This window comes from Schistocerca gregaria, chromosome 3, assembly GCF_023897955.1.
Source record: "Schistocerca gregaria isolate iqSchGreg1 chromosome 3, iqSchGreg1.2, whole genome shotgun sequence".
NCBI lineage: Eukaryota > Metazoa > Arthropoda > Insecta > Orthoptera > Acrididae > Schistocerca > Schistocerca gregaria.
In genome coordinates this window covers 197,727,825-197,799,913 of record NC_064922.1, presented here as the reverse complement: position 1 = coordinate 197,799,913, position 72,089 = coordinate 197,727,825, and the positions used below count along the sequence as shown (strand labels likewise).

The following is a 72,089-nucleotide window of genomic DNA, read 5'->3' as shown; positions in this document are numbered from 1 at the left end:
ATTGTGTATAGCCTTGATTATGACAATGTCGATGCAGGGTCACGCTCCCGTTGTTTGCGAAAATTCCTCTAGTCTGCTCGCAACCTGTTGGTGTGGAATCTCAGCAACGAGAGAAATGATGAACAGACAGGGAGTAGACGTCTTAAATGTACAACTATATTTTGCTTTGCTAATAAGTATTTGTAACACTTTTAATGTACAGTTGAAATACACATTTTTTAACAATGCTGGTACGACGGATTCAAGCATACGTCCGTGCCCCACCACTTTCCCCAAAAATGGTGAAGATAAAGGAATTATGAAATTGATGAGCGTATTTTTTATTTTGTTTCATACAAATGTATCAAAACATTATCCTTTCACAAAGCAACTTGTCAGTTAACCGTTGTCGGTGTTTGTAACCAATTCAGATTGCATACAGCTTACGTATAAGAAAACAATGAAAAAAAGTAATATGATTCAACAGAATTGGCCCCCACTGTGCACTGTCTTCATACAGAGGTGCGCAGTGTCTGAGTTTATTTCCATTTTTGAGGGTTTATAATACTGGCCAGTATTGGCATAGCCCTTATTTTCGGCCATTGGAGTTCTCCTGAATGGTTATCTATTTAGAGAGGCATGTCAGCTTCTTGTAACACATACATATAATAGTTTTCTCTCCTAACAAAGTGCTTGCTGTAATCATAAGGTCCCAGTGTTATCAGTCAGCTTGTGTACAGTGTTTAGCTTGCAAAGCATGCGAATACAGTGCAATGTCCGTTATGGTCCCAGTTTGCACTCACAGGTTCAGTAAGAGGCCAGAGTGTCCATGTTGTGCTTTCACAGTAGCTTTCACTGCACAAATTCATGAAGCTCATGTTCAGCAGTGTGAGCCTTTGTGAAATCTTATCATATGTTACAAATTCTGTTAGTAATTATTTTCCTGAACTGCAGAATTGACAAGTAAATGTCTGGGGTTTAAGACTATTTTCAGTGAATGAAGGAATATTTTCAGATAGTAAAATTCAAGCCAAAGCAGAATTGACAAGTAAATGCCTGGGTTTTAAGACCATTTTCAGTGAATGAAGGAATATTTTCAGATAGTGAAATTCAAGCTAAAGCAGAATTCCTTGGATTACATGAAGACAATGCACTGAAAATAGATTTCTCCAAAATAGAACTGACAACATTTTGGAAAATGCTGGATGACAAATATCCATTACTGTCAGAAAAAGCATTACAATATTGATTCCATTCACCACATCTTATAGGTCTGAAATTGAATTTGTGACAATGGTGGCAATGAAAACAAAGGCAAGGAATCAATTAAACTTGGAAAACTATTTACAATGTGCACCACCTGAGACCAAATTGAATATAAAAAAGATTGTTAAAAATAAGCAATACCAACCATCTCATTGACTTTCATTATTTCTTGGTGTAATACAACACTTACAAAAACATGCGTTTTATGAGTTGGACATTGTTAAGATATTGTGTATTTCCCTGTAATTTTAAAAATTGTAATGGTCAAATCCTTTTTTTCCAGTAATAGTGTATTAAACATAGGCCTGCTTTTTTGCAAGCATATAGTTGTTTTGTTTTTCAAAACAACTGTGGCATCCTCAGTGGGTTCTTTTTTTTTTTTTTTTTTTTTTTTTTTTTTTTTTTTTTTTTTTTTTTTTTTTTTTTTTGCAGTTAACACCGTGTGAATCCTGTGGCTGCCAATGTAAATTGTCCACAGGTCTATATTAGAAAACTATGTCATCCTTACTGGATTTATATTGTCCTGAACTGTGGCTGGATTGTTATTTCCATGTTTTTGTGTGTTTGGAATGATGTTTTCTCCCACTTGTTTGTGATTAACTGCATCTTGCTATTTTTTTCCACTCTCGACGTGAGTTAGGAAGTAAACTCTTTTGGTGATATTAGTGTCTACATGATCTTGTTTAGGGGTAATTATGTCAAAAAGGTTGGGAACCACTGAGCAAGAATAACAGCTGGGTCCAGTTTCACGTAGTTCAGGCAATTTTTGTCAAGTTAACCAAAAAATAATGTAACTGAAACAGACAAAGCACTTCTTTAATGTGTCTTATTGCATCGTGACATAGATAAAACTGGAAAGGGTTAGCTGCCTAGAAGATAATGTAAGGTTGATTTGCTGAGGCTACTATGTTGTTCCTCATACAGATACAAATAATTTCAAAGTTACATTGTATATAGTTTCAACGAAACTTATTTGAATCTACAGTCAAGATTTCAATGATTTTAAAAAATTGGTTGTGGAACTTGGCTTTGCAAATCACTGATATATTCCTGAAACTGCATGTTGGAATGTTACATAACAATGTCTTAATCATATTAGTTAATTATATTATAAACACAGTGTGATTTTAGTTCCTAACAGAACTCCTGTGTCTTCTCAGTTGGGTGTAGTGTAAGTACTATCACTTTTTTATGTATGAATTCCATGAATGATTAATTGGGCTTCTGTTTACAGTATTTTTAACATTTTGTTACTTTGTAGTTATACATCCTTATAAACTGATTACAAATTTTAATTGATCACAATTCATCTTAAGCTGACGTATTCTGACCAATACAGTTATCCAATAAAGTTCCAGTTCAATCTCTTCCATTTATGTAATTTCACACAAACTTCGCTTGATAGTTTCATATTCTTTGATATGTGGGAATTGTAGTTTTAATTATATGTTGCTCTATGCTGTTACATTATAGTGTACTGTAATAGCCTTCTTCAAGAAACTGACCTTATTTATATAGTATCATCAGCAATGATTTCTGCAGTAGCAATGAAATTAGTGAAGAATTTTATCCGTCTGCTATCAAAATATTAGGAGAAAAGACACTTATTACTGACAAGGATCTGAGCCCTTCTGACAGAGTAGATGAAGGAGGTCTATGTCATGAAGTGAAGATTTTCTGAAAACGATAATGATGAGCCTACTGATAAGAAGGCAAATACCAGATACATTCCACTGAAGACAAAAATACGAGTAGTGAGACTGCCAAAAGAACACCCAACATGGAACCTACAAACACTCCAGCCAAAGAATCGTGGGCTTTAAAAAGAAAGGAGGATTTGAAGAGATGCAAACAAAATATGAAACTGGAGGAACAGTGACCAATAAATATTCAGTAATTGATTTGTGGGCCAATGACCAATTCGTGGAAAATTGTCAAAATCATCGAGTAAGTCTATATGTTTATCAATTTTACATCTAATTCTGACAGTGTTACAAAAAGGATAGACTGCTGCTTGCCATGTAGTGGAGATGTTAAGTCACAGCCAGGCACAACAAAAAGACTTTGGCACGTTGCATACTTACGCGGATGGTCTGCGGTTCACAGTCCGCACACGATTGGCGGACCCTTGTCCGTGCGACTGGGAATTCATCCTGGGAGACGCAGTCACACGGCTGAGGAAAGAGGTTCGCGACGGGGAACGACAGCTCACAGCAGAGCTCGAGACAGCTATCCAGCAAGCCTCGCGCGAGGCAATGAAGACGCAGAAGAACAAAGTAAACTGCTAGCATGTTCGCATGCTAGCAGCCAGGTGACATCGACGACCCACGCCAGGACAAACCATCAAGAGAGGATATACCATCAGACACCCAGCAAGGAACAGGAGGATAGGCCGTAACGGGCCAGAACTCCAACAACCTCAGGCCAAGGATAAGGCCCGCCACGTTGGCGTCAGCGTCAGCGGCGGACTCGTGTGATGGTTCACACAGTCGGGCGGATGCACGCGGTTGTGTGCATTCGAGTGAACGCGGTCTGCCCTGCACGGTTTTGGGTGCATCCTACGGCGGAACAAAGATGTACGAAAGGAGCGTTCGTCACACTGTATTCCAAATTGCGCAAAGACTAATACAAATTTAATACATATTTTCGTATGTCTATTCGTTGCTTTGACGAGCTTGTCGGTAAAATAAAGACTACCTGACACTTGAAAATCTCAAAAGGATACCTGTTACTCCGACAGAACGAGTAGTAGTAACCTTAAGGTATGAATATGAATATGTATACAGATGATATATTTAATCATTCAGAGCTTTGCTACAAATATGTATTACATTCGTTTGGCAATGGAAAATTTTACATTTGTATTGTATTACTACTGAATTCCTATAATTTTTATAACATCTCCCAAGATGATGATGACGTTGCTTGGGCTGGAGAGGGATGTGGAGTCGCAACTTGTGCCTGTACGGACAAATCCTCGCGGTACTGCATTGACTGGTTAGGATGCTGTTGGGATATTGAAAGTGGGGCGTAGCTAAAAGAGGCCGGTGGATAGTGGAAAGAGCTGATGGGAGCTGGAGGGTGTATGTTTAATTCAGCCTGATTTGTTTGCTTAATCGACATGAGCAGCTGAAGTACCTGAGTACGAAATTATAGCTTCTGATCAATATTTAATGTCTGCACAGAGGGTAACAGCAAAACAAAGAATGGTCAGTCGTCGTCTTCCTCCTTTTTCTTACCATCTTGTAATAATGTAAGTAAATTATCTTCAAATGTTGTGTCCTTGATAGGCCTCTCCCTCTTGAAGGATTGTTTTTCAGTGTCGGACATCATCGGTTTGTTCTTCAGAGGGCCCGTCTTGACTGTTTTCTGCGAGTGCATTGTTGTTATACTGCTTTTTTTTACACGACCGATACTGAGTCAAAGTTACTCTCTGTTGGTGATCTCGGAGATGGTCAAGAAAGTGTAACTGCTCATGGTAGATGTATTTTGGTCTCTTAGTTGCTGCTGATCTGGACCTCATTTGATTTATTCTAGTGAGGCTTTTAAAATAGGTATCCCGTGCAGTTTCCCATCTCGTCTGGACCTTGTCAACTGAAATAACAAAGCCAATAAGTCTTTTATTACTGAGGACGCTACATATATAATTTTAAGAAGGAATACATCTAAGGTTTTATGTCACCATAGCCGACTTAATACCTAGAATTGAGTCTACTTTCCTCTGTTGAATGTAAGAGGGTCACTCCAAAAGAAATGTAGACTATTTTCGTAAAAATACAGTTTTCATTCTGCTTGTGTGAAAGTTTTACAGTGTGTAGACACATCCTTCCCTTTTGGTTTCAAACTTAGTTCAACCTGTTCCCATGAGTGGCGCCGTCACAGGATGTCTTCAAGATGACTGTTACACTTGATGTTCGTCAGAAGCAACGTGCTGTCATAGAATTCCTGTGCTGTGAAAACGAGACAGTGGGAAACATCTACAAGAGGTTGAAAAAGGTGTATGGAGATGCTGCAGTCGGTCACAGTACAGTTAATCGGTGGGCAAGCAGGTTACGTGATGAAAGCGGGCACTGCAATATCGAGGATTGTCCTCGCAGTGGCAGGCCTCGTACTGCACACGCTCCAGACGATCTGCAGAGAGTTAACGAACTGCTGACTGCTGACAGATGCATCACACTGAACGGATTGTCATGCTACGTTGGGATAGGAGAAGGAAGTGTTTGCAGAATACTGAAAGTGTTGGCGTTAAAAAAGGTTTGTGCCAAGTGGGTTCCCAGGATGTTGACAGTGGTTCACAAAGAAACAAGAAAAACGTTGTGCAGCGAACTTTTGGAACAATATGAGAATGGTGGAGATGAATTTCTTGGAAGAATTGTGACAGGTAACAAAACATGGCTCTATCATTTTTCACCAGAGACGACGAGGTAATCAATGGAGTGGCATCATGCAAATTCACCCAAGAAAAAATATTCAGAACCACACTTTCTGCTGGAAAAGTTATGGCTATGGTGTTTTTCGATTCCGAAGGACTCTTGCTTGTGGACATCATGCCAAGTGGAACCACCATAAAGTCTGATGCATATGTGACGACACTGAAGAAACTTCAAGTTGTGTTCAACCAAATAGGCAAAAGCAGCATGTTTTGCTGTTGCTCGACAATGCACGGCCACATGTCAGTCAAAAAACCATGTACGCGATCACGAAACTCAGATGGACAACACTGAAACACCCGCGTTACAGTCCTGACCTGCCTCCATGTGACTATCACCTCTTTGAAAAACTGAAAGACTCTCTTTGTGGAACAAGGTTTGAAGATGATGACTCCTTTGTGCACGCAGCCAAACAGTGGCTCCAACAGGTTGGTCCGGAATTTTACTGTGCGGGTATATAGACGCTGGTTCCAAGATGGCGTAAGTCAGTTGAAAGGGACGGAAATTACGCAGAGAAATGAAAAAATTGTTTCTAAAAGATGTATCAACACACTGTAAAACTTTCAAACATGTAGAATAAAAGATGGATTTAAAAAAATAGTGTGCATTTCTTTTGGAGTGACCTTCATACATAAGTATCAAATATTTGCTTTACACGTTAAGGTATCTTGGAAGCGGGAAACACAATTACAGATCTGCATTACTCTTATTTAATGGGTGCATCTACAATTGAACAGATTAGGAGGCAGGTGAGTGCCAACTATTAGGACTACGCTAAGAGGAGAACGCATGCCTGAGCCCTCAACACACAAATGGAACGAAATTAGCCATGGTTTCCAAATGTCGCCAATTTTCCTCATTGCATCGGAGCCCTGGATGGAAAACATACTCGTCTAGTAAAACCTATCAAAAGTGGATCACTTTTGTTCAATTAAAAGAATTATTTTTCCACTATTCTTATGGCCATCTGTGACACTAACTATTGTTTCACGTTCATTGATGTCGGAGTTTACGGAAGGAACTGTGGTTCAAATATATTTAAAAACAGCGTGTTTTCGGGGATAATGGAAAAAGGAACATTAGCGTTACCCCCACCAAAGTCACTGCCAGGTACACACGGCTCTCCAGTGCCATATGTTCTTGTGGCAGACGAAGTTTTCGCATTAACACAACATGTGTTAAGGCCGCATGTGCGAATAAACATGACTCACAAAAAGATTTTCAATTACAGGATTACCCGAGCCCGAAGGTTTATTGAATGTACTTTCGGAATATTAAGTCACAGGTGGAGGGTTTTTCACCGGCCTCTGGAGTCAATCTTGATCTAGCAGTACCTATTGTCAAAACGTGCTGCATTTTGCATAATTTTGTTGAAGTAAGAGACGCATACAACTTTGAAGACACCCTGTATGTTACCGGCTTCGAAGATGTGGCAGAAAGAACACCTGTCAGTAAATCGGGTAATGCTGTACGAGATAAATTTACAGAATGTTTTGTCGGCAGAGGAGCTGTACCCTGGCAGGAATCAAAATCTTATCTCAATGACAGACATTTGCGGTTGTGTACAATTTTTCTACATAATCAGTGTTTGTACTGTGCATAAACTGAACTTGTGAATGTCTATAATTCTATAATTGTAAATCATTGTATTTTGTATAGAACTACAATAAAAACACAAGGAAAATATGCGTCTACTTACCACACTTTTTCTGATCTGCCGCCTTCAAACCTTCAAAACCGAGTATTATATTTGCACAGACGTCTAGCCACGCCTTCAATCGTATTTCACTGTTGTTGTAGTCCTCATGCGGTGGATCCCATATGTGAAGCCTTCCTTCAACTTGGGCAATTGACATTTCTGTATCGATTTCACAAGACATTCTGGGAACTTCTTAAATCACACCCATATTTACCACACTAGTCGAATGCTACGGCTGAAATGATGTACTCTGCTTTCACTGCGCGCGCGATATCCGCAGGAGTGTGCAAACACCAACTTCTTTCTGTGTATTCAACTGACGCGGAGGGTCCGCGCTAACTGTGTGGTGCCCCATTCGAATACGTGACTACCAACCGCGCGCGGAGCGCTGACCATCCACGGAAGCGTGCAACGAGCCTAAGCTTTTTGATAAAAGGTCTTCTACTTTATTAGACAACATATACACACACATTCTCGCAAATGCAACTTTTATGCACATGAATACTGTCTCTGGTTGCCAAGGCTAGACTGCAAACCATTTTCATTTGGTTGTTTGGGTACATTGTGCATGCTGCTTCAGTTTCTGGAGGGCAAGAGTTTCAGTGTGTGAGATGGGATCCAGGAATTTGGGATTGAAAAGCAGGTGAATTTTATGGATGGAGAGGGTATATTGCACGGAGGTTTGGGCCTAATTTGCATGGCTTTGCAGGACTATGTTGGTGAGGGTTATGCGCAGATGGAATCTGAACAGCTGTAGGTCATTGTGGAAGGAGAGGTTGCACCCGGAGATGCATAATTTGATGGTAAGGCCATTTGAGGCCAGGAACAATATATGTGACTGGATTCTGGCTAGGGATAAGGAAACTTTTCTGTATTGGCATAGACAGGAGGAGCAAAGATCCATGGTGGTGGATAAGAATGTGTAAAAGTATGTAGATAACATAGAAATATGTGTGAAAAAGATCGCAATACACCAAAGTACGAGGGCATTTCGAAAAGTAAAGATACAACGGTTCTCAGTCCTCAAATAGAACATTTATTTACAAAACGTCAGTTACATCTTATTAACTGGATTATTTGTTATTTTTCGACATAATGACCCCCGTTATCCAAACATTTGTTAAGTCGGTGCACAAGCTTTTGTATCCCACAGTCATAGAAGGTTGCCACCTGTTGTCAGAACCACATTTCAACTTCATATTTGATCTCTTCATCGTCGTGGAATGATTTTCCACCAAGATGTGACTTCAGGTAACGGAAGACATGGAAGTCAGTGGGCGCAAGATCCGGACTGTATGATGGATGGTCCAATATGCCCCATTTGAATTGTTTGAGTAGTGCTTTGGTTATGAGCTCTGTGTGAGGCCGAGCATTGTCATAAAGCAAGTGGACTCCACTTGTCAGCATTCCGCTGCATTTGTTTTGAATTGCCCTTCGAAGACGTTCCAAAGTCTGGCAATAATCAGCAGCATTAATTGTCGTTCCAGGACACATAAATTCCAACAGAAGAATGCCTTGTCTGTCCCAAAAAAACAGAAGCCATGATTTTCTTCACTGAAATCGACGTTTTGCGTTTCTTGGCTTTTGGTGAATTCGAATGGCGCCAATGCATTGATTGTTGCTTGGATTCAGGTGTATGATGATAAGTCCACGTCTCATCACCTGTCACAGTATGATCAAGGAACTCATCACCTGCTTCAGCATAGTGTGTGAGGAAGTCAAGTGCAAAGCCCATCCATTTCTTTTTGTGTTCTTCCGTTAACAGTTTTGGAACCCAGAGCACACACAATATCCTGTACCCTAACTTGACAGTCACAAAGTCATAAAGAGTTGTCATTGACACGTCCGGTATGATCTGATGCAATTCGTTCAATGTGAGACGTCTATTCACATGAATTGCTTCCTTCGTTCTCTGAAGATGGGTATCAGAGATCACAGATGGCCAACCTTTTCTTTGTTCGACATGAACATCGGTCGTGCCTTCAGAGAAATAATGACACCATTTCGTTACATTTTGTCGATTCATAATGTTCCCCTAAACAGAAACAGTTTCTTTGTAAATATCCACTGGTCGCTGACCTTTTGCATGAAGAAAACATATGACAGAGCGCACTTCGCATTTGGCAGAATTCTGAATCGGTGCAGCTATTTTAAATACGACCTACTCCAGCCAGAAGCAACATTCAACTGCCGAACTACCGCGAAGAAAAAGCTAACGGTTCAATGTTAACACCAGTGTTGCCAACTTGCTTGCCAAAACTCTTCTGTTCCTCTGGCGTACGGTGTATCTTTACTTTCCGAAATACCCTTGTGCATGGGAAAAATCACAATAAGTAGGCCTACAAAATGAAAGAAGTATGAGGAAATAAGATGAAATCTGAGAAAGTAGGCAGATAGTGATCTGCAGAAACTTACTGAAATCGACATGGAAATATAATGAGATGAAAGGTAAAAATAATTAAAAAGATTATAATGTGGGCGGTAGGTCAGTGGGCAGGTATGTATGAAGAAGGGGAACTAGATTAGAAGAGGTTATTATGTATAAACTGGACTAAGAGAGGTGAACGAGTGTGGGGGGGGGGGGGGGGTAGGGGAGGGGGACTTGGTAGGGTGAGGTACAAATACATGTGGCACAGGAAGGTACAGAAAATAACACACAAAAATACCCGAGAGTGACACAGAGAGAGTGAACAATTTTTATTGTCTAGGACTAACGATGTCAGCAGGAGTAATGTGGGGCACAACATGCTGTACCAACAATCAGAGCAGTCCTGTAGATGCGTAGATGAGATTGCTGATACAGTGTGGCTTGTAAGTCAGAATGTATGGTGCTGTTTAGAAGGCATCATGTAAAACACAGAAAAGAAGGGAAAAGAAAATAATGGACACTCAGTATAGTAACGCATAGGAAATAGTACCAAAGGCAAATGCACTGGGTAACAGGATGGAAGAAAAGTTGTTAAGAAAAATTAAACAATGGAAAATCCAGGATGGAATTATGAAAATATTCCGAAAAGGATAAATTGCTACACACCATATTGTGGAGATGTACAACAAAAAGACTGCTAAACAAATAAGCTTTTGTCTGAAAGGCATTCTTCTGAATTAGACAACATACACAAATTCACGCAAATGCGTCATACGTACATGGTCACTGGCTTTGGCTGCCGAGGCCAGACTGTGAGGCAGCTAATTTTTTAAATCTATAACAAACATATTTGAGCAATTAATGACGTCAATGAAATGAAATTTTGTTTTTGTTTCTCAGATTTCAAGCAACATACATCAGTGGGATTTGTCTGTTGTAGGCCAGTTTGTCGAAGGACGTTATCTTTAAAGCATCACTTTCATTAGTTAGAAAATTGAAACAATGCACAGAATTTGGCAGAAGAAGATCATTACATCTGTGAGTAACAGGTAATCTGTGACTTGGAAAGAAACACTAGAAACTGTAAGAAAGTTTCAATTATAGATGAAGGTTGTTACCCCAAATTTTGACAAAAACAATTATGATTAATACAGACCAGACAGGTTGCCGTTTCCAATCAACTTATGACAGAAAAAGTTCAAAAATCTGTTCATTAAATGGCATGATACAAACAAAGTAACACACTCATACATAGCAGAATATGTGATGACTATATCTGGTGAATTATTACCACAAGTGTTTTTGCATTTGCAAGAAGCCATGGGAAAGTTTGGGTAAGGGTTCAATACACTGTTGCAAAGTTAGCAACAGTCTTTCCAAATGTCATTGTAACAAGTTTGAAACTGGAAAGTTACCATACAGCTCTATAATTCTTTTTCAACCAGTGTCATGCCTTGTTACTTGGGAAAAGAAACATTAATGCTAACTCCGTTCTCTTTTGTGTGTGTTTTTTGTGTGTGTGTGTCTGGGTGGTGGCAGGAGGGGGAGGTGGGGGGGGGGGAGGGTAATTTCTATCCTGGTTTGCACAACAAGCTTTAACAGTGAAGCAGATCCTGGAACACGAACACTTTCAAAATGTTCTCCATTTTGACAACTGTGCGATATTTATTGCTGTAGGCAAGTTAAAAACTTTATTGAATGTCTTCATAATTGTTCTTATTTTATTGACAATAAATGAGAAATTGTGTCTCATGAAGCTGCCATTAAAATACATACTATTGGACACCATGAACTACCAGCACTGATATTTAGTAAAGTATTACATTACACATGGTTTTCATCAAACTGTCGAAACAAAGAGAAATTTTTCAAAATATGAATGAGGTTTGTTTTTACTTAGAAACTCTGAAGGTTCCTTGGGCATGTGGTAAAATTACGTTCATTAGAATTAGTAGATGCCATTTTAATTCATGTTTTCTGGTCTGTATGAAAAAATCATCCTGCAACTTGTAATGTAGGAAGCACTTCTCATGATTACATTTACATTACTCTTACAGTTGCATTGCATTACTGAATAAGGTTATTCACACCTTGATTTATCAATGACTGGTGTGGGCTTCCCAAGCCTATCCCTTCTCCTTGAAACCTGTGTCTGTAAGTTGGGGGTTGGTTGAGTTGTTTGGGGAAAGAGACCAGACAGCGAGGTCATCAGTCTCATCGGATTAGGGAAGGACGGGGAAGGAAGTCGGCCGTGCCCTTTCAAAGGAACCATACCGGAATTTGCCTGGAGCGATTTAAGGAAATCACGGAAAACCTAAATCAGGATAGCCGGATGTGTGATTGAACTGTCATCCTCCTGAATGGCATCTGTAAGTCAAAGTGGCCAGATGCAAAGCAGTTCTGAATACTTTACTGATGGCAAGTATAAGGGATTTTGAAAATCATGATAGGCATGTATTTGCAGGAAAATCATATGCATGTGATCATTTACTTGTCAATAATTATGAATAAAATATTTGTTGTAGTAATAAAAATTAGTAAATAGCCAAACAACATTGGAAATTCAATAAAATGCCAAGCAAATACATGTTTTTCTTCAATGCATTACCTTTCAAATGAAATAATATAACCAGTGTTATATAAAAAAAGAAGAAGAACATGTCTTGATCCAGTGATCCACTGATTACAGAGCATGAACGCTAACCACATGACAGCTGCCATCTGATGCTTAGAGTACAATGCACTGGTACATAATCAACGCAATAACTTCTCTTGTGATTTTGTTGTACACCTCACTAACTGCACATTATGTTGTCTTGACAGACCACTAAAAGTGAATGAAGTTTGAAGAAAAACCATGATCTGAACACAGTGGCCTACTCTTGTCACATCTACCAGCGTGTCATGGTAAAAACACTCATTTGCAGCTCTGACAAATATTCTACTAGTGCACATGCTGTTTCTTTACTCAGAAACTAACTTATTATTTTTATGGAATCACTGCAAGGCTCCTACTGAAAGACTACAACACCCCATGAAGTTGAAACACACACTTCAAAGCCCCATTGTATAGTTCTTGTTTCCTTTTGCAGGGTATTTTGATGTGCATAGTGATCCAAGGCTAGTTATTTGGTGAACCCTCCCTAGGTTCTTTTTGGACTGTATTTTTGAATAATTGCTGAATTTCATCATTAACCATGTTAAATTCGTTATTGGCTTCAGGTTCTTGATAACAGTTTCGCAGTCAGTTTCTTCAAGGCAGTGTTTAAATTTATGAATTGTAACAACATTTGTGAACCTACTTGTTCTCCATGTGAGGTCAGCTGTGCCGTGAATGCACTGTGGGCCAGAAAGGACGTTAATGACTTTCCCGACAGAAATGTTGTATATTAGATTTGCAAACACTGAAATAAACATGGCTGCTGCACAGTTTGCTGCTGTCAACCAATCACATCACAGAACACATGACTGATGTGACACACACTGACTATACTACCCTGATGACTGCTGAGGATGGGTCAACTTGTCGCACTCTGCTGCTCTCCGGTTGCTGAAGCCTCTGGGTTTTCCTTAAGTGCTGTTAATATGTTTATGCCACCCCCTGTACTGAAGCGGATGAGTTACTTCCATATCTCAGTGAATAAAAAAAATTGAGTATTTATCTTACAATGTACATTACTCTTTTTATGCTATCAATCACAAAAACTTTATTTTGGGACCTTGATCTACTTATTAAAAATGAAGACTTTTGTGGTGCTTTAGTTGTCATATTTACACTTGTATATTGCAAAACTATGCAGTTTCAGGGATTAAAATGCAACGATTTTTTGTATGGTTTGTTGTTCTAAAGTGTCCAGAAACGTGACATAGGTCTGTAGAACCTTTAATATCAATTGTACTACATTAAAAGAACGCAGCACGCATTCAAGATTACCATTGTGACATGATCCTGGTAGAAAATTTACATTAAGATAACCAAGAACTGTTGTAGCCTTTGCTTTTCCTCTTAGGTGCTGCAGTGCATGCTCTGACGGTATCTGAAATTCCAAGAAGGAGCTCTGTATGGAGTATCCACACTAGCAGAAAGGAATGCAGAAACACAAGCCCAAAACAATTTATTGGATTCACCAAAATGAAACAAAAATACAATCTACAAAAGAACCGCAAACCCAATCCCAACTGCAGATCATCAAAAATATAAAAGAACAAATAATAACAGAAAATACCTGACTCTTCACTATATCAAGTGCAACTGCAAGAGATTGGCCAGCTAGAAGAGGCATCTGGTTGTGGCCGCTGGGGTGGCAGCTCTGTATACTTACAAGCAGTGCATTGAACTGTCCTGAACGCCGCCCTATAAAGAACATTTGGTGGATGTATCTGCCAGAACTATTTGCGTCACATGCCTGGCGCATATCAGAGTAGTTCCTGGCTAGCTGTGACCTCTGTTGAAGCTGTTCTGCAAGCTCCATGAATGGGTAGCGGTCCCTGGCAGTCATTGTTGGAGACCTGGTGTTGTGTTGTGACTGTTGGTAAATATTTGTGTTGACAACATAGACAACGTAGGTTTTTGTGGCATCCTGTGTTGGTAGGACATGAAATGGGATGCCAAAGCAGTAGGCACTATGCTGTCTGAAGTGGATGGCAGATGACAAGATAACAAAATGAATAATGTACCTTAATCTCCAACCCTCTCCATGTCTGGCAACTCACCAAGTGGCAGCAGGTCAATCTGAGATTCAATAAATTTTACTATGTGTTTCCATTGTATATTATGGTTGTATCTGCCACAGCTCTGTAAATGGCCACAATTATTACACATGAACAGGTCTCCACCATTTCAGTTGCACATACCTCAAAATACTTCTCTGCACAATATTTCTGAATGTCAAGTGCTTCACAAGGACCCTTGATTTTGACTAAAATTTGTAGTCCTCCTACTCACTTTCCCCTCACTCCTCTACCATTCCACTCTCGAACAGTGTGTGCAGAAACGAACACCTCAATCTTTCTGTGTGAGCACTGATTTTTCTTATTCTATTATGATAATTATTTCTCCTTATATAGGTGGGTGCCAACAAAAGTATTTTCACTCTATGAGGAGAAAGTAATGATTGAAATTTCATGAGAAGGACATGCCTCTGTGAAACATGCCTCTGTTTTAATGATTGCCACCCCTATTCGTATATCATATCTGTGGCCATTATTTTGCAATTATACAAGATGAACCACCCTTCATTGAACTTTTTTGATGTCCTCCAACAATCCCACCTGATTCAGATCCACACCGAACAGCACTACTCAAGAAGAGGGCAGACAAGTGTAGTGTGAGCAGTCTCTTTAGCTGACCTGTTAGATTTTCTAAGTGTTCTGCCAATAAATCATGATCTTTGGCTTGCTTTCTCCACAACAATATCTATGTTATTGATCCTATTATTCGTAATTAGTAAGTCCAATTTTTGCTCTTTCTGCTTCTGTTATTTTGCACATGTACATAAGAATTCCTGATGACTAACATACTCCTGTGCTTTTGCAGTTGGTTCCCTCTGGGATGTGACACAGCAGGTTGCCCAACAGGTGAGGTGTATCATGCATTTTGAGAGCTACACTGAACAACAAACAAAATACTAGACATGTTGCAAAGATTTAAAATTAATAAGTATAAACAGGTCAACATGAATAATGAGTTAAAAAAGGAATCAGCTGTTGACTGAAATTCAGTGCCATCAGCAGAGATTACCTTAGTTCCTTCTGTTAAGTACTTTAAAAAGACTTTTTATCTCATACTTTTCCATGTATTTGTGCCACTGTGACATATATGCTTACACACTACTTGTCCTAAGAAAATCAGTACAACATAAGTTTCCATAACTAGAGAGTCTCTTAACATATTTTCAAAGTGAACTCCGTTACTGTTAATTAACAATAAATAATTTCACAGTCATTTACTTGTAAATATATTCAGGTAAAATATTAGAATGGCAATATTTAATCAGAAAGCTTTCTAACATTTTGTTCTACTCTATTGTCTTCATTTACATTCATTGTAGATCACAGATTTCATAAAATTTAATGGTTAGCAATAGATTGTCTTTACATTTACATACTATATCTACATATACATTAACATTTAGCATTTTTCAAAACTGAATTTCTCATCAAGCACAGCAGTAGCAGTCAATTCAACTTCAAAAAAGTCTTGAGGCACACTGGTTACAATCAGTAAGCCATCTTCAAAGGGCATACTGTTCCTAATAACCAAACAACAGTAATTAGAAATTGCACTATATGGTTTACTGCATTAAAATAATAATCAACTACTGCTAAAATCATCTGCACACTCCCATTATAAGAAATCAATACTTAGGAAAATAGAAAACAATGTTTTTTGAAAGAACTTTCTGCCATTTTACTGTTAATTGTTCATTTATTGTACACAATCATGATTTCAACTTTTAGTCATTCTCAAGGTGTGTCAAAATGGAAATTAATAAAGCACAAACATCATGTAGTGTAGGACACAGAAACAAGCAGTTATTACATATTGCAAACAGTACTTACATGTTAAAAATGTCTGACATGTCTGTGACATGTCATTATCAAAAATTCATATTTCTGGTCTTATAAACCATTTGTCATATTATAGGGTACGAGTACATATCCAAGATACAAAATATAACTGACATTGTGGACAATGAGACACCATTAACATACAATGTGATGTATTTAAAAGCTAATGCATTTGTTGGAGCTGCATTCATCACTTCTGTACAATAACTTATGTTGATATATGTCAGAATAGTGGCAGAGATCATAACAAAGTAGCACCACTGTGTGAGCTAAATGATATTTGCTTTGCCAAAGGTATTACCAAGAAAAGGAAGTTGATATTACTGTGGCTTTGTTCTAAAAGTGCCCATGTCAATATTTGTCAAAACTGGTTTTATTGGTGTACACCTATAGTTTTCATGTGCTCTTTATAATGTTAAACGGCCAATGTCTAAGCCACATAGGTTGAGCGATACTGGGGTTTTAATATGTAAGCCCAAAATGTTTTATTAAGTTTCCAATCAGCATAAAAGGGCCAATCTTGACATTGACCCTTCCTCTTATTTTAAATTTGTTGTAAGAAGGGCCAATGTTGATATTGGCCTTTTTTACTGACAGGCGGTTTCAACAACTGGAACAGTGCTGTGACATTGGACTTAAATCTGGTGGGAATACACAGTAATAAGAGTTGTTCTTTTAACAATTCCCCTAACCATTCAGTGCATTGTTGGTGAGGAGTCTAGACAGTCTTGGTGGGCACAAACATCATGTTTCACAGAGGCGATAAGGAAGAGCTTGGGGAACAAACTGCACTTGAAATATCACTGCTGAAGTCATATCTTTCTCTTGAAGGTAAGATTACTAAAATAAACTGGTATCAGGAGCATTTATACCTAATTTTTCCAACACAAGAAGACAAATTGATTGGTGTGTCTACTTAATGCCAATCTAAAGTATTATCAACAGCCCAACCTGCTAACTTAGTTGGTGAATATATTGAGTTTCCAACTTGTACAGAGTTAACTGCTGATGAGAGTGAAGAGGCAGTGAAGAAAAATATGGGGGCATATTATGGTAAGAGGAAGCAGAAGCATGACAAAAATCTTAAAGTTACACAGTTTAAAGTAGGACCCTCATGTTGACTACGAGTTACGAAAAGTCAAAAGAAATTAACAAAGAAACAAAAAAAGCTCTTTGATATATACATTGGACTATTCAAGATTTTAGAGATACCACTTCCAAATGCATTTAGTTTAATTTTTCCAAAGTCATGTAAACTATCTGGTTTGAGAAACATCACACAGCTGAAGCCAAATGCTCATACACGATCAACTTTCAGGTGGCTACACTCTCTGTGTCTACCTTGTGCCTGGCAAGCACGCACAGCTGATGTGGTATCTGCTTCAACACCATTACAGGTATACATCACACACATTCATACACACTTCTATCCTTTTGATTTATGCTGACTTTGATTATCTATTTTGATTCATGATGTTAGTGCTTGACGATGTGAGGTGCAATAATTTGCTTAACACACTCTACTTTTATGATATTTTCTGAGCTTTCATATGATCAACCCTCAGGGGGGTACACTCTCTGTGTACCACAGGTCTGGCAAGCGCAAGGGCCCTAGCTAATGTTGTATCTGCTTCAACATCTTCATACTTCAGTACTATATTCATTATTTACACCATTTACACTTTGTTTCTAGCCACATGTCTAAATCAATTCTGGTACATGAAATGCTTCGCTGATTTGAAAATAATACCTTATCTCATGTATACTGAGAAGAACTGACAACAATATGAATTTTGAAGAGAAATATAGTCAACTGGATAATACATTTGCATCTGTCTACTCTAGTTGATCAGCAGGAATTATGGTATAATCTTGGTCACCTGTATAACTTTTAGTATTATTTCACACCTTTATGATTTTACAATTACTCAACATTACATGAATCTGAAATACCGGGCAGCAGCCTTTTCAGTAGTTGCAGGGGCAACAGTCTGGATAATTGACTGATCTGGCCTTGTAACACAAACCAAAATGGCCTTGCTGTGCTGGTACTGCGAACGACTGAAAGCAAGGGGAAACTATGGCCGTAATTATTTCCCGAGGGCATGCATCTTTACTGTATGGATAAATGATGATGGAATCCACTTGGGTAAAATATTCCGGAGGTAAAATAGTCCCCAATTCAGATCTACAAGCGGGGACTACTCAGGAGGACGTTGTTATTAGGAGAAGAAAACTGGCGTTCTATGGATTGTAGTGTGGAATGTCAGATCCCATAATCAGGCAGGTAGGTTAGGAAATTTAAAAAGGAAAATGGATAGGTTAAAGTTGGATATAGTGGGAACTAGTGAAATTCAGTGGCAGGAGGACCAAGACTTTTGGCCAGGTGAATACAGGGTTATAAATACAAAATCAAATAGGGGAAATGCAGGAGTAGGTATAATAATGAATAAAACAATAGGAATGCAGGAAAGCTGCTACAAACAGCACAGTGAACACATTGTTGTGGCAAAGATAGACACGAAGCTCACACCTATGACAGTAGTACAAGTCTATATGACAACTAGCTCTGCAGATGACAAAGAAATTGAAGAAATGTATGATGAGATAAAAGAAATTATTCAGATAGTGAAGGGAGACGAAAATTTAATAGTCTTGGGTGACTGGAATTCGATAGTAGGAAAGGAAGAGAAGGAAATGTAGGTGAATATGGATTGGGGTTAAGAAATGAAAGAAGAAGCCGTCTGGTAGAATTTTGCACAGAGCATAACTTAATCATAGCTAACACTTGGTTCAAGAATAATAAAAGAAGGTTGTATACATGGGAGAAGCCTGGAGATACAGACAGTTTTCAGATAGATTATATAATGGTAAGACGGAGATTTAGGAACCAGGTTTTACATTGTAAGACATTTCCAAGGTCAGATGAGGACTCTGACTACAATCTATTGGTTATGAACTGTAGATTAAAACCGAAGATACTGCAAAAAGGTAGGAATTTAAGGAGATGGGACCTGGATAAATTGACTATACCACAGGTTGTACAGAGTTTCAGGGAGAGCATAAGGGAACAATTGACAAGAATGGTGGAAAGAAATACAGTAGAAGAAGAATGTTTAGCTTTGAGGGGTGAAGTAGTGAAGGCAGCAGAGGACCAAGTATCTAAAAAGACGAGGGTTAGTAGAAATCCTTGGGTGACAGAAGCAATAATGAATTTAATAGATGAAAGGAGAAAATGTAAAAATGCAGTAAATGCAACCGGCGAAAGGAATACAAACGTCACAAAAATGAGATCGATAGGAAGTTCAAAATGGCTAATCAGGGATGGCTAGAGGACAAATGTAAGGATGTAGAGGAATATCTCACTAGGGGTAAGATAGATACTGCTTACAGGAAAATTAAAGAGACCTTTGGAGAAAAGAGAACCACATGTATGAATATCAAGAACTCAGATGGAAACCCAGTACTAAGCAGAGAAGGGAAAGCAGAAAGGTGGAAGGAGTATATAGAGGGTTTATACAAGGGCGATGTACTTGAGGGCAATGTTATAGAAATGGAAGAGGATATAGATGAAGATGAAATGGGAGATATGATACTGCGTGAAGAGTTTGATAGAGCACTTAAAGACCTAAGTCGAAAGGCCTGGGGAGTAGACAACATTCCATTAGAACTACTGACAGCTTTGGGAGAGCCAGTCCTGACAAAACTCTACCATCTGGTGAGCAAAATGTATGAGACAGGGGAAATACTCTCAGACTTCAAGAAGAATATAATAATTCCAATCCCAAAGAAAGCAGGCATTGACAGATGTGAAAATTACCAAATTATCGGTTTAATAAGTCACGGCTGCAAAATACTAACGTAAAATTCTTTACAGACAAATGGAAAAATTGGTAGAAGCTGACCTCGAGGAAGATCAGTTTGGATTCTGTAGAAATATGGGAACAACTGAGGCAGTACTGTCCCTACAACTTATTTTAGAAGCTAGATTAAGAAAAGGGAAATCTATGTTTTTAGCATTGTAGACTTAGAGAAAGCTTTTGACAATGTTGACTGGACTACTCTCTTTCAAATTCTGGAGGTGGCAGGGGTCAAATACAGGGAGCAAAAGGCTATTTACAATTTGTACAGAAACCAGATGGCAGTTATTAGAGTCAAGGGGCACGAAAGGGAAGCAGTGGTTGGGAAGGGAGTGAGACAGGGTTGTAGCCTCTCCCCGATGTTGTTCAATCTGTATATTGAGCAAGCAGTAAAGGAAACAAAAGAAAAATTCAGAGTAGGTATTAAAATCCATGGAGAAGAAATAAAAACTTTAAGGTTCGCTAATGACATTGTAATTCTATCAGAGACAGCAAAGGACTTGGAAGAGCAGTAGAACGGAATGGACAGTGTCTTGAAAGGAGGATATAAGATGAACATCAACAAAAGCAAAACAAGGATAATGGAATGTAGTCGAATTAAGTCGGGTGATGCTGAGGGAATTGGATTAGGAAATGAGACACTTAAAGTAGTAAAGGAGTTTTGCTATTTGGGGGAGCAAAATAAATGATGATGGTCAAAGTAGAGAGGATATAAAATGTAGACTGGCAATGGCAAGGAAAGTGTTTCTGAAGAAGATAAATTTGTTAACATCAAGTACAGATTTAAGTGTCAGGAAGTCATTTTTGAAAGTATTTGTATGGAGTGTAGACATGTATGGAAGTGAAACATGGACAATAAATTGTTTGGACAAGATGAGAATAGAAGCTTTCAAAATGTGGTGCTGCAGGAGGATGCTAAAGATTAGATGGGTATATCACATAACTAATGAGGTGGTACTGAGTAAGATTGGGGAGAAGAGGAGTTTGTGGCACAACTTGACTAGAAGAAGGGATCGGTTGGTAAGAAATGTTCTGAGGCATCAAGGGATCACCAATTTAGTATTGGAGGGCAGCGTGGAGGGTAAAAATCATAGAGGGAGACCAAGAGATGAATACACTAAGCAGATTCAGAAGGATGTAGGCTGCAGTACGTACTGGGAGATGAAGAAGCTTGCACAGGATAAAGTGGCATAGAGAGCTGCATCAAACCAGTCTCAGGACTGAAGACCACAACAACAACAACAACATATAAGATTAAATGTCCAGCATGATTATTATGGAGACTTTTAGTGAAAATCAACATAACGTACATTGCATACACTCAGCCTGTTATTTGAAGTTTATATACCGTACTAAAGAATGCTAACAACCAATATAGAAAACATGACATGAAGCATACACAGAATCAAATATTGATAAAAGCACAAGCATAATGCAAAGCAGAATAACACACTTGACGTATTGAGACATTGCTTAAACTCCATGTGTAATTGTTGTGTCAAAGAAACGATTGATGTCCAGCCAGAGCATTCAACCAAAATATCTCCTATCTGACCAATGCCTTCCTCAAAGTAATCCACCAATGCATATATCTCATCTGGACTGTGGTCATCTCTAACCATAGAGCCAAAATCCACTAATAATACTATTGTCAGCCTAGGACAACAGCACGAAAAATACTCCTCAATCGTATTAATCAAAAGCTTTCAAAGACAGTACCAGCTTCATTGCAGAGCAATGGGCTTCATTATAGTTGAGATAAAGTAGATAATAAGTAAATAATTGAAATCCATTAAATATGTGTCATACATACTTTGATGCTCAACACTGTCATGTGGTATTTTGATGTTCAACTTAAACATTTATATTTTCTGCATGTAACAAAATGATCAACATATTTTCTCTCACATAAAATTTCTTACATATAGCTTACACATTTATATATTCAGTTTATATATATGTTTTGTCATTGTGATTCCTCAGCTGCTTGTTCAGGATACTATTGAATATTTACACTGCTTTTCCTATTGAATTATTTATGTGCCAACATATGTATTTATCTGCAAACAACCATTCATATTAAAATGTGGTATGAAATAATTAGATTTTGACTGAACACCATTTTCGGCCCGTTTTATTGCAGTATGAACAGGAATAATTTTGTTTATCTGGAAGATTTTCCCATAGCTGACATCAGCTGTAATCATTGTCTGTTGTCTGCTGGACATTTCTTGTGAGAAAACCTTGTTGTACAGTTCAATTCATGCCTCATGAACCATATTTAATTATTTTTGTTTCTATGATTGGGATAAAATATTTCAGTTCTTGATTCCTGGAATGGAAAGTCATGACTTTCAGGTTGGTCTGATCATCACAAACATAGCCCTTGAGCATTTTTGTCTGGAACTTGAAGTTACACATCAAATTGATTCACATATTTGCATACTTATTCCTTATCGCTTTTGAGATTTGAACTAACTGATTATGAACTTTCTTATTAACTCTTGCATTTGATTGTACGTTAGGATGTAAATGATTTTCTTCATTTCCTTTGCATTTTCTGGTATATATTTTAAATTAGTGTTTTTCTATGATTTGATGTAGAATAACTCTTGAATCTGACATGTCACTCATGGCCACAAATATACATTTTGTCTGGTATAGTAGGTTAAATTTTATGTTATCACTCGGATTTTGCTTTGTCGCACTGTATTATATACACAGAATAACTCTTTATATTGTACAGCTCACCACACTTCTGAATTGGAAGTTACACAGTGGTTAGATTAATTAACAGTTACGGGATATATGTATATATGAGTAAACTAATGATGATCTTGCACTGATGCAAGTTTGAAATGAACTGACGAAGGAGTTGGGAGTAAAGTGATGTGAAATGGAGTATGGTAAAACACAGCACTTTATACTGATATACTGTTTACTGCACTTGTACAAACTCATAGAGGTAAGAGGCACACTTGTTGCGATGACAGGGGCGTTATTCTGAGAAACAATTAATTTTGTTTACTGATGTACATTCACACTTATTTGAGGACACTGATATACATGTGATCATTCTGACCATTAAATTTGGAAGATGATACATTTCTGTAGTCTACTGAAATTTTGACATTGAAATCAGTTTGATACAGCATATAATGTCTGGCTTTCTGGTTGCGGTATGTCCCTGTCTGGAAAAACAAAAGTATGATGACCACAATTTATTTGAGACAGCATATTAAAAAAAAACTGTGATACTGTATCCATAACTTGACATCCAACTCACATTAACATTGTTTTTAGAGGTAAGACATAATTTCTTAGGTAGTAATATATGAACAATTGGATATAGTGATAAGGAACCTCATAGAACAGTCAGTGGCGTGCATCAAAAGGGCACCAAGTTAATAAAACTGAAATTTTATACGCTTGTATTTTTATTGTCTTTTTTTACTATAGTGAAAAAAATCATCTTGTATATGAGAAAGTTGACTGACTAAACCTTATATATAACATGTATTTTTCATGAACACTAATTGTCAAATTGTTTAGTTGTTTCACTCTTCATGATTATATTCCCTTCATTTTAGTGAAAGATTTAGAAGAGCTTTATCTCTCTCTGCGATAGTCAAACCTCTTCATTTGGTATTTCTTATACCACAACCTCTCTGGGAACCTGTATCTTATTCCAGTCTCATCTCCACTTTCTCAAAGAGGGCATATATATAATATTAGTAATTTACACCAATTTAAACTGCTGCTTTGACTTTGTCATTTCTGGTGATCTGGATTCGAATACACTGAAGGTTTTTGTGCAGCAAGTTAGTAATTTATGCTAATTTAAACTAGTGTTTTGACATTGTTTATGTTGGGTCTCGCCAGTATATAGAGTGAAGGAAACATGTTGGACTAAGTAACATAACAGTTTACACACAATATAAACTACATGCACATCGTAGGAATAAAATTGCTTTTGTAATTATGGAGTAATTAATGATATAAGTTCTGATATTTCAAGTCATTGAGAAACAGCTATTCTTATGTTTTATTAAATCAGAAATTATTTGTATCCCTAACAGAAATGTGACACGATGATTGTTCAATCAAGATCAAACATGATCATGTTCTAATTGGTGTTAGTTAATAGAATTTTAATTATGACTGTAAAGAGAATGTAAAATTTTGCTCACGCTGTTCACCTGTAAATGATAGGATAATTCTCCTTTTAGTTAATAAAGTAATATATGCATATTAATGAAATATATTGTTGCAGTGATAAAATTTATAATTTATAGACTTAATAGAAACACATTCTTTCCTGTATTTGTATGAAATTATTCAGTGTTATTCCATGTTTTTCTATGTAGTTTGTGTAAGATATATGTTGTTGTTGTTGTTGTGGTCTTCAGTCCTGAGACTGGTTTGATGCAGCTCTCCATGCTACTCTATACTGTGCAAGCTTCTTCATCTCCCAGTACCTACCGCAACCAACATCCTTCAGAATCTGCTTAGTGTATTCATCTCTTGGTCTCCCTCTACGACTTTTACCCTCCATGCTGCCCTCCAGTACCAAATTGGTGATCCCTTGATGCCTCAGAACATGTCCTACCAACCGGTCCCTTCTTCTAGTCAAGTTGTGCCACAAACTTCTCTTCTCCCCGCCCTATTCAATACTTCCTCATTAGTTATATGATCTACCCATCTAATCTTCAGCATTCTTCTGTAGCACCACATTTCAAAAGGTTCTATTCTCTTCTTGTATGTGTATGTATATATGTAAAAACTTTAATCGTTGAACTGAGCAAAATTCAGTATGTAACAACAACAGTAATTGTTTGAAACCATATAAATAGAGGCAATTTGTACATTGCCATCAGACAATCTAGAGTCTTAAGTCAGTCTTCAAATCAGTTTTATGCAAATCTAGTGAATATCTAGCATTTTAAATAAAATTCATTGTGATCAAGAAGTACTGAAACTTATTTACACCATTACGTGACTCCCATATGGCAATGCAGTAGCATCAAGATGAACCAACGGCAGCGAGAACTCTACCAAAACAGTGTAAACTACCAGCCCAAAATTAAAGAATTTCATAAATTCAAGGTAGATCTTAAACAGTTTTTACTAACACATGCTTTTTATAACACTGAAGTATATCTGAATATGGAAAAGTAATATTAATGATGATGTAAATAAAATAGAAAGAAATTTCCACATGGGAAAAATATATTAAAAACAAAGATTCCAAGACTTACCAAGCGGGAAAGCGCCGGCAGACAGGCACATGAACAAAACACACAAACACACACACAGAATTACGAGCTTTTGCAACTGGCAGTTGCTTCGTCAGGAAAGAGGGAAGGAGAGGGAAAAATGAAAGGATGTGGGTTATAAGGGAGAGGGTAAGGAGTCATTCCAATTCCGGGAGCGGAAAGACTTCCCTTAGGGGAAAAAAAGGACAGGTGTACACTCGCACACACACACACACACACACACATATCCATCCGCACATACACAGACACAAGCAGACATATTTCTGTTATTATGTCTGCTTGTGTCTGTGTATGTGTGGATGGATATGTGTGTGTGTGTGTGTGTGTGTGTGTGCGAGTGTACACCTGTCCTTTTTTTCCCCTAAGGGAAGTCTTTCCGCTCCCGGGATTGGAATGACTCCTTACCCTCTCCCTTAAAACCCACATCCTTTCATTTTTCCCTCTCCTTCCCTCTTTCCTGACGAAGCAACTGCCAGTTGCGAAAGCTCATAATTCTGTGTGTGTGTTTGTGTGTTTTGTTCATGTGCCTGTCTGCCGGCGCTTTCCCGCTTGAAAAGTAATATTATTTATATATACTGATATAAAATATTTCTATCTATTATCCAAGGTTTTGAAACAAATTAAAGATAAGTAACTATATTGTAATTGACTACAGCCATACAATGTATATTGTTAATGGATGAATAAAGAGATTGATTGATTGATTGAGCCTCAAGTAGCACCAGCCTGGATTACCCAAAATATGTGTTATTTATTTGGTGGAAGATATCTGTAATAAGAGGTGGTATATTTTGTTTTTCTTGTGTTAAGCAGTGATACACATCCAATGATACACATCCCAAACTTTACCACAAAAACATTTTCGCCACAGTATATTACAATCCAGTAGAGCAGCAATAATGTGATGTAGTATGAATTGTTTCCCTGAGGCATAACCATCACTGCTGACATGTATTGTCAACAACTGAGACATCTTGCATACTCAGTCCAAGAACAGTGACCAGGAAGTCTTTGTGAAATTATGCTACTCTATGATAACACCTGCCCACATTCTGCTAGACTGACAGAAAACACTATACAGGAGCTGGATTTGGAAGTAATTCTCCACTCACCTTTTTCATTTGATCTGTCAGATTTTCACCTTTTCCACACTCTATGAAACAACTTTCAAGAAAGTTCCTTTTGCACATGAAAATGTGCCCGGAACATGGCTCAACAGGTTCTTCATCCCAAAACCAAGTTACTTCTACAGTCATGGAATCAAAAAGCTACCCCAGCAATGGCAGACTGTTGTAAGTAGTGAAGGAGAATATATTATTGATGACTAAATCTCTGTTCTGTGTACCTGCTGTGTTTATTAAACTTATGGAAGAACACTACAGACTTATGCACCAACCCAACAACATTACAGCTGAAATTGGTTGTTGAACAATCACACATTAATACTCTGGAATATTTTTCTGGAGTTTTTCGAACTAACCCAGGAGACTTGGAATCTTGTTTTGTCACAATAAAGTACCTGCTGAAAGCTTATATACACTATACAACAAAGATTTAACACCAAGTGCCCTAAAATGAAAGAAACAGAACATATGGGAATCATGTGTTCAGGTAGAACCACATTTGACTATAACATGCTTCTAAATTACTTTTTCACATCACAGAATATCTGACAAGAGATGCCACAATGTACTTATCTAAATCGTTACTGATGAAAGAAAAAGGAGGAGGGGAAAAAAAGAACTCTTACGATTGGGCTGAGGAAAACTGTACTCTCAGTTCCATTGTGTTGCTGCCAGATGAAGCAGAATACAGAACACCTTCAGTTGGGATAACACTGAAATTCTTATCATCATTCCTTAAAATGAATTCCATGGTAACAGTGGCTTCTGAAATCAAAAGAAGTGAATCAGTGCTTAACTAAGGAAAATTATGCATACATTTATTAAAGACTTATCAAAAAACAATAGTTATAAAAAATTTCTGTATTTCTATGGTTCCCATATATTAAACTTCCTGACAGATTAAAACTGTGTGCCGGACCGAGACTCGAACTCGGGACCTTTGCCTTTCATGTGCAAGTGCTCTACCAACTGAGCTACCCAAACACGACTCACCAGCCATCCTCATGGCTTCAATTCTGCCAGTACCTCGTCTCCTACATTCTGTTCCCATATATTGCTTGACAATAGGATGTTCAAATATTTAAATAATTGTATGAAGGTGATAAGATGTGAGAGTAATAATTTGTTCCATTTGAATTGGATAAGATATCTGTCTTGTGTACTTGCACAACCCGTGTTTTACACTATGCTCTTGACATTCTGAACAAATCTACTTACATCCATTACTTTTATCAGAACATTAAAAAGATGAAATCTAAATTTCTGTATTCTTAGAAAAGTAAATACACTGATGGTCACTAGAACTACAATGCCAGAAAGGGTGACAAACAACGAAATTGTAATTATTGTGCTTATATAGTGTAGCAGGAAAAATACATGACTTAATTTGTAGGTGATTTGAGGGTATACAGGACATGAAATTCAGTACACAGAACTGCCACCTCAAGCAGCAACGGTGACAGTAACCCACCTGGCCATCAAGTCCAACTGAACTTGGATCCAAGAGTGTATCATTCCACGTTGCTTGAACTTTATGCCACAGTCCATCAATAATAGTGGCTGGTAAATGGTGGCATACTCACATCTCTGCAACCCACGACTGGCTGTTTCAATGGTAAAAGAGCTGAGAACATTCTGGCCAGGGTAATGGTAGAACACCCTCTGTACTGAGGTAGGTGAGAATAACACAGGTTACATACGATCTTGAATTATCTTGTTGATAGATAACATTATGGAAACATCAAGGATAAGGCACAGACACTGACCTTAAGCCATCAGAAATCTGACGGTGACTGTCCAGATTAAAGGCTTTGAAAACCAGGTACGATCCTGTTGTGTGCCAAATGGCAAATGATACCATCACAACAGTTTCTGGTTTGTATACTGATAAGAATAAAATCTGGCAACATTTGTTCTTCATGGAACATCCACACACAGATACATCAGTTGTGATGCTGTACACAGAACTAAGGCTTGTTTGAAAGGTAACATGATACCACTCCTGTGTCCTGTGTTCCAACAGAACATATCATTAATAGTGTGCCTTTGTCTACTGCTTTGTCAACAGGAGCCAAAACAGTGGTTACTGTACTGACAGTTCATGGTGGTACCTCACTGTTCATGTAGATACCTGTCTTGCTCCATACAAGCCAATTCTACAACTTGATGTTTATGATGTGGCTATTCAACTGTGCACAGATGAACAAACAGCCTGTCTTTCATGAGGGACACTTGTCATACAGGGCACTTGATATCTTGAATGGAGCTGAGTATGGTTTTCCTTGATACAGTAATTTCACATTTGCATCACTCTTGTGGGATCTCAACCAATGTGAATAACAAAATCATGGAACAATAAACTGTAGTCTTGACAGGTCAGTATACTGCTACATTCAAATTCTGAAATGTGTTGGTAAATGTTTTTTCTTCTAACATGAAAAATAACATTAAGTTCTCATAAATAAGCAGTAGTCAAATGTGATATTTGAATGTGAAACCAGCTGCAGCATGATCTTACTCTTGCATGAGACTATTGGACAAATAACAAAATTATCAAGAATCTTATAAAAACACCTCAAGAGAAAGTGAACATTGTTTACAGTCTACTGTAACATTAAAGCTTCTCTCTCAAAACACAGCAGTCAGACTTTTTAAATAATCTTTTAAATAGTTTTCCAGTGAATAAGGTGGTTACTCTTTTTTTATTCATTTATTTTGTCTTCTCAGTACTGTTTAAATTATGACTACTTAACAAAAAAAAGTATGCATTTTGTGCTGCTGATTCAGATCTTAGTGAAAAGAGTGCACAGCACCATTATTGCTAGTATTTTTCCTATATAGTGGAGAATTAGTTTACTGAGTCCATTATAACACTGCAGTTATTTTCTGTGGAATCTCATAAGCATTCCATTGTCAACGATTTCACAATGATAATCATCAGTGTGTGCTGGCCCTCTCTCATTGAATTTTATACAGATCCCCCTTTCAGCCTGATGAATAGTTTTTATGTGACCCAGCATCAACTAGTCACATTTCCTGTGCAAAATATTCGATCATGTGAACATTGCATCTGAGGAACATATTTATAGAATAAAAATCCACTTCAGTTGCTTGTAATTTTATTAATTTATTCCAATACTGGTTTCAAAGCTGAAAGCCTTGCCTTCAGGTGCCACCAAATAACTATGAAAACATGAATGTGTGCTTTCTCTACAATTTGTTTTATGTGGCCACATTCCAATGTAGGTTTCTCTGGACAGTTACTACTAGATATTTTGGCTGTATTTTCATCAGCAGTGTAATTGAACAGTAATGGATCTCCTTATCTAGTTAGGTGTATTGTATTACATTTATTACTGTCAAGATCAACTATCAGTCTGGCAACAATCATCAATCTTGCATTTCCTGCACTTTGCTACAGTCTCCAGGCATTGCAACCACCCTACAGACATCATCATCATACGCAAGAAGCCTCAAACAACTTATGAATTTATTATACTACAAACAGCAATGGATATAATGCTTTCATGGAGCACACCAGAAATTACATTTAAATCTTCAAATTTTATCCTTTAAGAGTAATGTTGTGAGTTCTTTCTCTCAGAAAGTCCTGAATACTGTCACAATCCAGTTCCAATACTCACTAAGGCTGTAGAGCAGAACTGTAATGAATGTCTTCTGGAAATCAAGTAACAAGGCATCAATTTGGGTGCCTTTTGTCTGTGATGTTCTGTATCTCATGGACGAACAGAGGATCTGTATTTTACAAGACCTCTGCTTACACTGAGGTGACAAAAGTCAAGGGATACCTCCTAATATCACATAAAATATTTGTGCATGATGACTCTACAGCCATCCATACTTGCAAAAGTGTTGCTGGTGCAGGATTTTGTGCATGAATTGATCTCTTGGTTATGTCCATAAACAGGATTCATGTTGGGTGATCTGAGTGGCTAAATCATTTGTTTGAGTTGTCCAGAATGTTCTTCAAATCAACTGCAAACAATTGTGGCCCGATGGCATGATGCATTGTCATCCATAAAAGTTCCATTGTCGCTTGGGAGCAAGAAGTCCATGAATGGCTGCAAATGGTCTCCAGGTAGCCACATATAAACAATTCCAGTCAATGACCAGTTCAGTTCGACCAGAGGGCTCAGTTCATTCCACGTAAATACAGCCCACACCATTATAGAGCCACCACCTTCTTGCAGAGTGCCATGTTGAGAACTTGGACCAATGGCTTCATGGGGTCTGCACCACACTCAAAGCCTACCATCAGTTCTTACCAACTGAAATTGGGACTCACCTGACCAGGGCACAGTTTTTCAATCATCTAGAGTCCAAATAATAAGGTCAGGAGTCCAGAAGGGGCACTGCACATTATGTCCAGCTGTTAGCAAAGCAGTCATGTCAGTTGTCAGCTGCCATAGCCTATCAATGGCAGATTTTGTTGCACTGACCCAATGGATACATTCATCATATGTCCCACATTGATTTCTCTGGTTATTTCACACAGTGTTGCTTCTCTGTTAACACTGACAACTGTACACAAACACCACTGCCTTGGTCATTAAGTGAAGGCTGTCTACCACTGCATTGTCCATGATGAGAGGTAATGCCTGGAATTGGGTATTTTCAGCACACTCTACATACTGTGAATCTCAGAGTATAGAATTCCCTAATTATTTCTGAAGTGGAACATTCAATGTGTGTGTAGCTCCAACTCTCATTCTGCATTCAAAGCGTGTTAAATCCCTTCATGTGGCCACAATCATGTAGGAAACCTTTTCACTTGAATCACATGGGTACAGATGACAGCTCTGCCAATGCACTGCCCTTTTATGCCTTGTGCACATGGTACTACTTCCATCTGTATGTGTGCATATCATATCCAATGTCTTTTGTCGCCGCAGTGTATGGCATCCATGTTGGTTTTTATAGATGAGATTTTTCATTCTTCATTCTCTAATAATTTGTGAGGATAGAACATGTTCCATAAGTGTACAAAAGAGTGATGTCAGTAATATTGGTCTATAATTGTGTGCATCAGTTTGACAACATTTTTGAAAATAGGAATGACCTGAATCACTTGGCAAGCTCCATTGTTCCAGTGACCTACAGTATCTACTGCTAAAAGGAGAGCAAGCTCTTTAATAAAAAATCGATAATCTGCTTTCATATCAAATTTCAGACATGTGACTTGCAAAATGACAACAAAAAAATCAGATCAATAGGAGCACATATAAAAATTTATCAACAGACTTCTCATCCTATGCATTATTCATGAATGGATCAAAAATGGGGGAAAGTGGTAGTGGTACCAATGATATCTTTGACTACACTCTTTAAAGCAGTTTGTAGATTACAGATGCAAATATAAAATGACATAAAGAATTCTTAATTGTTGGTAGTCCCCTTGATGTGTTGTTATAAGCTTCTATTAGCTCTTATATGCTCTGTATGTACTCTGCCATGTTCTACTCTCTTCAACTGCTTCTCTAATCTGCTTTACTTTCTCTGGACTTCTCTTCCTCTAAGCTATGTGCTTCAGGCTTTTCTGATTTGAGGCAAATTTCCCTCGCCCATAAACTTGTATTTCTTCTTGCTATGGTGGTTTCATCATATTTTCACTCAATTTTTAATTTTTTGTGCTGTACCCCTGTCCTACTTCCATTCTCTTTTTATGTGGTACATGTCCTGCTTTCACTTGCCCCTGTATGTTGTTCCTGTATGATAGTATCCCAACTCAGCTTCCCTTTACTCTTTGTGTTCAATGCAAAGCGGAATTCATGCAACATTAGCTCTCAAAGAACTTGCCATTTATTATGATGACAACCACTTGTAACTCAGATGTGTGTGTTCCACCTAAACAATAAGGAGGCAAGCAGAAAGTTGAACATTACCTAGAAGAAACACACTCTAACCCATTGTGTAACTGTCAGTACCTGGGGTTAAAGCTGGATCATGCCTTAACCTAAAAACAACAGTGTATAGACGCCAGGCAGAAGGTATGTGCCAGGAACAAACTTATCCACAGACTGATAAACACTACATGGGGAGTGCAGCCCAGCATCTTCTGCAAATCTTCACTTGCTCAGTGTTTCTCTGTTGCAGAGTATGCCACACCAGTCTGGAGGAACTCTACTCATGCTAACCAAATTGATATGGCTCTTGAAGAGACAGGCCACATAGTCACAGGGTGCCCATTACCAACCCCAGATAATAAGATCTTTCCACTCATGAGAGTAGCACCTTCAGATATAAGAGGCAGAGAATGAAAAGAAGAAGCAGGAAGCAGATCCAAGGCATCCATCATTTGGAACTCACCACTGTACATCACAGCTGAAATCTAAAGAAAGCTTCCTACTTACAACAGCAACAATTCCAAGTTCAACAGAAACCTACAGAACTGAGCTGGAGAATTACAGACAGGAAAAGAGAAGCTATCAGGCTGTATGCAATACTTCTATCTGCTGGAAGACTGTCAAAAGGGTGAAAATAAGTGGTGGCAAGGCACAGGGCTAATTTGAAGGAGTGTGGTATGAGTGATGAATTTTGTGAATGCGGGGCAAGGCAGCACTCTGAGCACTTGTTGGCTTGCAGTAATCTGAGTGAACCTGTAACATGAAACTCTTGTCTGCAGGAAATGATGTACCATTCTGCCTGCTGAACACTGGACTCATAAAGTGTGAAATTCTCTTCAATTAATATTAGATTTAGTGTACTTTGGACTCAGGTAAATGAATAAATAAACTTACATTCATGTCTGAAAGAACAGACGCTATTGGCAGTCCACATCTGTGCAAATGAATAAATAAACTTACATTCATGTCTGAAAGAACAGACGCTATTGGCAGTCCACATCTGTGCAAGTATTGCAAAATTTATTCATTGTCTGTGAATTCTCACAGTGGAGAGAATGAGATAACAAGGAATGAAGACCAACATTGCTATTGTCATATGCCCACCTAGGCTTGTAATACTTCCATGAATGTCTAAGAGAACAGCCACTGCTGATGATCCACAGCTGTACAAAACACTTGGAGATTCCTTTGTTGACTGCAAATTCCTGTGGGAATCCAAGTAATGATGTGAGCATTAGGTGATGAATATAGCAGACTGTGATACAAGGATGTATACAGTTTGACACATGGAAGTCTGGGTCAGTCCAGGAGGTGCACATGCATAGCCAAAGTGGTTATGGTGACTGCTTGTGATAAAGCTCTAAATCCAGTTTTGAGTCCCAGCCCAGAACAAATTTTCATATGCTATTATTAGGTAGTGGGTCTATACCTAATACAGCTGATATCAAGGAATTCACAGTCAATGATTAAATTTCAAAATAAATAAAGTCAGTTTGATGTTATGTAAGTTCCCCAATCATAAAACAGTTATCAGAGGATATTTTAATGATCCAGCAATCAATTGGGACAATTATGATTTTGTTAGTGGTGGTTGTGACAAGGTATCCGGTGAAACCTTACTAAATACCTTCTCTGAAAACTATACAGAACAAGTACTTTATAAGCCCACTCATAATGGAAATATATTGGATCCAATGTCAACAAACAGACATGTCTTCTTTGAGTATATCCACACTGGGATTGGCATTAGTGACCTAGAAGCAAAGGCAGCAACTGTTATTACCAAAGTATAAAGGGCAATTAAAACAAGTAGAAAGATTTATATGTTCAGGAAACTTCAGTGCCTGATAAAAATACTGAAGTGCCCAGAAGACATGGTTGTCAATGTAACTTCATACATGTACACACCATCTGCTGGTATGTAAATTATCAAAGCTGCAATTCTTTGTTACAGGAAGAATGGCCACCAGAATTCATTACTATTGTTTGTGTTTTGTACTGTTAACAGGCAAGGTAGACCAAATACATCAACAAAATATCAGTTTTCAATTTTTGAAAATGCAATGTAACTGAATAGATAATAAAAATCTATTCACTGAATTGGTTGCAGCAGAACACACACATACCAAGGTTAAGGAAGTTTGCAAGCTTTTGGAGCCCATGGCTCCTCCTCCTGGCAAAAGGGCTGAAGAGGGATAAAGAAAAAGAGATGGTGAAGTTTATGAAAGGTGGAGAGTATGGAAAAGTCACCCAGAACCCCAGATCAGAAGAAACTTACCACACAGGACGAGAGGGAAAGAATGATTCAGTCTAGTATATGTTTGTTTTCTTGCTGCTGCTTCTTGGTAGACTTTTTATCAGTCCAGTTACACTATGTTTTCAATAAAAGGCCTGGTAGGGTATATATATGGCATGAATGGCATTAGATGTTGATTGATAACTGTGAAGGACCTGGACATTTCATACACACATGTAAGACAGCATTATCAGCAGCTGAAAGAGTTTCATTTGCTGGCTGGTCAAATCGTGCAATATCTAGATTTGTGGAGCATTCAGATGTGACAATGGCAAGAGGTTGGCCTACTTGGGAACATGACACCATGCATACTCATTGTCAAGGTTCTGGTTGACCCCGTATGAACACCGTAAGGGAAGATCAGCATACTGTGCACCAACTACACTGTAACCTTTTCACATTTGTGCCTGACAACCATCCAAGAACAAGTAATGGACTCCCTGCAACACTCTGTGTCACCCGACACTAATGGTGACAGCCTAGCAACTGCTGGACTAAGGAATTACCATGGCATGCCTAGGTCACATTAGTACTACAACAAATGACTGCATTTGGGACAGTGCCATGGCTGGGAAGCATGGACTGTTGATTAACGGTGTTGCAATGCATTCAGTGATGAACTGTGTTTCTGCACTACATTGGATGGTCACTGTATGGTGGCAACTTGGAATGAGCTTCCATTTGTCCATTGTTTTGAAGGGGCACAGCGGCATTACTCCTGCCACTATGGTATGGGGGAGTCACCAGGCATACTGCAGTATTCTCCCTCTCCTAGTTATCCTCAAGGAATCATTGTCTATTTTATATGGATGTATGTTGGTAAGTTTTAACTGAAGTGCCTTTCATAGTAATAACATTATTGCACACATAATTTTGCAATGAATTTAAAATTCAAATTAATGATAAATGTTGAGTATGACTTAGATCATTACAAACAGCAAATTTAGCACATTAACTTTTTGAAACACACAACTGCAAATTTTCATTTCACTCACAGTGCTTTCTCATATACACTTCATACTCACACACAAACACAGTAAATGGAACTAAACAAGCATGGAACTTACGAGTTTCTGAGAAACAGCACAGTTGATAGCATTCTGATTCTGATGGAGTTGCGTACCTATTCCTTGGGTCTGGGACACCATCATACATATAACTGCCTGAGACAACTCTTCATTTCGTCTTCATTTCACTAGAGACTGTCTGTAGCCATAAAACCAGCCAGCTTAAATTCCAAGCCCAACAATGAAGTGCCTTCACAGTTAAATGTGCTGCTATAGAGCTTTGATTTCTTGGCTCATTACTTATTTCTGAACACACGCTCTGGGAACCAGCACCATGATTTTTACTGTGTTGGGAGAGTTCCATGAAATTCCACAAATCATGGTTATTTGGCTTAGATTCCATAGTTTTGCCACCACCATCAACTGGGACAGCTACTGTGAGATTAGGCAGAAGAAATACTAAAGACATTCCATGACTATTATATTTATAGTCAATTATGAGGTCAGTATGGCTGGATTCACATCTCCGATAAGCTGCCAGTTGGAAAGGTCAAGATCCTGCTACACTTTTTAGCTTTATCTTGTACTGTAAAATATCTACATTAAAGTAGAATGCTGATGGGTTATGACATGATTGCCTTCTAAGTAGAGCTGTTAATGTGTTCATGTTGAAATCAAATACAGGACTTGGAGTGTCCTGACTTGGCGCACTTTTGCTGTCAGTCAGTTGATTGGACTCAAAAATCAGTTTATTGACACACTCCGTTTATGTCCACAAATGTAAGTTTCTGCAATCCATTACCACTTAAAAAAAAAAAATAAAAAAACGTGATGGTCTTGGGTGGCAAGGGCGATGTCAAGTCTGGGTGGCAGTGTGGTGCTGGCAATCTTCTTCTAGTTCTGTTGTCAGAAATGGAACTGCCTGCTGCTCGCTGTGAGGGCAATTTTTCTACCTGTGTGGCAAATGACTACTAGACAGCTATTGGTCTATCAATGTGTGCTCAGATTGGCTGACTCAGACTGGCTGAGGAAGATGGCATGTTGGATGCAGCAAAAGGCCCATAGATGTCGCAGCCTGCACTGCTCTTACATGTGCCCTCGGAACCAGCCTGCTACCTGCAGGTCAGATGAAGTTTGGCTGGTGTGCCTGTGGACATGGACCAGTGATCCACATAGTGGTGCTGCATTGGGGGTCAGCGATGTTGCAAGAGATCCCAAAAACACATCAGTACTGTCATGTATTGATTGGGTAGAGTCAATTGTGATGAGCTGTTTATTGGCTAGCATTCCCATAAGCATAAGTGTGTTACAAATTCTAGATGGAAACTGTGCATGACTTAGACGGTAAGAAAGTACAGTAATAATTCCAGCAGGGAATGAGGGCACTGTGTCCCTGGAAAACTTTATGTGGTATTTTGTTTCATAGTAAGAGGTGGTGGTCCTGATGATAAACATGCTGTAACATCAGCTATGCAGAACTCCAAGCTTCTAATACTATTCCCACAAAAAATTGGAGCTGAACTCATTCTCCCATGTGTAGATGGGCCCTCCCCTCATCATGATGATGAACTTGGAACTGCAGCGATGCCCTATGTGGGTGTGGTTGTTTTCAATGACTGCATTGGTGGTAATGCTAGCTGTTGCATTTCACCAACATCAGTTTGGCTAGTGAGCCTGTGGAGCTGGACCAATGAGCCACATAGTGGTGCTCCATTGTGGGTTGGCGATGTTGCAAGAGATCTGCATAATGTGATGTTGTTTATGAAGATGGGCTGGTAACTGTAGGCTGAGTCAGGCACTGTAGCAGTGTATATGGATGATTTCCTGTTGTGTTTGAGGCACTAGATGCACTTAGACTTTGGAAGAGATAGAATCCCAAAAGATCACTACTTGGTTTCTCAACTAGTTGTTAAAGAGACAGACTGTGAGCATTTGATATGAGACTCAAAGTCAGCATCCAAATCTCTTTTTGTTGTAACTGTAGCAATTGGTGAAAGCAACATGTTTTCCTCCACTGCACAGAACTCATTAACACTGACACTCATTGGAGCAGACCTTTTGCTTAATGGTATGATTGTCACACAAATTTTGTGTTCCTTTCATCATATGCATTAGTGTCTGAGCTTCAGTAATAGCTCCCTTTATCAAATTCCCAAGGACAAAGTTTAGGTTGACACAGTAGCCCTCCTCATCCACTTTAGGAGTTGGTGCCTCTGACTTCCTATTGTCATCTTTGTCTTTACTGGAAGCATCAAAACTTCCATTCTTTAAATCTGACTTTTCTTCTTTGCTGCTAGTACTATCTGTGCCCATTTTTTTCTTTTTTGCTTTCTCTTCCTTTTGCTTCTCACACATGATTCTTAAAAACCCTTCTTTCTTTAAGACTTTTAACCATTCATTGTATTTTTGAGGAATCTTGCGCCTGTCTAATAATAGATGAAAGCCCTGATATCCTAAATTCCTCAAATTAAATTATACATGGTCTTCCTAAGCCAGTGTATTTCATCAAAATGAACTGTTCAAGTAGTTTTTCAGTAGTCATTTCCAAACACTGACGTTTGAAGTCAATATGTTTGTGTCTAATGAGTTCATGGTTGTGCTGGAGATCATCAGCATAAGTGCTGAGAAATTCGTTCATCTGTTTCAGATTAGCCTCCTCAATTTTTTGATAAATCGAGAAAGCCAATTTCATTTTCCTTTCAAATTGTTTCTTAATCATCTAGTATTTGTCTACCAGTGCTTTAAACTCTTCCTGCACATTCTTGAATTTTATTTCTTATTTTTCCAGATCCTTAGATGATGCATTTTCTTTTCTTTTTTTGAACTTTTTGTATTGCAAACCCCTTTGTGTGTATTTATCTTCAACCTTCTGCAATACTGGGGCTGGTGACTAGATAGCTTGGACCACTTCCAACATGCTTCCTTCATCCTCTTTAATCAATTTATGTTTTTTTTTCTGCTAACTTCCTTCACAATTTGAGTAACTTTCTGTACCATCTGCATGCCCAAATTTGACAGTTTCTCTGCTGAAGAGTGTGTAACTTACCAAACTTGAGCAAATGGTGTAACTGGTAGTGATTGAGAGAACGTGGATGGCCCAGTGGTATGCCACAGAAATCATGCGTTACCTTTCACGAGACAATATTATGGCACCATATTTCAACAGGACAGTGCTTGTAAGCACATGCCACATTCTTGTGGCCAGCAAGATCCCAAAATCTGTCATCAACAGAGCATGTGTGTGATCACCTTACATGCCAACACAATACCAGTGTCTGTATCCAGGACAGCAAGTACCAGTTACAACAGTTGTAGGTCAATTTGCCTCAGGAGAGGATACAATGCCTTGTGATGTTCTTCTCAACCAAACAAATGCATACATCCAAAAGAGAGGGTATGCAATGTTGTATTAATAAATGGGGTTCCTACTACCAAGTTCTGCACTTTCCTAGTACTGCAGTTGAGTGGCTGGTAAATGGGCAAAACTAGCCCCAAACTGGCACTGCAGTCAAGCAGAGCAGACAGCACTGGTATCACTTCAAACACTATTTAAATAGGAAAAAAATAACATTCATGCCTCCTAAGAACTTTCTGGCATTTGCTTCTCAACCATTCAAGTCAAAAGGCTGTTTTCAGAATTTTAATCACAGTGTCCTGTAAATAAAAGTACTATTACACAAAATAAGTCATCTGGTTATAGACAGTGCTACCTTTGTGAAGTTGGTAGCAGTTTTCTAGTAGTTACACAATTATATTTTTATAACACTACTATCCAATTTCCAGATTAATATTTTGATCATTCTGTGACTGCCGTCATACAGATTCATAAAATTTATCAGTCTTTGAATACTTACTGTAAAGTTGACACTATAAATTGCAGACAGGCACAACTGAAATGCACTTATATGTAAAGACACTTACACATTAGCTTTTGGCCACATCCTTCATCAGACAAAGAAATATACACAAATTCATTCATACAAGCAAGAACACCTCAAGCACACTTAACTGCCATCTCTGGCAGCTTGGACCAGAATGCCACTGTCATGAAGAATGAAAGCAGCAATGTAGTGGTGGTGGAGAAGAGAAAGGGGAAGGGATAGCAGGGTAAAGGGGGAGGAGGAGAGAGAAGAGCACTGTCTGGCTGAGCGTGCATAATTTAGACTGCCTACAGGCATGGGTGACGAAACTGAGGTGCAGGGAGTTGCGGAGGGGGGAAATGGGAACAATAAAGGAGAGGAGTGGGAAAAGATGGGTGGGTGCATTGGCAGAGAGTGGCACACAAAGAGGATGGGAGATGAGGAGGATGTAACAGGACAGTGGGGATGGAAACTGCTGGGAGGAGGATGTGGGGACAATATTTCCATAGGCTGAGGTCAGGATGATTTCAGGACCGGAGAATGTGTACAAGGCTACTTACCATCTGTGCAATTAAGAAAAGCTGATGGAGGAGGGGAGGGCCTAGATGGCTTTGGCAGTGAAGCACCCATTGATATCAATCATGTCCTGTTCAGCTTCATGTTGAGCCACAGGGTGGTCTACTTTGCTGTTGGGCACAATTTTGTGGTGGTTGTTCTTCCTGATGGACAGCTGGTACACAGTCATACCAATACAAAAAGCTGAGCAATAGTTGCAGGAGAGCTGGTACATGACATGGCTGCTTTTACAAGTGTTCTGCCCTTTGAACTTGTGACATGACTGGAATGGGAAGTGCTGGCTGGTTGGATTGGACAGGTCTTTCACTTTGGTCTTCCACGGGGATGTGATTCTTATGGCAAGGGGGTTCGGATGGGTAGTTGCATAGTGATGGACTAGGATGTTGTGGAGGTTGGATGGGCAATGGAACACCACATGTCTGCTTGTGTCTGTGTATGTATGGATGGATATGTATGTGTGTGTGTGTGCGCGCGAGTATATACCTATCCTTATTTCCCCTTAAGGTAAGTCTTTCCGCTCCCAAGATTGGAATGACTCCTTACCCTCTCCCTTAAAACCCACATCCTTTCATCTTTCCTTTTCATTCCCTCTTTCCTGACGAAGCAGCCGCCGGTTACGAAAGCTAGAAATTTTGTGTGTGTGTGTGTTTGTGTGTTATTTTATTGTGCCTGTCTACCGGCACTTTCCCGCTTGGTAAGTCTTGGAATCTTTGTTTGTATATATTTTTTCCATGTGGAAGTTTCTTTATATAAAAACAAAGATGATGTGACTTACCAAACCAAAGTGATGGCAGGTTGATAGATACACAAACATACAAACAAAATTCAGGCTTTTGCAACCAACGGTTGTTTTATCAGGAAAGAGGGAAGGAGAGGGAAAGACTATAGGATGTGGGTTTTAAGGGAGAGGGTAAGGAGTCATTCCAATCCCGGGAGTGGAAAGACTTACCTTAGGGGGAAAAAAGGACAAGTATACACACATATCCATCCGCACATACACAGTCACAAGCAGACATTTGTAATTTTCACATCTGTCAGCACCCGCTTTCTTTGGAATTGGAATTATTATATTCTTCTTCAAGTCTGGTGGTATTTTGCCTGTCTCATACAGTTTGCTCACCAGATGGTAGAGTTTTGTCAGGACAAGCTCTCCCAAGCCTTGTTTCGACTTAGGACTTTCAGTGCTCTGTCAAACTCTTCACACAGTATCATATGTCTCATTTCATCTTCATCTACATCCTCTTCCATTGCCATAATATTGCCCTCAAGTACGTCGCCCTTGTATAGACCTTCTATATATTCCTTCCACCTTTCTGCTTACCCTTCTTTGCTTAGAACTGTGTTTCCATCTGAGCTCTTGACATTCATACTAGTGGTTCTCTTTTCAAATGGTTCAAATGGCTCTGAGCACTATGGGACTTAACATCTGTGGTCATCAGTCCCCTAGAACTTAGAACTAATTAAACTTAACTAACCTAAGAACATCACACACATCCATGCCCGAGGCAGGATTCGAACCTGCGACCGTAGCAGTCCCGCGGTTCCGGACTGAGCGCCTCACCCGCTAGACCACTGCGGCCGGCTGGTTCTCTTTTCTCCAAAGGTCTACTTAATTTTCCTGTAGGCAGTATCTATTGTACTCCTAGCGAGATAGGCCTCTACATCCTTACCTTTGTCCTCTAGCCATCCCTGAGTAGCCATTTTGCACTTCCTGTCGATCTCATTTTTGAGACGTCTGTATTTTATATTTTCTCTTTTTGTCAATTAAATTCAATATTTCTTCTGGTACCCAAGGATTTCTACTAACCCTCGTCTTTTTACCTACTTGATCCTCTGCTGCCTTCACTACTTCATCCCTCAAAGCTACTCATTCTTCTTCTACTGTATTTCTTTTCCCCATTCTTGTCAATTGTTCCCTTATGCTCTCCCTGAAACTCTGTACAACCTCTGGTTTAGTCAGTTTATCCAGGTCCCACTCCTTAAATTCCCACCTTTTTGTAGTTTCTTCAGTTTTAATCTACAGTTCATAACCATTAGATTGTGGTCAGAGTCCACATCTGCCCCTGGAAATGTCTTACAATTTAAAACCTGGTTCCTAAATCTCTGTCTTACCATTATATAATCTGTCTGAAACCTGTCAGTACCTCCAGGCTTCTTCCATGTATACAACCTTCTTTTATGATTTTTGAACCAATTTAACAATGATTAAGTTATGCTCTGTGCAAAATTCTACCGGGCAGCTTCCTCTTTCATTTCTTACCCCCCAATCCATATTCACCTACTATGTTTCCTTCTCTTCCTTTTCCTACTATCAAATTCCAGTCACCCATGACTATTCAATTTTCGTCTCCCTTCACTATCTGAATAATTTCTTTTATCTCATCATATATTTCTTCAATTTCTTTGTAAAATCCTTTATATATACCTTTATATGTGTATTCTCATGCCACCACTTGGTGAGTAGATTTTTTTTATCTAAAAGAAGGCTATCTGATGTACAGCATCACTTACTCCAAGAGAATAAAGAGCTTAATATTATGATGGTTCCTAGCCTCTCTATTTGCTTCCCAATGTTAAAGAAAATTTAACTCTTTCAGGCTGCTAGATTTAAATATATGAGCACAACACAAGAACTGGACATTCTGTTCATTTATTCAACAGTAAGCTAGCTAAGATTCATGACATTCACTAATATATTGGCCACTGACTTTTCAACAAACTTCCAAAGACAGACCGTTCTGTTTCCTGCAGTACATTTAAAATTGTCTTAGAAGAAAAAAACAATATTACTCAGTAAAAGAGAATGAGGAATCACATTCAACTGGCATAAGGTTTTGTCACACTAAGTTGTAACACTAGAGAATGCTATAAAATAAAAATAATCTATATCAAATGGTTTGTCAACAGATTCCTGCACATGTAATATTGACACTATATGTAACACAATATCATTGATAAAAATGTGAAATTTTACGTATTCCTTCTTTTAGCTGTATAGGTAAATATTTGCACCAATAACATCTGCAATGTTCAAAGGTGAATAAACAAATATATTTGTGAAGATAAGTTATGACAATCCTGCCATGAAATATGTTATTTTATTTTACTGTATATCATTCCACTTATTTGTTCTAACTGTATACTCATTTCTGTAAATATGGCACAGATCCAAGCAAAGAAAGCTACACTTAAGTGAGGATTTCTTAAGCAGATAAGACATCTGCTGCATCAAATGTGAATTAGCAACATAATCATAACCATCTAATATGGTGGGATATCAACTAATAAAGTTGTGAGAAAAAGGGGAAAGTACAAGCCAATGTGCAAAAGCCTATACTTTCAGTTTACAAAAGAAAATCCAAATGAAAAACACCTTCATTGAAATGCTATGTGGAATCTCCCTTCCATAACTTTACAGTAAATTTTGATATCAATATAATTAATAAACATTAATTCATAAACAAATGACTGTATGGAAGCTATTTGAATGGGACAGATTGCTGCTTGTCACACAGAAGACGCAATGAGTGGCAGACAGGCACACTGAAAAGAACACTGCTGTCAGACTAAGCTCTCTTTTTTCTGTAATCTTGTCTGGCACATGGTGTCCCACCTAATGTATGTAGCACTAAAAATGACTTTTCATGCTGTCACTCATCCTATTGCAAAAACCTTTACCTTTTTCAATTCTGTCTGTCCCTCACCCTCACGAATCTGGTCCTTGATAACCATACAATCCAAGCTAACACTATTCTTCACAGCCTACAGAAAATCCTTTTACTCTGTGACCACAACATCCTGAGTGCCATCACTGCAACAGGAACTATTGACCTTCACCAGCTGGATTAGCATTTCCATCACTCCCTGACCATGCCTTGCTGGCATACTCTGCACATACTGCCTAACAAATCCTCATAAACTTCCTCCTCCCTCCATGGAACACACCACTCCTGAACACACAGCCCTCAACACTGTTGTCTGTCTTTCTGACAAAACTCCCTTCTTTCCTTTCTTTCTTGGTAAATCTTTCAGGGGCCTCACTTCTAACCTGGTCTCACCTTTCTTCCTAAATCCCTCCTCCTGAGTCCACCATATGTGTATGGAACATACTGCCACCCGTAACCCAAAAAACAGTCCAGACATTAACATCCTTTCTGCACACAAAGGCTCAGCCACAGAGGTCCTGAATTGTTGTGCCTATGTGGATTAAGGTCTCCACCAACTTTCCAGCATATCTGCATTCAAACCTTACAACCATGAGTACATACCAGAAGTCTAATATGACTTCAAGCAACTTTCCAATGCCTTAGGTCCATCCCAAAACCTGACACCGGAATCCCTATCTCTCCTCACACCAGCAACCTCTGCACTTCCACCTTTTCCCAACTCCCCAAACTCCACAAACCCAATTCAACAGGTCTCACTACTGGCTGTCCCATTGTGGCTGCGTACAATGCTCCCACAGAACAAACCTCTGCCTTTGTTGACCAACACCTCCAAACTGTTGTCTGTAATCTGCCATTGTACAATCAAGACACTGCTCACTTCCTTCATTGCCTCTCCACAGTTCCTGTTCCATTACCACCAGACTCCTTGCTAGTCACTGAGATGCAATGACCTTGTATACCAACATCTCCTAACATCCATGGCTTTGCAGCTATGTGTCTGTGCATGAAAATATGAGTAGTTTTACTAGAAAAATAGCTAACTTAAAAGATAGTCAGAATAATCTTCCTGACACAAAACTGACCAACTCTTCCTACTCCTCATAGCCTCCTATATCCTGATTCATAAATATTTCACTTTTGAAAGTGAAATCCATAAACAAAGTCATGGTACAGCCATGGGTGCTCAGATGGCACCATCCTATACCAATTTATTTATGGGCCATCTGGAGGAGTCATTCCTATCCAGTCAACACCAAAACCTCTTGTCTGGTTCAGATTAATTGATGACATTTTTATCATCTGGACTCATGGCACGGCCTTGCCAACCTTTCCTCTTTCCTACATAACCTCAACACTTTTTCTCAAACTCACTTCATATGGTCCTTCTCAGCTCATCAAAACATCTTCCTAGATGTTGATCTCAATTTCTCAGATGACTCCATAGATAGGTTATCCATATCAAACATATCAACTGCCAAAAGTACTGCGACTTTGACAGCTGGCACCTGCTTCATGTGGAAAAGTCTGTTCCTTATAATCTCACCTTCCCTCGGGCACTGCGTGTAGAGTAGAAAGCAGGAATTGTTGAAATATACCAATAACCTTATCAGAGATTTTACTGACAGACAATATCCTATCCTGCTCTTTCATAAACAAATCTCCTGTGCCATCTCCTCCTCTGACACCAATAAACCTATTAACCAACCAACAACCAGCACTCCTCTGATCATCCTGTATCGCCCTGCCTTTCAAAAGCTCAGCCACATTCTCCCTCAGGGTTTTGACTACCTTTCATCATACCCTGAGTATTGAATATGCTACCAAAAAACCTGTCCATATCACCCACTGCACTACCCACACAACCTATAGAATATACTTATCCATCCTCATTCCAGTGCTACTCCCAATTATGCACCCCATGGGTCATTGCCCTGTGGTTGGTCCACACAGTAGACTTGTCCCATACTCCCACCCACTACCTCCCAATGCAGTCCAGTCACAGGAATTTCCTACCACTAAAAGAGAGGCCACAAGTGAAAGCAGCTGTGTTATATGTCAGGTGTGCTGCAATTGCTGTACTGTGTTGGCATGACAAGTAACTAACAGATTACTTACATGAATGGCCACTACCAAGTTGTGGCAAACAGCAAAGTTTACCATCCAGTTGCTAAAAATGCTGCACACTATAACACAAATGACTCCAACAGCTGCTTCACTATTTGGGCCATTTAAATACTCAGTTCCAGCATAAGTTTCTTTGAACTATGTATATGAGAATTGTCTCTCCAGCATGCCCTATATTCTTGCAGTCCCTGTCCTAAACTTTTGCTAATCTGTTCCACTGCCTCACCTAACCTTTTCCCTCCCTCTGTCTGTCCACACCACTACTTTTCAGTCCAGATGTTGCACTGCCTTCTCCCACCACATTCCCCCTCCCCTCCCCCACTGTGAGCATTCTGTATCTCTCTCCTCATTCTCTCTCTCTCTCTCTCTCTCTCTCTCTCCTCCCTCCCCCTTATCCCCCTCTTTCTCCTCCCTTTTCTAACACTCTCCTTTCTCTCTCCACTTCCTTTCTCCCTCTTTATCTCCACCTTCCTCTCCTCCCCTCCCCCTCTCCTGCCCTCTCTACCTCTTCCTAAAACTCTTTTTGCTCTACTCTCTGTACTCCTCTCACCTTGTTGTGTAGCCATTGAGTCATCTGTTCAAAGACCTGCCTCTTGCCCACTTCTTTCTCTTTGTATTCCCAGTTACATCTGTTCAGGCAACTGCTTTTAATAATTGAGTATCAATAATCGGTCTTGTTGTGACCATGGAAATGCATATTTGGATGTCTATGTGATTGTGCATGTGAATGTGAGTAGTTTTTCTAGAAAAATAGCAAGAATCAAAAGATAGCCAAAATAATGTTTCCTGTTACTTGTCTCTGTGCTCCATGCATTGGTTCACTGTAGGCGGGTGTGCCTTTCCATTATTTTGTGTACTGACTGAGTCCTTTGTCACATATAGATAAAACACCAACATTCTCACATGCATAAGACACACACATATGGCCACTGGCATCACCAGATGCTAAAAGTTGATTGTGACTGTATCAGGGATGGGTAATGAGGATATAGGAGAGACATGGGGCACGGAGGAGACTGGATGGCAAGATAGGGGCGGGGGAAGATGCTAGTGGTGCCTGTTGGGGAGTGCAGGAACATGGTGAGGACAGAATTGTGGACTGCTAGGTCCAACATTAGGAGGATGCATTTGATGGTGGAGGGTGGAGTGGAGTGGGGAATCGTAGAGGGGAAAGGAGAGAAGCAGAGAAAGGGAGAGGACTATGCAGCTGCACTGATGGGGTAGAAGGCATGTGTAGGGCTGAAGTGGAAGCAGCAGATGTCATAGGTAGGAGGAGGACATGGACTAGAGAAGGCTGAGGCCATTGGATTTATGGGAATGAGGCATGTGTTGCGTAGAGAGTTCCCAGTTGCACAGTTCAGATAAGCTGGCATTGGTGGGAAGGCTCCAGATGATACCCCATTTCAAGTCATGATAGGAGAAATATGTTCCCCACTATTATCCCTACTCCTCCCACAGAAGTATTCTATCACCCAACTAACCTTCACAATATCCTTGGCTGTCCATACTCCTCCCATTGTCCCTCACTCCCTTGCCTCATGACTTATATGCCAGCAAACAAACATAGATGTAAGACCTGTCCCATACATCTTCCCACTACCACTTACTCCAGTCCTGTCATAGGCATCTCCTATCACATCAAAGGCAGAGCTTCCTGTGAGAGCAATCATGTAATCTACCTACTTAGCTGCAGCCACACTGAAGTGTCCTATGTGTCCAGTAACAAATGGTCTGTTTGCTTTTATGGACACAGCCAGACAGTGACCATGTGTCAACTGGACCAACCAGTTGCTAATCATGCTACCCAACTCATTATACTTGACTGCAACAACTGCATCACAGCCCGTGCCATATGGATTCTTCCCACAAACATCAGATTTTCTGCACTGTGCATGTAGGAACTCTTCCTGCAATATATCCTTTATTCCCATAATCCCCCTTCCCTCAACCTTCACTAGTCCCTGTCTCCAACTCCCAATATCCCACTATGCCATTCCCTACTCCAATCCAGTCCTACACATGTCTTATATCCTGCCAACACACCTACATAATCCTTCATCTTCTGTACTCCTCTTCTCTACCTTTTACTCCCCCTGCCTCCCCCCCCCCCCTCCCTCTCTCTCTTTCCACTCCCCAACAATTTCCTAATTTTGTACCTAGCAGACCACTAACCTACATCCACTATGTTTCTGTGTTTCTACACACTCCCACAGGCAACACTAGCTTCTTCAACAACCCCCCCCCCCCCCACCCCCACCCACCCACATACCCCATACGTCTTCTGAATCTGCACTACTTACCCCAGCTGAGAGCACTGCTCACCTAAGACATAGTCACAGGTGGGACTTTACACCCAGAGACAATGGTGGCCATATGTGTGTGAGTTATGCATGTGTGAATGTGTATGTCTTTTGTCTACATTTGACAAAAGTCTTAGTCCAATAGCTTATGATAACTAGTAGTCTCTCTTAAGCATGCCACCAATACAATGTGCTTCAGTTTAATTACTGTTTCATAGACTGTGGCATCTGGATTCTTCGCAGCAGCAGTAGCCTTCCTGAACTGTGCAGCTGTGTACTCTCCCTACAACATATGCCTCATCTCATGGTAGTCCTTGTTGTTCAGCTGCCTATCCTCTTCCTTGCTCCCATCCCTCCCTTGCACTACATTCTGATGTTACAGTTAGCAGTGCTATCCTGCTCTCAGTACATTGCTGCATGCTTCCAAATGGAGAAATAGCTGCTTCCCTACCCTGTCATGATACGCCCTCTCCTTCTCCCCATCTGCCACCATTTCTTTATCCCTACTACCCACTCCAAATGGAATGCTACTCATGTCGAACACAGCCTCAGTTGGGCCTTAGCACCCAGAGACAGTGGCCACATGTAAGTTGTGTGGATGTGTGTGATATTTTTGTTTCTAAAGAAGGACTTGGTCGAAAAGCTGAAATATTCTAGTACTCTTTTTTGTTGTGCCTATCAGTGACTCAGGGCCTCCTCTGTGATGTGAATAGCAATATATTATTTCCATATTGTTGTTGTTCCATACTGGAATTTCCATTGGGTCAATTTACAGTGTAGTTATGCCTGACCAGATTTTCCATTATTTTACTGGTAGAGTAGTGTAGCATCTGTGACCAAAGCTCTCCAAACCTACCAAAAACAGCATCAAGCTCCAGAGCTTATTTTTGTACAGTCTGTCTAATTTAGCTCTATCAATCAACTTGTACTATAGGGAAATAGCTTTCTACAGTTATGAGAGTAAAGTAATACCTCAACCAGTCAGCTGTGCTTGTATTTTCACCTGGGATTACTATCACAGAAAATTACAAGGTGATCCTAGGTATGCACATCTATGCACATTTTCAAAGTGACTTCCATTTAATGAGATAAACTTCTTTTTTAGTGTTATTTGGACAATTTTTGATTGCCTCAACTTTTGGAATAATAATATCTAATTTAGAGCATATTTTGCATTTTAGTAGGTATTACCTGTCTTATTTGTCAATGTTAGAATCATCTCTTTGGTTTCACCTCGGCAAACTTTCCCAAAATCCAGAAGCTCCTCTGAGACATGAATGGTAGGGAAGATAACAGATATCTTTAGTGGTATGTACTGTAAATACATAGAATATGATGTGTGCAAATTAATTTGCTTGAATGAGTCTTCTAATAGGATAAACACAGACAAATTTAAAAGGATAAACAAACCTGATGAAGAAATTTATGTTGAGTCACTGAAATGCAACTTTCAAATTCAACCACTTTCTGATTTTTTGCTGTAATCAATTCTTTACTCTTAGGATCCTGAAGTGCTAAAAGAGCTTCTGCAACATAATTTTGGTTAATTTTGCACTGGACAGTTAACTGAAATAAGAAATAAAATATGTGAGAAGGGCAGTTTAAGGAAATATGGACCAAAAACTAAAAATAATAATGAGAACATAAAAGTAATGTAAAGGTACATAACAGAAACAGCTTCTGCTATGAGTAGCTAACAGCTTCTCATAGCTTTCTAGCTTTCTGGTTTCCTTAAATCCTAACCCCCTTCCTGCCTTCTTCAGGTTTGTTGATAATGTTTTCGTAACCATATGTAGGCCCATGATACTTAGTCATTGTGCTTCTGCATGCTCAGAATCTCCTTTCCTATCCCTTTCAAACCACCTACCTCTATGTTAACATCCACATCTCTGATGGTTTCACAAAAACGTCAATTCATATAAAAACTACCAACTTTGAACAGTACCTGCACTTGATACTGGCCATCATTCCACACAAAAAAGTTCTCCCATAGAGTCTAACAATCTGTGATGGCACATCTTCAGTAACAAGCAATGTCTTGCCCAGTGTGCTGAAGAACTTAGTAAGACCTTTGAAGACAGGCACTAACATCTAAACCTAGTCCATCATCTGTTAGTGTGCCAATCTAATTTATGAAATATTCCAGCCAAGCTTTATACCACACATACTCCCAGTTCCCGTTGATGGCCCAAGCACTTCGCCTGTACTATGCACTTACCAAGAACAATCTTTTCCCATCAAGTCACAAATATATCCTATCCTGTAAAGGCATGGTCACTTATGAAATGAATCATCTCATATACCACCTATGCCGTAATTTCTGTCCAGTGTTTTATGGAGACATGAATGCCAAGAAGCCTCATCTGATTAATGGGGTCATACACAGCTGTCAGAGCACTCCAGTAATCTCTCTTTGCACAAAGTCACCCTGAACACACTATGTCAGGTTTAGGTTGTAGCCAATATTTGATTATCCAGGGCAGAATCCTACTTGTGAGTGAACAAATTTCGCTTTCATTATGTTTGTGATAAGTGGAGCATTTTATTTCTTATACTCGATGGAGTGATGGAATAATGATACAGACAGGAATTTTTTCGACTCATTTCATTCCTCCCCTGGTTTTTACACTACAACTGGCCTGACCTTCCTTCATGTCACTGCGATCTGCACGTTAGTAAGATAACATTTTATTGTGTCCAGCAAGCATTTCATTGATTTGTATTCAAAGTTAATTTTTATTTATTTATTTTATTCAACCATTAGTTTCTTGATACCAGCTTTTCTGTTCTGCTTACTATTAGATATTACCTACTCCAGCTTAGCCACTATGAATGTACACTCCTGGAAATTGAAATAAGAACACAGTGAATTCATTGTCCCAGGAAGGGGAAACTTTATTGACACATTCCTGGGGTCAGATACATCACATGATCACACTGACAGAACCACAGGCACATAGACACAGGCAACAGAGCATGCACAAAGTCGGCACTAGTACAGTGCATATCCTCCTTTCGCAGCAATGCAGGCTGCTATTCTCCCATGGAGACGATCGTAGAGATGCTGGATGTAGTCCTGTGGAACGGCTTGCCATGCCAATTCCACCTGGCGCCTCAGTTGGACCAGCGTTCGTGCTGGACGTGCAGACCGCGTGAGACGTCGCTTCATCCAGTCCCAAACATGCTCAATGGGGGACAGATCCGGAGATCTTGCTGGCCAGGGTAGTTGACTTACACCTGCTAGAGCACGTTGGGTGGCACGGGATACATGCGGATGTGCATTGTCCTGTTGGAACAGCAAGTTCCCTTCCGGTCTAGGAATGGTAGAACGATGGGTTCGATGACAGTTTGGATGTACTGTGCACTATTCAGTGTCCCCTCGACGATCACCAGAGGTGTACAGCCAGTGTAGGAGATCGCTCCCCACACCATGATGCCGGGTGTTGGCCCTGTGTGCCTCGGTCGTATGCAGTCCTGATTGTGGCGCTCTCCAGCACGGCGCCAAACACGCATACAACCATCATTAACACCAAGGCAGAAGCGACTCTCATTGCTGAAGATGACACGTCTCCATTCGTCCCTCCATTCACGCCTGTCGCGACACCACTGGAGGCGGGCTGCATGATGTTGGGGCGTGAGTGGATGACAGCCTAACGGTGTGCGGGACCATAGCCCAGCTTCATGGAGACAGTTGCGAATGGTCCTCGCCGATACCCCAGGAACAACAGTGTCCCTAATTTGCTGGGAAGTGGCGGTGCGATCCCCTACGGCACTGCGTAGGATCCTATGGTCTTGGCGTGCATCCGTGCGTCGCTGCGGTCCGGTCCCAGGTCGACGGGCACGTGCACCTTCCACCGACCACTGGCAACAACATCGATGTACTGTGGAGATCTCACGCCCCACGTGTTGAGCAATTCGGCGGTACGTCCACCCGGCCTCCCGCATGCCCACTATACGCCCTCGCTCAAAGTTCGTCAACTGCACATACGGTTCACGTCCACGCTGTCGCGGCATGCTACCACTGTTAAAGACTGCGATGGAGCTCCGTATGCCACGGCAAACTGGCTGACACTGACGGCGGCGGTGCACAAAAGCTGCACAGCTAGCGCCATTCGACGGCCAACACCGCGGTTCCTGGTGTGTCCGCTGTGCGGTGCGTGTGATCATTGCTTGTACAGCCCTCTCGCAGTGTCCGGAGCAAGTATGATGGGTCTGACACACCGGTGTCAATGTGTTCTTTTTTCCATTTCCAGGAGTGTATTTGCATAGAAGCTTGAGACCTCTTAATGGTTTCTAAAGTCATGTCTGTTGTGATTTTGCAGCTGAACAGTAATTGGTGTACAGTCACTTAGGTGAAATCATTGCAGGCATATGTGGGATCTCCACTGATTTTTTTTTTAACTGTTTCCAGTCTGCACTACTTTCCACTTTGATGTTGAGACTTTTTGCCAGTTTGCTCTACTTTGTCTTTCTGACTTCGGTAAGACATTGTAACAGTTTTCCTCCTGCATGTGTGGCCTCTTCAGCAAATGGATTGTTCTGGTGAAGCTCTTGGTGTGGTATGAGTGGAGGTTTGGTAGTCTGGATCCATCAGACTCACAGTATTGATCTGTTTGAAATTAGCTTGGTGAGATCTGTGAAGTCATAGTCTCCACACTTTTGAGGTATTCTATCAAGCTCTGTGTTAAGACCCTTTCTGAAGCAGTTCCAGTTGACTCTTGAAGTGTACCTCCTCTAACTTCACCACCGTGATGAGAAAATACATTATGGGTCTGTGCTACATGTGAGGAGTCCAAGATCTTGTTAGGATTGTGCAGTCATCCCTATGTGCCACTGTCAGATGAGAATGGCAGTTTTACTGTCACGGATCAGCGTTTGTTTCTAAGCCACTTATCATGCTTTTAGTGCAGCTCTGTTGTCGTGTGACTCCTAGTAACAAAATTTCATTCACTACTTCTTCTGTCATTGTTATTATTTCTTAATTTAACAAACATAATTGTATTCCCTGAAAGCAGAAGTATTTTTTTCTCCTGTTTCAAAACCAGTGTTATTTATTTCAATGACTGTAAGAATGATAGAGCAATGTTTTACATAGAAATACTCCAGAATTCCATATGTAATGTATACCTATTTTTGTAACTAAAAGATGGTCCAGCCCTCCTTTATTTTGAAGAGGCCTGATGAGAATGTTCTTATTTTTACCAAACTCTGGCTAACATAATTGTAAATTGTTTTATTTGTATACATTATCTTAACCACCACCAAAAAAGTTAATGTTATCTGTTCTGGATTAATACCAATTACTGCTTTGTTAAATTGTAGGAATAAAATAGGAGGACTAAAAGAGTAAAATAACACACAAATAAAAGTGCACAGTATACAAAAATTATTACTTGATAGTCCAGGTTCATTTACGTGGTGCCCATGGCACAGCCTGGTGACATTTCTGTTCCTGAGAATACTCAATAACCTTGAAACTTGATTGGACTTTACAGTTAAAAAAAATAAGATAAAATTGATTTCTAAAACAACTAACTTTGCTAAAGGACAGTTAAGACACATCATAAACAAGGAAGAATAATGTGTGAGATACAGGAGCCAGTCAAAATACCTAAATACTTCAAAAAAGGCACGGGCTGGCAGGTGTGAATGTTACTGAAGAAATTCTTCTATTTATTTAATTTATTTACATTTTATTTGCATGAAGCCATCACAATGGCTTTTGCAAATGTCAGAAATAATAGCACAACAGTAATTGCACTTACAAATATTTTATATTCTGTAACTGTAGCATCTTAAGCCTATTTTTTCCATGTATTACATTACCCCCCCCCCCCCCCCCCCCCCCCCATAAACCAAGGACCTCGCCATTGGTGGGGAGGCTTGCGTGCCTCAGCGATACAGATAGCCATACCGTAGGTGCAACCACAATGGAGGGGTATCTGTTGAGAGGCCAGACAAACGCGTGGTTCCTGAAGAGGGGCAGCAGCCTTTTCAGCAGTTGCAGGGGCAACTACTTGTAACACTAACCAAAACGGCCTTGTTGTGCTGGTACTAAGAATGGTTGAAAGCAAAGGGAAACTACAGCCGTAATTTTTCCTGAGAGCATGCAGCTTTACTGTATGGTTAATGGAGATGGCGTCCTCTTGGGTAAAATATTCCGGAGGTAAAATAGCCCCCCATTTGGATCTCCGGGTGGGGACTATTCAAGAGGACGTCGTTATCAGGAGAAAGAAAACTGGCGTTCTACGGATTGGAGCTTGGAATGTCAGATCCCTTAATAGGGGAGGTAGGTTAGAAAATTTAAAAAGGGAAATGGGTAGGTTAAAGTTAGATATAGTGGAAATTAGTGAAGTTCGGTGGCAGGAGGAACAAGACTTCTGGTCATGCGAATACAGGGTTATAAACACAAAGTCAAATAGGGGTAATGCAGGAGTAGGTTTAATAATGAATAAAAAAAATAGAAATGCGGGTAAGCTACTGCAAACAGCATAGTGAACGCATTATTCTGGCCAAGATAGACACGAAGCCCACGCCTACTAAAGTAGTACAAGTCTATATGCCAACTAGCTCTGCAGATGACAAAGAAATTGAAGACATGTATGATGAGATAAGAGAAATTACACTCCTGGAAATGGAAAAAAGAACACATTGACACCGGTGTGTCAGACCCACCATACTTGCTCCGGACACTGCGAGAGGGCTGTATAAGCAATGATCACACGCATGGCACAGCGGACACACCAGGAACCGCGGTGTTGGCCGTCGAATGGCGCTAGCTGCGCAGCTTTTGTGCACCGCCGCCGTCAGTGTCAGCCAGTTTGCCGCGGCATACGGAGCTCCATCGCAGTCTTTAACACTGGTAGCATGCCGCGACAGTGTGGACGTGAACCGTATGTGCAGTTGACGGACTTTGAGCGAGGGCGTATAGTGGGCATGCGGGAGGCCGTGTGGACATACTGCCGAATTGCTCAACACGTGGGGCGTGAGGTCTCCACAGTACATCGATGTTGTCGCCCGTGGTCGGTGGTAGGTGCACGTGCCCGTCGACCTGGGACCGGACCGCAGCGACGCACGGATGCATGCCAAGACCGTAGGATCCTACGCAGTGCCGTAGGGGACCGCACCGCCACTTCCCAGCAAATTAGGGACACTGTTGCTCCTGGGATATCGGCGAGGTCCATTCGCAACCGTCTCCATGAAGCTGGGCTACGGTCCCGCACACCGTTAGGCCGTCTTCCGCTCATGCCCCAACATCGTGCAGCCCGCCTCCAGTGGTGTCATGACAGGCATGAATGGAGGGACGAATGGAGACGTGTCGTCTTCAGCGATGAGAGTCGCTTCTGCCTTGGTGCCAATGATGGTCGTATGCGTGTATGGCGCCGTGCAGGTGAGCGCCACAATCAGAACTGCATACGACCGAGGCACACAGGGCCAACACCCGGCATCATGGTGTGGGGAGCGATCTCCTACAATGGCCGTACACCTCTGGTGATCGTCGAGGGGACACTGAATAGTGCACGGTACATCCAAACCGTCATCGAACCCATCGTTCTACCATTCCTAGACCAGCAAGGGAACTTGCTGTTCCAACAGGACAATGCACGTCCGCATGTATCCCGTGCCACCCAACGTGCTCTAGAAGGTGTAAGTCAACTACCCTGGCCAGCAAGATCTCCGGATCTGTCCCCCATTGAGCATGTTTGGGACTGGATGAAGCGTTGTCTCACGTGGTCTGCACGTCCAGCACGAATGCTGGTCCAACTGAGGCGCCAGGTGGAAACGGCATGGCAAGCCGTTCCACAGGACTACATCCAGCATCTCTACGATCGTCTCCATGGGAGAATAGCAGCCTGCATTGCTGCGAAAGGTGGATATATACTGTACTAGTGCCGACATTGTGCATGCTCTGTTGCCTGTGTCTATGTGCCTGTGGTTCTGTCAGTGTGATCATGTGATGTATCTGACCCCAGGAATGTGTCAATAAAGTTTCCCCTTCCTGGGACAATGAATTCACGGTGTTCTTATTTTAATTTCCAGGAGTGTATTCAGAAAGTGAAGGGAGACGAAAATTTAATAGTTATGGGCGACTGGGATTCGGTAGTAGGAAAAGGGAGAGAAGGAAACATAGTAGGTGAATATGGACTGAGGGTAAGAAATGAAAGAGGAAGCCTCCTGGTAGAATTTTGTGTAGAGCATAACTTAATCATACCTAACACTTGGTTCAAGAATAAAAAAAGAAGGTTGTATACATGGGAGAAGCCTGGAGATATAGACAGTTTTCAGATAGATTATAGAATGGTAAGACAGAGATTTGGGAATGAGGTTTTAAATTGTAAGACATTTCCAGTGGCAGATATGGACACACCACAATCTATTGGTTATGAACTATACATTAAAACTGAAGAAACAGCAAAAAGGTGGGAATTTAAGGAGATGGGACCTGGATAAACTGACTAAATCAGAGGTTGTACATAGTTTCGGGCAGAGCACAAGGTAACAAATGGCAGGAATGGGGGAAAGAAATACAGTAGAAGAAGATGGGTAGCTTTGAGAGATGAAGTAGTGAAGGCAGCAGAGGATCAAGTAGGTAAAAAGATGAGGGCTAGTAGAAATCCTTGGGTAACAGAAGAAATATTGAATTTAATTGATGAAAGGAGAAAATATAAAAATGCAGTAAATGAAGCAGGAAAAAAGGAATACAAACGTCTCAAAAATGAGATCGACAGGAAGTGCAAAATGGCTAAGCAGGGATGGCTAGAGGATAAATGTAAGGATGTAGAGGCTTATCGCACTAGGGGTACGATAGATACTGCCTACAGGAAAATTAAAGAGAACTTTGGAGAAAAGAGAACCACTTGTATGAATATCAAGAGCTCAGATGGAAACCCAATTCTCAGCAAAGATAGGAAAGCAGAAATATGGAAGGAGTATACTGAGGGTCTATATAAGGGCGATGTACTTGAGAACAATATTATGGAAATGGAAGAGGATGTAGATGAAAATGAAATGCGAGATATGATACTGTGTGAAGAGTTCGACAGAGCACTGAAAGACCTGAGTCGAAACGAGGCCCTGGGAGTAGACAACATGCCATTAGAACTACTGACGTCGTCGGGAGAGCCAGTCCTGACAAAACTCTACCATCTTGTGAGCAAGATGTATGACACAGGGGAAATACCCTCAGACTTCAAGAAGAAAATAATAATCCCAATCCCAAAGGAAGCAGGTGTTGCAGATGTGAAAATTACCGAACTATCAGTTTAATAAGTCATGGTTGCAAAATAATAATGGGAATTCCTTACAGATGAATGGAAAAACTAGTAGAAGCTGACCTTGGGGAAGATCAGTTTGGATTCCGTAGAAATATTGGAACACGTGAGGCAATACTGACCCTACGGCTTATCTTAGAAGCAAGATTAAGGAAAGGCAAACCTATGTTTCTAGCATTTGTAGACTTAGAGAAACTTTTGACAATGTTGACTGGAATACTCTATTTCAAATTCTGAAGGTGGCAGGGGTAAAAAACAGGGAGAGAAAGGCTATTTACAATTTGTATAGAAATCAAATGGCAGTTATGAGAGTCGAGGGACATGAAAGGGAAGCAGTGGTTGGGAAGGGAGTGAGACAGGGTTGTAGCCTCTCCCCGATGTTGTTCAATCTGTATATTGAGCAAGCAGTGAAGGAAACAAAAGAAAAATTGATAGTAGGTATTAAAATCCATGGAGAAGAAATAAAAATTTTAAGTTTCGCTGATGACATTGTAATTCTATCAGAGACAGCAAAGGATTTGGAAGAGCAGTTGAATGGAATGGACAGTGTCTTGAAAGGAGGATACAAGATGAATATCAACAAGAGCAAAACGAGGATATGAAATGTAGTTGAATTAAGTCTCGTGATGCTGAGGGAATTAGATTAGAAAATGAGACACTTAAAGTAGTAAAGGAGTTATGCTATTTGGGGAGCAAAATAACTAATGATGGTCGAAGTAGAGAGGATATAAAATGTAGACTGGCAATGGCAAGGCCAGTGTTTCTGAAGAAGAGAAACTTGTTAACATCGAGTATAGATTTAAGTGTCAGGAAGTCGTTTCTGAAAGTATTTGTATGGATTGTAGCCATGTATGGAAGTGAAACATGGACAATAAATTGTTTGGACAAGAAGAGAATAGAAGCTTTCAAAATGTGGCACTACAGAACAATGCTGAAAATTAGATGGGTAGATCACATAACTAATGAGGAGGTGTTGAATAGGATTGGGGAGAAGAGAAGTTTGTGGTACAACTTGACTAGAAGAAGGGATCAGTTGGTAGGACATGTTCTGAGGCATCAAGGGATTACCAATTTAGTATTGGAGGGCAGCGTGGAGGGTAAAAATCGTAGAGGGAGACCAAGAGATGAATACACCAAGCAGATTCAGAAGGATGTAGGTTGCAGTAGGTACTGGGAAATGAAGATACTTGCACAGGATATAGTAGCATGGAGAGCTGCATCAAACCAGTCTCAGGACTGATGACCATAGCAACAACAACAATTACATTACAACTAGTATGCTACTGGTTTATGAATATAAACACTTTTCTATCAGAAAAGATTTTAATTTTGTTTGAAAATCATTCCCTGTACACATTCTAAGAGAGTTTGGTGGTTTGTTGAAGCAAATCAAACCATGGATGTGTGGGCTTCTGTAATTTTTATTGTTGTACCTTTCTTGAAAGTTTAATAAGTTATGGCTGCAGTATACGGACCCAAGTTATTTACAAAATAACAGAAAACCTGTGCAGGTGCAAGGGGGGAAGGGGGAAAGATGATGCTGGACTGTTGCCCTGTGAGAAAGCAGGAGATGAGGAAAGCACATAATATCAGTGCCATAAAGGGAGCGGGGGAGTCGAGGGGATGATCTGCGTTCGATGACATGAAGAGAAGAGGTATGATAATGGTAAGCCTCACAGAGAAGTCAGTGGAGAGAGTTATGCTGGCCTTGTCTGCAGTAGGAGGTAAAGGTTAATGTTTGAAAATGGCATTGTGGGCAGTGTTTGGGCTGTCAAAGGAGTGGGGAGGGGTATGGAGAATGAAGAGTGTATCATTGCAGATCTGGATCAAAAGATCTTTAAGGATGAATGGGGAGACTCTGATGGCGATTGTTGCGACATACAGAGGTGCTCGTGAGAGATCAGTCATTGGAATGAGCACACAAGAATCACTTGTTCTGAGCAACAAGCTGGGGGATCACTTTATCACTTGGAGGGAAGGGGGTCAGAAGAGAATGCAAGAATCAGCGAGCTTTGGTCTAACAATGAGTTGCAACACTCACCTCGAGCAGATTCACTAGTGATCGGTCTTGCATCATGCTGTTTTCAATTGTCCAGTCTGGTTTTAACTTTTGCAATGATACAATTTGGGGCTTACCATTGAGGAGGACAACCAAGGTGCTGGTAGAGCACAACAGTACCTTGTTGGGCCCCAGATAAGAGTGCTGCAAAGCTGCGTGAACCTAGTCATCACAGAGTACGACACAGTCGTAGGTAGCTGTGAATGAAGACATGTGGAGCTATTTGAGCATGGGGAGGGGGCACACAAATGCACAAAATGTGTGAGCATATGCTCTTAACTAATGTGGGTAGGGTGGAGGGGGACGGAAGAGGATCAGAGCCCTCAACATACTCTGCAGGAAGGATCAAAGGTTCACCATACAGTGCCTTGACTACAGATGATTCAAAATTCTCTTTGAAGGTGGTACATATGCCCAAGAGGACGCACAGTAACACTTCTGCCCAGCCACTGATGTGACACAAGAGTGCCACTTTCAGAGTGTGATGCAAGTGTTTTATAAGTCCATTACTTTAGGGGTAGTAGGCAGTGGTACGAAGCTTGGAAATACCCCACAGATTACAGAACTTAGCAAAAAGAAGTGATTCAAATTGTCAATCCTGATTTGCAGTGACTAAAAGTGCACTGCCAAAGTGGGCCAGCCAGGTGTAAAGAAAAGTATGGGCTACTGAATCGGCTGATCTGTCTAGTCCAGTTGATTATAGAGAAAATGTATTTGAAACCTTCCAATGGAGGCAGGGGATCAACTAGGTCAAAATGGATGTGGCAAAAACATCCTTTTAAGATGTCAAAATGTCCAAGAAAAGGTAATGCCTGTTGACCAACCTTGCTATGTTGGCATACAATACATGTGCACACCCAGGTATGGCAGTCACTTTTCATGTCGAGCCAAACAAAGCACTCACTAAGACGGCACATGGTGGCTTTTATGCATGGATGGTTCACATTGTGAATGATGTTGAGGATTGTGCAATACAAGGCAGAAGGAACTAGGAGCTGTAGTGTACCAGTAGAACTGTCACACAACACTGGAGTAGCTGAGCCAAGTAGGAGTCAGGATTCCATTATAAATAATGTAGACAAGTGTTGTAACAGATTATGTACACCTGGATCTTGTTGCTGCAAGTGCGCCTGCTCATCCATTTCAAGAGGAGAAATAATGGAGTTAATTCTCAACATGTAGTTGCACCTGAAAATGTTTACCATGCCCATAAACCTGCAAATATATGGTAGGTTTCAGGTAGTGGTAGCTCAGAGATGAAGGCATAGAAGGCCCTCAGGAGTAACTTCATGATCAAGGAACATGATACCATTATGACGAAGTTGACTTTTATCTTGTTTACTTTTAACACCATTGTCTGCAAGGACATGTAACATTTGCAATAAGTGTTTCTTGTGTTTGTTATTGGAAGAGAAAGAGATAAGTGTGTCATCCAGATATGTACAGCAAAATGGCAGTAGGAAAAGTAGAGAATCAATAAATCGCTGTCAGGTTTGGGCAGCATTTTTCAGTCTGTAAGGTGTGAAACAATATTTGAGTAGGATGAGTGGTGTAATGTTGGTCATTTTCAGGGTGTCATCAGTTTGCATAGGGGTTTGATGGTAAACCTTGTGGCAGTGTCTGACTCTAAACCCATGTGCTCCAATCAGCTGTTGTTCAAAGTCTTAGATGTGTGGAAGGGAACAGTTATCAATTACTGTGTTCATTTTTAGTGTGCAGTAGCTTCTGATCAACCTGTAGGTACCATCTCTCTTAGAGACCTGGTGGACAGCTGAAGACCAGTTATTAGAAGAGCGGTGGTCTATACCCGTGTCTAACAGTTGCTGCACAGCGGCCTTAGCATGGTGCAGTTTGTTAGCTATCAGGTACCTTGCCTTCTAATGCACAGGAGGGTATTCTGTGGTCATTAACCTATGACAGGTACCATTTGAAATAGCCATGAGGTGAGAAGAAGGGGTGGGAACATAACACACAATGTTCATAAATGAAGGGTCACTGATCTGTCAAATCCATGGCTTGGAAGTGTGTTTTTTCATCAGCCAAAGTTGCAGCATCAGTACCAAAGCAGGAAGAGCATTGACTATGCAAATTATACATGTCAGGTTGTCAGATGCATCCATGACCAGTAGATGGAGCATATAGTTGCTGGCATCAAGACATCAATGTCATGACATTGAAGTAAGAGCTCGATGAGGGAGTTGGCAAGTTGAGCTGTCAGATGTGTACACTGTGATGACAGATGGACAAGCTTGTTATATCAAGATGTGGGGGCTGTAGTCAGTGGAATGAAGCAACCTGTTATGCATGTGCCAGAAATATGATGCAACAGCACAGCAGACTAGATGTCCAGTGAGAGGCAGAAGTGCTTAAGGAAGTCAGTCCCAAGAACAGGACTCTCGACATCTGCCACAAGGAACTTCCATGGGAACTGTCATATGGAGCAAGCTAAAGCTGTAGCATGGCTACACTGTGAACTTTGATATCTGAATTATTAGCTGTATGGAGGGTACCAGATACGGGCAGGATGCTCAATGGAGTGAGAGCTGGTGGGATAACACTTGCATCCGTGTTGATGCCAATCTGGAAGCATGTGTCAGTAAACCTGTCAAGCATGTAGAGGCATCCAGACATGAGATGAACATTGTATGATGACTGATTTTGGAGTAGGTAGAATGAGCAGTAGTGCGTGAAATACAGTGTGCTAGGAGCCGTTGAGAGTAGAAGGTGTAGAGTGGGAGTGGAGAGTGCAGCTGGTCTGCTGCTATGTGGTTGCACTGCTCAATCTCATTATGTACACAATCTTGCGTGGCCTACTCTGGATGAGCAAGGAGAAGGGGTAGCTGTATCCACAGCAGAACTGTCAATATAGGTAGCAGAATCTATTCTTGCAGAAGTGATGAGCTGGCAGTGACACTTGTTTGATATATGTAATCTGCATGTCAAAGTCTACATTCCAATGGTTCTGTAGACAAAGGTAAGAGCTGCAGCTAGATGTCATATGGAAGCTTGACTATCCAAACAGCCCACAAGGCAGCACCCTGCAGGTTGTTAGGATTGACAAAGGCATATAGGTGATTCCAGAGTTGAGAGGGCAACCTTTTGCTGATAGTTTACACATAAATTATGTGATAAAGTGCTTTCTACTGTGAGCGAGAAAGATGGTTGACGATGGTCTTCCTTGCATTCAGGCATCGGGGGCAGAGGGTGGGAGGAGGGGGCAGGCGGTGGGATCAAGCTGGTACCTCTGATAAGTTCCACATCAGCATGTCAGTGTACAGTGATGCATACAGAGAGTGCATCATCATTACTGATGCTGCTAAGGTCCAGAAAAGGGTCCACCAGGTTGAACCATGTGAGAGAGCTATCTTTGTTAGGGTGAGGCAGCTTAAGGAACAGGCCATGTGGAGTGGCCTAGGCAAGCACTGGAGTACAAAACTGTGTACTCGATGAAGGCAGTACACTCAAATGAATGAGGGTGGTATGCAAAAATGGAATGGTGCCTGACATCTCAGCAGCAGTGGGAGGGGCACACATTGTGGCATGTGCAGTAGACAAGGATGACATGGGCGTGAATGCAGATGGCAGGGGAGACATGAATGGCCTGGTAGGATTGGCCATGGCTGCCATACTGAGTAGATGGGGCGGCTCTGCCTGAAGAGCAAAAAAATGACACAACATTGGGAGAGGTAGATTCTTAAGTGCTGTGCAGTTAGTTGTGGGTTCAAGAAACTGAGATCCTGTTTGATGACCACTTACTCAAGCTGAGCATTCATTGTTCTACAGTGTCCAAAATAGCTGCCATCAGTGGATGGCAGAGGGGGGGGGGGGGGGGGGGGGGAGAGGTGACGGAACCCAACGCAGGGATATGAAGGTGGTATGGTATGTGAGGTTGTGAGTGCATAGTTAAAAGTGGTGTCCAACATATTTGTGGTGACACTCTGTACTGCACATGAATGACGAGGTTGGCACATGACATCTGATGTGTGATACGATGAGGAAGCACTGTATGGCAAAACATTTTTCACAACAAACAACAATGGTCATTGTGGAAAGGCAACATGACATGGGAATGCAGAATAATGGGTTACCAGTGTGCATACTCAATACTATACTATGGCCAGAAGTACCAGAGACATACTATTAAATAGTAAACACTTTGTTAACAGAGCATTTTTCCATATCAGATACAAAAATGACACAGAACATGGCTGAACAAGAGCATACTGAGAGTAAGTCAATGAAGTTGTTCCTCACAGAGGTGGTGGTTGACTTGTACTAACTTGACTGCCACCATGCATGTAAGACAATACTGACAATACAATTTATCATACAAGATATGTTAAATACAGTTAAATTTATGTTTATGGCTGATATACTTTCACTCATGATGTGCACAATTTCAGAGATTGCATGTCTGTACAGTTCACAGGTCTTCTTATACAGGCCTCCTGGGTCAGCCTCTGGGATGCTCTGAAGAGCCGCCAAGAAACAGTATTATTTAAGCAATCACAAACAAATGTTTGGCCTATAACCTGTATTACCATTGTTCAGTCAGTGTGTTCAGAGTTATACACAACCAGTACTTCATGGTGTCTTACATGTTTCTCTATAAAGTACTATGTTCCTTAAATTACATTTGTTCTTGCTATAACAAACTGGGTGACGAGTGAGGGTTTTATTTTCTCCACTTGTTAATGTCAGACCTAAGTCACCTTACAAACATTTCGATGAAAGAAATACTCCAGTTTATCACTGCTCAGCATGCATCTTTTACATAACAACAGCAGGCTCTTGTCATGAACAGTTGCGGAGGGGGGGAGGGATAAAATGTAATATATATTGGAAACTGATTAAAAATTGCTGCTTAAATTATTAAAAGGGAAATTTTGAAAGAATAATTGAAAGAAATTGGAACGTACACATATCTTGAGTGGACATTAACTGGCACTAATATCAACAGACCTTCGACATTCATACATATATTCAGCATTTAACTTTACGTACTTCTTTTTCTTGTTACCAGTATTGCGCATACAGCTTGGTATTACAATAATGGTTCTGGATCATCCCTTCCTCTGCTCACACAAATTATTCTTGTCTACTTTGATCCTCTTGATGTAGGATTCTCAATGCATTGCAGAATGATGAACAGATGGTTTTTAGATAAACTTCATCTCACAAATAATGTTTATAACACTTCTTTATTGTCTGATTTGAATATTCATTTTTGAACAATATTAATGTGGCAGAACTTTTCACATGTCTGCTCACTATCACTAATACAGACAAATGGGTGAATATAAAGAAATTAAAAAATTGAAGAGCATGAGAAAGCACTAGTAGATAGACACAATAAAAAACACACAAACACACACACAAATTTCAAGCTTTCGCAACCCAAGGTTGCTTCATCAGGAGTCATTACCCTCTCCCTTAAAATCCACATCTTTTTGTCTTTTCCTCTCCTTCCCTCTTTCCTGATGAAACAACCTTGGGTTGTTAAAGCTTGAAATTTGTTTGTGTGTTTTTATTGTGTCTATCTACCAGCACTTTCTCAATTGGTAAGTTACAGCATCTTTGTTTTTTATATATATCTTTCCCACGTGGAATTGCAGTCGCCACCAGAAAGATCGCAGGAGGCACACATCAGGATGGCGCATCACAGACAGTAGTTGCCACAAGTAAAGTCCCATCCACCAGAGGACACGCGAGATTATGGCCGTGCCCACTGCCAGAAGATCAACAACAACAACTCAGGCAGCACAGGCCGTGCCCAGTCAGTTCACATCGGGCATGCCTAGCAGACAGTTCCCGGTCTACACTATGTGAAGTGAGACGGAAACGTGAATCATGTTACTATACAATTGGTGATGAGTAGGGTTGTTCTTTCGCATGTTGTGTCGTTGTTCTGGTTTCGCAGCTTATCCATGGCATGGAGGATTTAGTGTGGGTTTTGGTTGAGCAGCAGACTGAGCTCATGGCAACCATGAAACAAGTGCTTCCGGCGTTGCTCTCCACGCAGTCTGCTCCAGCGCCGTTCCCTCCTCCCTTTCCTCCGTATGATGAGATGGTGGAGGATTGGGATGCATATGAACATCACCTGCAGCAGCATTTCCAGGCTTTTCTTGTTGCCCACGCGGAGGTATGTCGTGCTCTTTTCTTGTCTTGGATATCTCCCTCTCTGTATCACATTATGCGGCAGCTAGTGCCATTGCAGGAATCCTCGTCCTTGTCTTTTGACACATTGTGTTCATTGCTGTCTTCATATTATCGCTGCCACACGCATGATGTGGCGGCTAGGGTCGAGTTCTATCAATGCAAGAAACAGCCCCATCAGTCTTACTGGGCGTGGACCGCTACACTGCACGGTCTTAGTCGCAAGTGTCATATTGTCATGGAGCAATCACGGGGGTCGTATGCCCATGTGATGGTGTGCGAGGTCATTGTTCGTTCAGCCCGTGATAGGGAGGTCCGGCAATGGGCCCTGCAGTTGGAAGACCATTCCCTTGAGGAAGTCCTGTCCATTGCTCAATTGTATGAAGTCTCTCATGCTGCAGGTCAACAGTTGGAAGCGTGGTGTGATGTTGTCGCGGTTCAGGGTGGCACGGCCACATCCACTGCGTCCGGGGTGGATGATGTGTGAGGGGTACTGTTTACGCACGGCGCATAAACAGAGTTCCGGCCGCCGGCCCCTTTTACCATCCTGTGCCTCATGCTATATACATCATGATCGGTCGGAGTGCCCTCAGTGTTGGGCCATTTGTCACAAATGTAATAAAAAAGACACATTGCTAAAGTTTGCCACTCAGCCTCAAAAGAATTGAAGGAAGCAGGTACAGAGGACATGGACGTTGACATTCAGGAAGTTTTTAATCAGGCCAGGCTCCCAACGCATTGGCACACAAACTCTTTATTGAGGTGTCAGTTCGGTTGCACCGATTACAACTGCAAGTAGATATGGGTGTGGCAGTTTCCTTCTTGAATGCGCAAACTTACTCTGACCTGGGGTCACCTCTGTTGGCGCCAGTTTGCCGGCTTCTACGCGGTTATGGTAAACAGTTCATTCTCCTGCTGGGTCAATTCACTACCGACATTATTTATGAATCAGTCACTCGGCCTCTTACTTTTATTGTTGTCGGTGATGCGAGCTCCACTAACCTTTTTGGATTGGATGTCTTTCAAGATTTCAGTTTTTCTATCGCAGACACCATACAGTTGGTCTCCGAAGACGTTCCCTATCAATCATTGAAATCTTCGATCTCTGACTTTAAGGATATCTTTGACGAGGGCCTGGGGCGTGTTTCAGGCTTTGAAGCTCACTTAACATTGAAGGCGTTGGCGTGCCAGCGTTTCCTACGCACGAGGCAGATCCCCTTGGTTCTCCGCCCTCAGGTAAAAGTGGAGCTAGACCAGCTGACAGCCCTTGGGGTCATTCTTCGCATTTCTTCTAGTGAGTGGGCTTCACTCCTTGTTTTGTCAGGAAACCCTCTTTGTGGCGATTTCAAGGCCACCATTAATTCCCAATTGGTGTTGGACACCTATCCCTTGCCTCAATCTCATGAATTGTTCTCTGCCATGGCGGGAGGCCAATATTTTTTGAAAATCGATCTTTTGGAGGCTTATCATCAGATACCACTTGATGAGGACTCCAATCAGTTGGCAGTCATCAACACCCCGTTTGGCCTTTACCAATACCAGTGGTTGGCCTTCAGAATATCCAATGCCACGGCGATATTTCAGCATTATCTTGAGCACGTCACGTCGACAATCCCTCACTGTATTAATTACCTGGACGACATTATTGTCACAGGCCACAGCACGAAGGAACACTTGCATACCTTCAAACCCTCTTTCTCAAATTCAGGTCCGTGTGCCTGCGTTGCAACCTGCATAAGCCGAACTTCTTCCAACCGTCCATTGAGTATGTGGGTTACACCATCTCTCGGCATGGCGTCCAGCCACTAGGAAGTTTGGTCCAAGGTATCATTGACCTTCCGCTGCCCGCTTCGCTGAAGGAGTTACAAGCTTTTTTTAGGCAAGATTCCCTATTACTACTGGTTCATTCCCAGGGCTTCCACCATAGCCCTTTACCCTGTACTGCCTTCTGGGCAAAGGGAGTTTCTTGTGATTGGTCACCTGCATGTGAGCGAGCGTTCATGTTGTTGAAGGGCCTCCTCACGTCAGCGCCTTGTTTGGCTGCTTTTGACCCCCATAAGCCGTTGGTCCTGGCTACAGATGCTTCACAGTATGGGGTGGGGGTGGTCCTAGCCCATCACAATGCGGATGACTCCAAGCAGCCACTGGCATTTGTGTCTAAAACTCTTAGTCTTGCGCAGGCTCATTACCCAAAGGTGGAAAAAGAGGCTTTGGCCATTGTCTACGCTATTACCAAGTTTCACCCTTTCTTGTATGGTGCGAAATTTCAGTTAGTCATTGACCATAAGCCATTAATATCGTTATTTGGCCCTGCCTCTCAGATTCCGAATAGGGTGGCCCACAGACTGCAGTGCTGGGCCTTGTTCCTCCATTATGACATTCATTTTTTTCTCTACCAGATAGCATGCCAATGCCAATGCTCTTTCCCGTCTTCCGGTAGACCCTATAACACTTCAGCTCCTCAACACCTAATTAAAACATTGCATTAGGAGGTGTCTGCTTCATGCAAAAGGTCTTGAGTTCATATTGACGACAACAAGTAATTCTTCATTACAGACGTTTATTTACAAACAGAACTGACAGACTTCACAGACTCAACAACTGACTCTCAGAGCTAACCGCACTGCATATCTGAACTGGCAACTGACAACTCCTAGGTATACTAATATCCTTCCAAACAATCAGAGTCTTTGACAATGCTTTGTTCACAATACGATAGCAATTCACGACTTAAAACCAAATCAGACATTACAGAACTTTAGCACAGTTTAAAGCAAGTAAAAGGATCAGCACATATAAATTCTTACAAGCATAATTTCCAAATAGATTTTATAACATTTTTCTACCAACTTCTGGATAACCTTCACCAGATTTGTACCGATGTTTCCAGAAATTTCTTGACATTTGATTCTGGATATTTCTTGAGTGATTTAGAACAACTATTTATATGTAAAATGATTTAAATCGTGTTTCAAAACGTAAATAAATCTTTTTAGCAATAATATTTCTTGATACAAATCGTCTTTCGAAATTAGGTTATCAAACAGTTTTCACAAGTTTTCGTATTTTTGTGATCATAATATAGAATTTCTCCATAGAAAGTTCCAGAAGTGTGCATTAAACGTTCATTTACAGACTTTCTCTTTAGCTGGTGAGTTTTTAAAAGTATCTTGTCCATATTATACGAAATAATTTAGCTCAAAACTGATAATTTATACAATTAATCAGAGCTACAGCAAACAGTGAGTCTTTCTTTTACAAAATGAAATATAATTACAAAATTGAATGAAAATAGGTTACTAACACTAATATATATTTACATTAATTATATTCTTATTCTTTCTGTGCAAAATGTTCTAATATTGACACAGTACAATATTTAAACATCACCAAAGTTTCCCTTTACATTTTGCATATCTGTATCGACATCCCCTAAAAGTCTACAGTATCGAATACTTCAATATGTCCCAATATGTCCTGTAATGTTACAACCCGGATCCTAAGTTCGATCGGGAGGAGATTATGGGTTTTCATTCGGATGTCGTGTCCTGCCAAGCGGTTGATTTCTTCCCGATCACTAGTTCTAGAGTCACCAGGGAAACGGCAGCTGACCTGGCTCTCTGGCAAGAAGTTGACCTCGTTCAGCAGGGGTGGTTGTCCCGACATCCAGGCCGAGCCTTGGACCCCACCTCTCAGCCTTGGATGGAGTTCTCCTTCTGGCTACAGATGATACAGCGTTCTCTTCATGGCTGCCTGCAACCCAGGCATGGGAATGTGTTCACATAGATTCAGTGGACCCATTTCTCAATTGCTTTTGGCTCATTGTCCATTATGCTTATTCCCGATTCCCATATGTAGTTTGCTGCTCCTCAACCACTTCAGAAGTTGCAATCCAGGCACTAGCAAAAATCTTTTCTGTGGAAGATCTGCCAGTCACCCTGGTATCGGACAGTGGACCTGAGTTTATTTCGCAGACCTTCCAGGATTTTTGTAGGTGCCTTGGTATTCGGCACATTTGCTCTCCCCCCTTTCATCAACAATCGAATGGGGAATCTGAGCACATGGTGCAAACATTTAAGATGCATATGAAAAAGTATGTGCATGAATTTCCTGCAGAGGAGGCACTGACGTTTTTCTTTATGGCATACTGAACCATGCCAATGGGAGAATGCAGCCCCACAGAGCTCCTCTACGGGCACCAACCTAGGACTCTGCTGCACCTCCTCTGGCCTGGTCCTCGCCAGTCTTTGCAAAATTGGGTACCTGGCTTTCCACCGGGTATGTCGGTCTCGGCATGTTGATTTGGTTGCAATCCACATTGGATACTGGCAGTAGTCCTGCGCTGCAATGGCCGCTGGCTCTATACCTCGCAGGCGGGGGACCGGGAGGTACGTCGTCACCAAAATCAGCTACATCCACGTTTGGGCACCCACCCTCCGACCCCTCGGGTGCCAGCTTCCCCATTGCTGGCACCCGTGTTGTTTTCTCAGGGGATGCTACTGCCCCTCCCACCTGTGACTCCGCCATACTGCAATGGTTCTCAGCCTTGGTGGCCTAAAGCAGCTCCAGCACCGGCATCGCCATCGTTAGAGATGCCCAGGCGAGAGCCGGCCCCTCTCGCAGGCCCAGTTTCTCACGAGGCTGGTTCACCTGTGGTCGTCCCTTCCTCATCGTCCCCGCCACTGGGTCTTGTCACTTCTGAGGTGGACCGGGATCTGGAGTTCGATGGCTTGTCACCCGTTCTGTCCCGGGCTCTGGTGGTGGTCGACTCCAGCCTTCCCATGGATGTGGAGGTCATTACTGCTGCATGACGCTCGACCTTCCAATGCAGTGGATCACAGTGGCTTCATCCCCTGAAGGAGGAGTGCAGTAGCCACCAGAAAGATCACAGGAGGTGCACATCGGCACTGTGCGTCACAGACTGTAGTTGCTGTAAGTAAAGTCTCGTCCACCAAAGGGCATGCAAAATTTCGGCCGCACCCTCTGCCAGCAGAACAACAACAAATCAGGCAGCATGGGCCGTGTAAAGTCAGTTCACATTGGGCATGCCTAGCAGACAGAATCAGTCTACACTATACGAAGTGCGACGGGAACGTGAATCGTGTTACTACAGGAATGTTTCTCTCTCTCTCTCTCTCTCTCTCTCTATCTACACATATATATATATATATATATATATATATATATATATATATATATATATATATATATATATATATATATATATATATATTTTTTTTTTTTGCTTGTCCCAATCCCACAGTCTGTTTTCTGGGGAACATTGAGTAGAGCATCACTGTTCAGAAGTTGGTTAGGGGTGAATTTCCTGAAAAATGTCACTAGGCCTAAGTATGCCTTTAATTGTTTCTTGTTTTGAGAGATAGGGCATTTCCTAATGGGATCAAGTTTTTTAGTATCTGGGAGTATGCCTTCTGAAGAGATTATGTGTCCTAAGAATTTACCTTTTCTTGTCCAAAATTAGATTTCTTGAGATCTACTATCATTCCATATTCAGAAAAAATGGCTCAATACTTGTTGAATTAATCTTAAGTGTTCTACCCAAGTGGGTGTAGTGACTAAAAGATCGTCCACATATACTATTACCTTACTTAAAAGATCGGGCCCTAGAACTCTGTCCAGGTCAGAGATAAACAGACCTGCACTTATGTTCAATCCAAACAGCAATTCCTGAAATTAAAAGCTCCTGCCCCCATATAAGAATGTGGGCTTACTTTCAACTTTCTTCATGTATGTTTATTTGCCAGTATGAAGACAGGAGGTTGATTATAGTAAGAAATTTAGCATTATGGAATTTCATAAGCTGTTCCTCTAAATTGTCTGTACGTGTTTGGACTGGTGCAATTATCTTATTATTGTTACGTGGACAAGGACCAAGCACACCTTGCTATCTGGGTTACTCAAAGCCAGAAAAGGACTACAATAATGGGAAAATCATGGTTGTATTATGCACCATTCAAGCATTCTGTTAAATCTCTTTCCTTACTGCTTCTCTCTTTGTCCATGGTATAGGGTATCAGGTAGAACAAAAGGTTTCATGAGGATATACATCCATTTTGTACACAAAATCGTTAATGATACCTGGTCTTTTTTCAAATACACATATATAAGCAAGTATCAGTAAGTTCCACTTGCTATTCTTGAGACAAGCACTTTTATTCACTTACCTTTGATCTTATTGTGTCGACATTTACTTCTTCTGCTGCTGGCTGTTCATTTTTGTATGTGTTGAAAAACATAATTATGGGATTTACCAATTGAATTTCAGTGTCGTGAGTAGCTTCAGTTTTACATCTATTAGTACTTTTCCTGATTAG

At 40.6% G+C, this 72,089-nt stretch overlaps 1 pseudogene; it reads right to left on the bottom strand.

The window, feature by feature from the left end:
• Positions 1 to 35,927: 35,927 nt before the first annotated feature.
• On the bottom strand, positions 35,928 to 69,420 carry LOC126355308 (F-BAR domain only protein 2-like; annotated as a pseudogene).
• Positions 69,421 to 72,089: the final 2,669 nt, after the last annotated feature.